Consider the following 54652-nt stretch of genomic DNA (forward strand, 5'->3'; position numbering starts at 1 on the left):
ACGTATACGCAAATAGTTGATCTGAACTTTAATTGTATTTTTTAAAAAAATGTAAACTTGATTGGAAATACAAAAGTAGAATTTTTGACAATAATTTACTTAGGTAAATATAGTACGCTTTTTATAAAAATGTATGTTTAATATTTGCATATGTATGTGTATCTAAAATTGTTAGCAACAAAATCAATGTTTTTATATGGAACATTTTATATTGCTTTTAAAACTCATATTTTTGCTGATGTGAAGTTATTTCCCATAATTTTGAAAAAAATATATTTTATGGTTCACTAAAGCCGAAAACTGAAAGCATTTTTCGGCTTAATTTGGTCAGCCACATCAGTCATATAGGATCAATTCAACTCAAGTTCTCATACATGTGCACTCATTCGGCACTTACAAACTCATCAGTATCACAGACATTTGCTCTCAGGCATTTCAGCACTTAGCCAAATCCCAGCTTAGATTTATATGTATGCATATGCATTTCATTGGCCACAAAGAAGTTAACCATGTGGAGACGACTCCCAAGCTAGTGTCTTCCTTTCTCTCTACCCTTGCCACTTGGCATTGCATTTGAAAACTTTTTGGGTTATATTGTAAAAACATAAAAGGCAATAAACTTTTGCAAAACGTTTGTCAAAACTATTTTTTGTAAGTATCCAAACCATTGAGGAATTTATAAGGGATGTGTATTCTGCAATAATAATAGTGACCGTATTTCAGCGTAGGTACACATACCTATATACGTATATCTTTTCTTGGAAAATTCAATTACTTGCCAGCAGGCATTTTCCAAGTCAAAAGGGTGGAAATTCGTGAATTGTGTATCGATTTGTATTATTCAAATATATTTGAAGCTAATTAAAAGTTGATAATTTTAATAATAAAAATATATTTGACTAATCAAAAACGATTATGTCCCAAAAGCCGGCAGTCAATATCTGCAGCGGTATGTTTTTTTATTTTGTATAAAATTCATTGAACAGTTACAGTTATTTACTCCTAATCCCCCTGGGCATAATAATAGCAAAAGTATTGCTACAAATAAATAAACCGCAAATCAGTTAAAAGTTGAGAATATAATTTTATATTGCAGTCATCGTGCAGTGCTTTGTTTTATGGCAAGTTTTATAGTTTGTTGCGCAGCAGGCTGAGTTGTCATAGATTATGCATGCGATTGTGGGTGGCTATCATGGGTCGCACTGGGTCAATGAGAGTATTGCAGACAGGAGTGACGCCAAAAGTTTTCGATAGCCGAAACTTAAGTGCCGGCAACTGGCAACGAGTTGGCAGCCCCGCTATCTACCTAACCTCACTCTTTCTCTCTTCCTTTTGTTTGACTTTTGTGCGCCTGCAAGCCAAAAACTTTTGGACCGCCCATAAATTTACTGCAGCTTCTATTTCTTTCAAGCTCTGAATGCTTTGTTTGCTTTTTTGCTTTTTATTATATATTTATTTTATTATACCCGTGACTTAAAAAATAAGTAAAAGGGTGTATTGTGTTCGTTGGAATGTAAGTAACATGAGAAGGAGACATCTCCGACCCCATAAAGTACGAGTATATATATTCTTGATCAGCATCAACAGTCGAATCGATATAGCCATGTCCGTCTGTCCGTCTGTCTGTCTGTCTGTCTGTATGAACAAGAGGATCTCAGAGACTATAAAATGTGGAGCAACCATGTATTATCTATTATTCCACTTAACCTGATTGGCATCGGACTATTAGAACGGCGGTTCAATCTTTTCAAAGTAATACAAGTAATTTCATTAAATTTCCTTTATATATATTAAAATAAGTAACGGGTATTCTATGGTCGGGATCTCGAGCCTTTCCGACTAGTTTTTATTTTCTTTTCTTTCTTCAATGCTACTTTATGATAATTATTTGGGCTAAATGTGTTGCTGGGACTTGAATTTAATTAGTGCTAACGCCTTAAAATATGCTATCAAACTGCCGCATGGCGCGTGACTCGATTTTTAATTAGAAATTTTGAACGCCAAGTTTGCCGCACAACTCGCATCGCAATTCGCAACTGCATTGTGCTTGTTCAACTTTATTGTCGTTTGTTCCATTTTTTTCCTGGCCTGGTGCAGTTATTCTTGCCCTGTTAGCTACGGCCTGTCTTGGGTTTTGACTGCCGTTGACGGTTGCTGCCAATCTTTGCCACATGCCTTTTCATTTTACAGTTCTTTCTCTATGCCATATACTGCTATTTTGCGTTTGTTGCATTCAGGCCAATCAATTAAGAGCTGTTTTTCCGCACAAGCTTTTTTTTTTTTGCTGCACACTTTGTAAGTGAAACGTTGCACACTTTGCGGCAGTCAACAAAGACGTGACTTTAAGTCGCAACTTGTTTGCTTTTTTTTTCTTTTTGTAAGTTTTTCCGACTTGATGCAAAGCATTGTTGGCCTTGTTGTGCGAAATGGTTATTGAAAGCTGTTGCTCTTAATGTTATACCAACTGGTGTACAAACGGTTATACAAACGGTTATACCAACTGTTATATTGACATTGACACACATGAAGTGCTTTAACACTTTTATATTATTTGTTTTACTACCGGCTATCATCTTAATAACTGGTAACGGTTATGCTCATCTGTCTCACACATTCTTATATTAGGGAATACTAGCTTTGATCATTTATTCTAACATGTGCACCAAATATTACAAAGTCGGTTAAACCAACTGTTATATATCTTTTAATATATATTAATTAATTATTATTACTGTTTCTGCTCCTATAAAATACTTAACATATATTTTATAAACTGTTATACAAATTTGTACTATTAACGGGTATGCTTATCACAAATCACATAAATTCTACAAAGGCTTAAGTAACCAACATTTAATTATTATTAATTTTTATTACGGCATACTTCTCAGATGCAAGCCTTAACTTGTTGCAAAAGTCAGCATTTTCAAAAGAAAATGCGAAAGCATAAGGCGCTCATAACAACTGGTACCTTCACTGCGAAAAGTTTTAGAATATGTTCTTGTCCGGATTCCATGGCCTTGAATGTGGCTGTGAATTATCTAGAAGGGCGCAATTGTTTGCCAAATAGTTTTGTTAGTTTGTTGTCCCAAGTTGGCAAGCAAATGCCACAAAGCATTCATCATAACAAGCTGCTACTGTGGCATAATGTCTCTATGGAAGTGTCGCTTAGGAATCTCAAGATTCAGTCTTGAAGCTCAAGCTCAAGCTCAAGCACTCAGTGTAATTGAGCGGCACTTGGAAAATATGCGCCTCATTAGCTGCCAGCCCAAAGGTGTTGGGTCCCCAATGAGTTCGACAACAGTCAGAAAGACAACTCATATGAGTGGTTTAAGCATACACACGAGCGCACATACAAACACAACAAACACAACATACACTACATACACAACAAACACACACCCAGGAGCTAAGTAAACTTAACGCTTCACTGATTTTCCTTGGCCTCAAACAAAATTTGGCACGCGCTGTAAGATGGCAAAGGGAACTCGAGAATTCGGAAAGTCGCAGTTGTGGTAGAAGGGAAATAAAAATGATTTCCAGCAACATGTTTCGTTCGGCTTCTACTCTTGCGGCATGCTTAGATATCCATCTACTGTTTATATGAGTCTACGTGCCTCACTCTTTTGCCTGATTGTCGGTGTGTTTGTGTTTTGGACTTTTGCCTTGGCTCAAGTTTCGTTACGTGCTTTGCTTAATTTTGCTCTCCACACGCCGCCAACTGGCATCCACAACTCATTGCGTTCCGATTACACTGCGTATACATAATACGAGTATACCAAAAGTTTTACTGCTGCACCTCAAGTTTGGTGTGTGTTTCCTGATCTATTCTATTCTCCTTTGCCCGGTCTATCATGCTGTTAAGTAGCTGCAACAAGTTGTGAGTCAAGGAAACACATACACTTACATTGAGTTGGTTGGTTACTCATACGTAACGTTAGACAGCTTCATAATTTTCGTATATTTTTTCCTACTGTTCAAATGGCGTTTGAATGACTTTTCCTGCCGCACAGGAAATTCGTGTCTGCCGCAATGTTGCATTGTATGCATTTTTCATTTATCATCGATAGCCAGAACTTCAAAGCGCATTTCTAAGTGTGCGTGTTTCTGTGTTTTGGTTTGTTTTTGTGTGAATTGGCATTAGTCAAAAAAATTGTGAATCAATTGTGTGTGGAATTTGTGCAACAACTCGTTCAATTGTTTCTTTCGCTGTATCGCGTCTGGTTTGCAATTTTTTTTTTTCGAATTTTTCGTACGAAATGCGTTTGAGACTTTCATGCAATTCTTTGCCAGGTAACCTAGAATTCTGTCAGTTCTGTCAGGAATTGAATATTCATTGAATTTTCCGTACTTGCTTTAATGTTTTGTATGTGTATTTCAGCATTCACTTTCACTCTGAGTTTTGGTTTTACTTTCTGCTTTTTCATTGAAATGAAATGAAATTTGTGACAGTTTTACTAATGTGCATTTAATTATATATTTGTATATTTTATTTTTTACTCAAAATGCCGTCGTCGCTATTGTTTTTTTTCTTCTAAATATACTATGCATCTGTTCATTCATTCCCTCACACTTTATCTCTTCGTTAGTCGCCTGCCAGCTTCAATTTGGCTAACTCACCCGACTGAGTCTCTAGCGCATAAAACGCGCATTAGCAAACTATTAGTCAAATCCCGAAGGTGCCATTTACCATGTCCAGCGCTGTCGTTCTCTTCCTCTCTTTCTCTTTTCCTCATTTTTTATCTGTCTTATTCCTGCAGCGTCTGCCATTCGCAATGTAATTTGTGACGCCTAATAAAATGCCAAAATACTCTGTTAAAATAAATAAATAAAAAAAAATGTGCATAAATTATAAAGCAAGAGCAACAGCGGCAGCAAACCAGTCGCAGTCGCCTTGCAAAAGTGTGAAAAATTACGTATACGCCCCGGCGACGCAGTGAATTATACGAAAAAACAGTGGAGACAGCCACAGAAACCAAAGAGACCACAGACCACCAGCGAAAACAACGACGAACAACGAACGGCATAATCTTAAATTTTATGCCACAACTTTGCCATGAAACAAAACGACTGTCGGCGAATAATTTCATTTACTCTTAATTTTCACTTATAAACTTTTAGGCGCAATTTCTTAATCTTCTTCTTGTCTTCTTGTTCTAGCATTTAAAAAGAGCTACAAGTATGTGTATTCAGGATTTAGTTTTTTTTTTTCAACATATGGACAGCTTCAGTCTTTAATTTGAAGAGAGTTTTAGAATTTTATTTTAATATAACTTCATTGATTGCGGTAGGAATTAGTTACTCGTGTAACCATATTAAATTAATTCAATTATCTGCCTATTAACCTTAGAATTCATATTTTTACCATTGTGAATTAAATTCGCATCATCTCAATTTCATTGTTATACTCAAAATGCACAGGAAAGTTTGGTCCGTTATCTTTTATATTGCGTGATTTCTTGTTTCCCCTTTTTAACAAGAAATTCTACTTATGTATATCATTAATTAGTGCGCAAATTTTGAAATTAAATCGTACTCAATCTAATATTTGCATTGTGATCGGATAATAAACAGAAATCAAAGCTTATTTTATATATTTAGTACAAAGTATCTTATAGTCGAACATTCTTTTGTATACCACTCTTGTTTAAATTGCACTCATTGTGCTATGATATTCAGTAACTTTTGTTTTTATTGTGTTTTGTTCAGTTTTATGCAATACTCTCTTTCGCTATGTTTGTATGGCTATTTTGTTTGTTTATTTTGTCATAAAAACCATTTTTTTTTCGATTGTTGCGCGATGATTGAAATTAAGCGTATTTGAAGAGTCGTTTTACAAATTTGCCATAGTTCAAGTGGCTGCCGTTGTTTTGTTTTGTTTTTAACGACTGCCAACTAAAGCGACAAGCTTGAAGTGTTTTTAAATGATTCTGTATACAAATCTACTTAATAATGTCCTGGATTTGAATTAATTACAAACAATTTTGCGAGCTCCGCAGCGGCGGCAATAAATATGAGGAAATTCTCATAATTATTATGAGTGCGCCCAAAAGTAGGCAACATTTGTTTTCATTATGCCTTATGCTCTGCTATATAATTTTTCCACTTTGTTCTGGATTTCAATTTGCCCATAACCGCATTAACAAAATCTCTAGAATATAGTATATAAAAATGTAGAGTGTAATTTGTATTTCATATTTGCAACTGCAATTCTTATAATAAAGTACCATTGTTCATATTTCGAAACAGTAATTAAAGACTATTTATTAATGAACTCGTTATCTCTTAAATATACAAATTTAAAGTTGAGGAAAACAGTTAAATTTTTTGTGATGGAAATTTTGTGTATTAGAGGAATATTCAATGCCTGGCACAAGTGAACTGAAAATGTCAATAAGCCTAATCAGAGTGACAGCAATGCCAGCTACAAATTGCAAACTCATGCTTGGCAAAATTAAATGCCAATTAACAATGGCTAACACAGACATGCCGATAAAAGCAGTATCCCAAATATACGATTCTACGAGTGCGAATCCATTGCAGTTTATTGAGCCTGGAAAATGTTAACGACCAATTCTAAGGGTTCATTCGCGTAAAAGTGGCTAAGTTCATTAATGGACGATATTGCAAGCGGGATATGCCTGATATAATGCCCCGGCATGCATTACGATTACCATTGAAAATGAGTATTATGCAGACGACAGAGAAAAAGCTTGACTAAAACCTGTGGTCATGGAGTTGCAATTACCCCGGCATTGCTATCCAACTGAGGCGTGATGAGCAACCCAATCTACAGCTCTTATTTCCTAATTCCAAATTTCCATTCAGACCCTGGAGGCAATGGCATGCTCGTACATAATGCCACTATCCGGAACCTGTTTTGCATGGCTATATCTAACTGGAAAGTACGGAAAATGCAGCTCATAAATTGACAAAGGCCAGCAACACTGTGCTGAATAGTTTTCAACTAACTTAAGCTCAAAGCTGAAGATATTATAACTAGAATACGAACTAGCATGTTGGCTGGAAGGAACTAGAAGTTGCAAAGATGCCAAATGCTAAACTGTCTGAATACGCTGAATAATAATGAGAGAAAACTCTTAAACTTTTAAGTGTTATATATATATATATAAATATATAAAATTTTTGCTGATTTTTTTAAAATGAAGTTTAATAATATTAAAGTGAGAGAAAGTTTTTAAAGATATTTAACACTTGAAATAGTTGAAAATTAAATTTATAATATATATATACCTCAATTAAATACATTTCTTTATCAGTCTCCCCCACCTTCGCGAATGGCAGTATTAAAAATAGTGATATATATTTATAAAAATCTCAACAGTTTATTACTCATAAAACTTTGATATTGTGTTTGAAAATTTCACATAGATGGCTTAGATATTAAACTGAAACTCTTCAATTACCTATATGTCATAAAAGGTGGCCCGTATGCTCGTAATTCAATACCAATACACCTGCTGTTGACCAAAATCACTGAGGTAATCGTCGCATTGGACAACCGCCGAATATGTGTATGTATATACTCGCCTATAAACACAATGACCAGCAGCACCATGAGGTTTGAAATGCAATCTAAAGCAGAGCCCAAACTTAAAAACTTTTGACCCGTTGCCCAACCACAAAGTGTATGATGCAGTGCGAGGCGTTTGTGTAAATTGCAGTATTCGATGGCCAATACGGCACGGCCAACAAAACTGCCAAAGAACAAAACCAACGGGTTGGAAAAGTGTGTCTGACACACACACACACACTCGCACACACAGAGACCCACTCGCACACACATATGCGCACTGGCCATTTTGGCCTAGAAAAATCGAATACAATATAAAATGCCAAAAATGTGAAAGAGCACGTAAAACGTTGCATGAAACCTGGAAATATTTGTTATACCCTGTAGACATAAAAAGGAAGCAAGGAGTATATTTGCAGTACAAAGTAAATGAACTATTTCTCCGATTTATTGTTTATGTATTTTGTTTTTCATTATTAAACTCAACAAAGTTTATAGTCATTTTTTTCATTATTAATATTAATTAATTATTACGTTTGTTGATTCTGTAATTTTTTTTTAATAAACTTAAACAATGAATAAAAAATTACTACAAATATTTACTCGTCTTTGTTGTCTTAAAAGTGTCCAATAAAACTGTACAATTTTAATAATGGATAAAAAATATTTAAAAATAAGGCAAGAAGCTTTAAAAAAATTAGAGCATAATTAATACTGTTTGCTTAAGAAGAATGTATTAAATAAAGTGTTTTAAGTATGAAATGAGTTTTTTATAGGGTATTTTTAGTAGAGGTGCGACTGTTAGCTGGTGCCAAAGGAACTAATGCTGCAAGAATAGAACAATTCGTAACAATGTGGCGCCTGGCATGACCTCGCTGATCCCGATCCTTTGACTGAGAACATAAGCGTTGCGGTATTCCAGTTTCCTATTCCCAGTTCGCTGTTCGATGTTCCCTATTCCCGTTTCGTGAACGATTAGTTAAGCTGCGAAAAATAATGACAGCTGACAAGGCTTACTGGGCAACGGATTCCCATGCAGCCATTGTCAGTGCACAGACAGGAAAAAAGGTGCTTCAATGCTGGCACAGAGAGCGAGGACTGCTAAAGCACACGGGATTAATTGAGTGATGAGTCGAAGCCGTCGACTTGGTTAATGGATACTGGCAGGTACCTCATAACACTTCAGCCTGAGCATCGTACGTTTCATGTCCTTTAATGGCCACAAGGCACAGGCTTAACTTGGCAAACCGAACATCGAATGTTTATTCAACTTTTGGAATTGCTTTTTGTCTATTGTTCAACATTGAATGCACTTGAAGATATTTTCATTTGTCAGTTAACAGTAAAGTCAATGTGATTGCTGTTCTTTTGATACGAGAATTGTTATTGTGCTTTAAAGCAATTTTTTTCATAGCAATTGCATTTGAATCGCATAACAGTCATCAATGTAATGTGCAATCGTAACATAGCAAGCAGCTTAAATTGAATGTCATCAAACGTGTTACCAAATAGAACAATAAAAAGATTTTTGCACGACTAAAATTTATTATATCGATCAATAAAATGAAAAATAATGTAAAAAAATGTCAAATTTTGTTAAAGCTTCCATACTATTTTGGTGGAATCATCATTAACATTTTGATTCCGTTTCACATCAGCTGCACGCATTCGTACTGGAATTTTGGGATCACGCAGTGATTTGATTGTAGGCTCCGGTTCAGGTTCCTCCTCGTTAATAAGCGCATCCTTATTGCGCTGCAGGAGTTGCGAAATTATGGAACTGTTGCTGGATAGCAATCTGATTGATAGCTTCTCATCGGTGTACACAATTTCATACTTGAGCAGCATCTCGAATTGCTTCATAAGTTGCAACTCTTTCGTGGTTATGCAGGTGCTTCCGAGGAGCTTCAACGTCTCGGCATCAAAGCAGTGCAATCTTTGTTGAAAGTATGGTTTCTGACTGGGTGCCACAAGTAGTATCAGCTTGTTAAGCTCTCGCTTTCCACTTATCTCTTGCAGCAATGGTTCAAGCAGCTTAATCGCCCTATCTGACTCAACGGGTTTTCCATAGCGCGGTAAAATATGTCGTTTTAAAATACCCTCCTCTAAATCGTAGGTGCTGACCCAGCGACCCTTGGCAATGATATGATTGTTGTTGGCCAATAGAGATTCTGTGCGTCGCACATTCTTGTTGGAGCCCATATTATATTTACCAATCATATTTATTTAAGCTTATTTAAATTAAGAAACTAAAAAACAAAGAATTTAAAATGACTGAGAATTTACAAATGAGTCTGATAAATTTTTGTTATTTAATAACTTAAATGTATTCAATACTTGACTAAAATATTTCGAAATTTATTTCTGAGCTTCTTTGTTTTTTTTTTTGTTTTGCTAATGGTGCTAAGGGTGTTTAATTTCCAGCCACATGATAGCCTTTTACGGTTAAAATTAATTGCTTGCATATTAATTAATTAATGCGGTTAGTTGATTGAACTTAATCATGACAATGTCAAAATTTAGTTTAATATTGTATTCGATAATTTACTTTGAAATGTCAGTTCAGTTCAGGCCAAGTATCTGCAACTGATTGTTAATCGTAATAGCTGCACAAAGACACATATTATTATCATTAATAAATGATATCACTTTGACTAAAACGAGCTGTCAATCTGTAAGTAAATATGTGTGAATACATACCTTAAGGCATCTCATTTTGGCCTAGACTCCATTATATGTTGACCCGTGTTTCATCTGGAAACTGGTTCAGGAAAGGAACTGCAAAGTGCTTCCTTGAGCTTGAAGCTTGTTGTGATGTCTGAGAGTACAAAAGAGCAGGTAAATGCCGCTTGACTTGTACGAAATTTTATTTTGAACAGATGGCAATTTTTCTCGCGGGTCGGTTTTTCTTTGCTTTGAATAAGTGCGCTTTTATAGAAATGGCTGGCGACTGCAATTGGCTTATAAAAATGCTTAAGGCTTGCTGCTGGCCTGGCCAGCTGCCAGTTAGTTGCGTTGAATGCCACGTAGAGCGAGAATTCCGTTGGCTGTCATGAAGTCGCACCAGGCCAAGATGCGGTGTCAGACGTATTTGACCTTTGCCAAAAAAAAAAAATTAAAACTGCTGCCTGACTGGCTACGTGCCGAGAACCTGTCGCCGCAGGAGAGTGTCCTTTATCGCATGTCCACGCCACGCTTGACAAACGAGTCGACGATGAGCATTACACCAAAAAGCAAAAGAATCACAACAAAAAAAGGAAAAAACTAAGTAAACTCATTTTTATTTTTAGTCGCTTTCAATTGTTACTGAACAAGTGTTTTTCTATTACTTCCCACATTTGCTACGCCTTAGTCATGGCACAATCTATTACCAGATAGTCCTCAAACTGATTCGTTGGCTATTAAAAGCGACAAGCAATTGACCAAACAACTGCATTTCTTAACAGTCTGTTGCCATGAATCGTTCGGCAGCGAATTTTCTGGAGTATGTTGAAAATCTCATTGCCTTGGAACGTACTGCAAGTGGACAACTCCCAAGGGGATCGTGTGGTATTAGTGCCATACGCACCTGGTTATTCGATATCAGCGGATTGAATCACTGTGGCAACTCATCGAAACATTTATGCCAATCAGATGACCAATGTGACAAGGGTCTAAATTTTAGTTGGAGATATATGCTGCTAAAATTAGTCAAGCATTTGCGGGGGCTCTTCCAAAAATTGAAAAACAAATGGAAGCGAAAGTAAATATACTTTAACTTTTAAAATATAGTTGGATAATATGCAACTATTTCTTTTAGATTTTTAATTTAACAGTTTGGAATAACAAAAGTGAAAGATGTATATATAAATATTTTATATTTTCTTCATTAATATTATGAATGCATTAATATTTAATTCAAGAATTTCTTTTACTGTTATTAAATATTTTTTTGAATAACTTAACTTAGAGTTGTAAACATACATTTTAATTTTTTAATAATTGTTAATAGTGCATTAATACTTGATTGTAACATTTTTAATTTTGTTATTTCATTTTATTGGACTTTATATTTCTGATAATAATATCAATATGCTTACAAACTACTTAGTTAATTAAAATGATTTCATTTCGTTGATTACATTTTTTGGGTTCATTAATTTATATTACCTTCTGCTAAATAAATAATCCAAAGAATTCCTACAGGCTACAGATGGCTTTTAAGCCAATACTCTCTCTTTAAAATTTCTAGTACTTTTGACCATATGCCAAGCACTTAAACTGATCATAAATGTATACTTAATGAATTCCCTTTCATTGAGCATATTTAAACGCAAATGAAACGCATTGGAGCATTTCAAGTAAACATTTGGATAATGTATCGATGGCAATTTTCATAAATTGCCGGCTTTGCCAATTAAATAAATGAAAATAATTTGCGCTGAGTCAGGGCAAAAATGGAACTCGAACAACTCAATTTTCAGGCATTTCGTTGCCTAATGAAAATATATTACGCTAGAGAGTGAGATGAGTGAAAGGGACAGAGATAGATACAGAGAGTAAGAGAAGAATGAAAGCAAACGAAAAGCGAAAACCGAAACAAGTTATAACTTCATTAAGTGCACTGAACCGACAAGCTATGCGATATATCTGACAAGTCGAGTACTTAAAATGAGAAATATCTTTAAAAACGGATGGGGGCAAGAAGTTCTGTTAGATATTTTACGCAACATAATCAATAAAAACGCTAAACACAAACATAAATAAAAGGGATATACGAATGCGGCACGAATTTATTAGCCATCAGTAAACCGAAACGGAAGAAAATAAATATATATCTAAAGACAGATATATAAAAAGTAGAATGTATGTATGTAAGTATGCATGTGAATGCCACGTCAATGGCAGAAAAATGATAAAAATAAATAAAAGTCTGTTAAGTTCGTTGAAGCGTGGGACGCGTAAACAGTTCAAGGACTCGACTGGCCGCATGATTTATTTACTTTGCACTGTCTTTCTATCCTGATGACCTGCCTGGCATATATGAGTGTATGTATGGGTGTGTGTGTGTGTGTGTGTATTTGTTGGTGTATAGTGGTTCAATTGACGCTTAAGTGAGGCCACATTTTGAGACGTTTTATTGGCTACGTGCAACTGCGCAAACAAATTTACATGACACTGAACTGTGCTGTGCTCACTTACCTGACTTTGGGATCCCATTTCAAAGAGCAATTGGTACAGCATTATTGAAAGATTGATGAAAGTCCGGGTTGCTATGGTGGCTTTGGTGCACCACTGACTTACCGTCTATCGAGCGCGAGAAGAGGCTGCAAGATAAATGACTTGAGTTTCCTTTTCTGGGTCTTGGCTAAAAGTTATTGCGGTCTGTGAAGCGCTTATAATGAATAATGAAAGATTTGCTGCCTTTTCTCGGTCGGCTTTATTGTCCAGCGCTTAGACCAAACAATAAAATGCCTGACCATTGACTAAATTTGTTTGAGGACTGGACAGTCGAGCTCTCCTTAATCTCCTCACTGCTCTCTCCACTCTGAAATCGAAACGAATATTTTGTGAGAAAACCGTTGAACAGTATTCACACTTTGATTTCGTGGTTGATGGTGATTCAGTTTATACATGTAAGATAGTTGGCTATGTATTAATGGCCTTTATAACGCTTCCTGCTTGTCCCACATATATCTTGTGTCTGGCCTTAGGCATTGGCCCCACATCAACTGTGTGGTGTGCTTTTGTGTGTGTCTGGGTTTCTATGACCAATTTGACTGTCAGCAAGTTCTTTTGATGCCAAATATTGGCTGAAAATGTTGCCTTTTCTATGAATCTGGGTGTGCGTGTGTGTGTGTGTATACCCTGAGGCTCTTTTGATTGAATGCCGCATCATAATTGTAGCTTTTTCTTCATTTCATGCTGGTATCTCTTTGATATGTTTCCTGGTTTTGGTTGCAGAACCCGGTGTTTGTGTCTATGCCTTGACAAATTTCTTGCATTGATTGCTGCTCGGGGTTAAATTGTTTGGGGCTTCATAACTTTGGGTGGGATTTGAATAAGAGTAAACTTGCCCCATGAATTGGGTTTGTGTTCAATGTATAAAGTCTACAAATTTTAAGTTTTAAATTTCATATTCTTCAATATATTTAAAAAATTAACATTAAAATGTTTTTTGTTAAAAATCGTATTCCAATTTTTTTTTTAATGATTAAATAGTTTTTCAAAAAAATACAAGTACACGATGAATTGTAGGTATAGATACATTAAAAAAGAGAAATTATTTAACGATTCGTTGCAAATTATTCAGCATATGTAAAGCTGTATATATTTTATTAATGAAAGTAGCTAAGTTCAGAACTAATATTCATATTAATGAGCATTTAATACTATACCGATAGCGGGAACAATTTTTTTCTAGTAAACTGACCGTTGCTTTATATATAGACACAAGTTACAGTGATTTTTTAGTCAACTGACAGTTGCTGTCACTTTTCTTTAGTCTAGCTCTTTCAACGAGAATCTTGTTTGTTGTATGAGTCTGTGTGTTGGCTTACTGACAATTAGATACTTACAATTTGCTGAAATTAAAACATTGTCACATGGGCAGACGTTGGGTCAAAGACTTGGGGGTGGAAAGAGGAAAAACTATTTACATGACGGTACGGACAATTTGTGGCTGACAGCAGTAACAAGCGACAGGAGGTCGAGTTCATGGGAGTTCCACTTTGACATGTGGAATTTGTTTGAAAATTTCATTGCTTTTCAAGACCGAAGAGCTGAGAAACTGTGTGACCAGGCTGCCCGGCAGGTGTCCAATGCTGCAGACTCCCCTGGAGGTGTCCGTGTTGGGAAATTCTTTTTTCTTTTTCTTGTTTTTTTGTTTTTCTGGTGCTTTGGGGTTTTGGCATTTTTAATTAAACGCACGACGAAAAGGCTGTTTGTGTCCCTTATTTTCGTGTTTAATAAATTAAGCTATTTTATTTAATTTTCTTTTTGGACTGGTTTTTGTTGCCTTTGTTGCTTTTGTTGGTATTTTGACTGTCGCCAGGAATTTGGCCCTGTCATGTATTATTGTTACCTGGCATTGTAGAATAAAACCTGTGGCTCATTAAGGCGACTACGTGAGCATTTAGCAGACGTTGGGGATATAATAGGGGTAGGGACAGGGACAGGGCAGTGACAGACTGATGGTAGATGTCGAAGACCATTAGATGGGGGCACGTGTTGCTTTTGTGGCATTGTTTACGTTCTCAGCAGCGCGGTTTTTGGTTTCTGCAAGTTTAACGTAGTCTCCATGAATTTCTTTTATTTTCCTTTTTATGGCATCCAGGCTTTTGTGATTTTTGAGAGCTGCTTAATGGCTGTCTTATTGTTGCTGTAGTTGTTGCCTGTTTTGTGACTGGCACTCTTGTACTTTTGTATTATTGTTATGTCTGTGTGAACAGTAAAGTTTTTATATAATTTGTCGGTACTGTTGATATTCTTGTTGTACCTTTTTTGTTGTTATTTCAAATATTGTAATTGTATTTATTTTCATTCGATGCTGCTTCTGCTTCAAGGCCAATTTTTTAATTAAAATTTTCGTTATACTTATTTATGTTATGCCATGAAATGAATTGTGTCAAGCCATGTTTACAAAGCATAATTACATATACAGTAGAATGTGATTGCTGTTGACATAGCATCAACATCAGAAATTAATGAAGAAGAAGGAGTAGAAGCAGGAATTTGAAGAAGAAACCAACCCCACAAAGTGCACCGAGTGTAAATCTACATATTTATGAGTGTTGAAATTATGACTACATGTCCGCACATGTCGTCCAATGCTACTTCCGTTTCCGTTTTCCTACCGACATGAGAAAACTTTTAGCATTTCTTTTATTTCTCTTTTGGTGCGTCTTTCTGGGCTGCTTTGTGCACGCTCCTCAATGAAATTATTTTAAATAATAGCAATTTCTTTTTTTCTCTTCTCTATTTTATTTTGGTTCTGCCCTCAACCCTTGTCGTACTTTTACAACTACAGCCACTGATCAAAATGTTAGTTTAAATCAGTTTTCTTTAAAAAAAAAAAGAAAAAAACTTGTTAAAATTTAAAGGTTTGAGCTTAATTGATATAAATTTTAAATTTTGGAAATTAGATCAGGGATTTCAGTATATTTATCTATTTCAATATTTTTCCAAGTTTTCTACATTTTGTACACAAGCTCAGAGTACATAGTAGTTGTTTAAATTAATTTACTTACCTTTGTAATTGTTCCCATTTGAATTTTTTTATTGGAAAAGATTTTAAAGCGTTTTAAAAGCAACTCATTTTATGTAAGCTATAATTATTTTAGTTAAAATAGAAGCAAATTTGCAACTTATGACTATTTTGCATATACTCGTATTATGCTTTACCCTCAAGTATTTGCAAACTGAACTTTGTTCATCAGCTTACTTTAGCAAGAAGTTTATACCTTAGTCAACTATTTTAAGAATCGCTTTGTTCCATACAAAGTTTGTATACCAATCATTTTTGCTGGGTGTGGCAGAGTTTCTAGGGCACAACTACAATAAATGAAATGCCAGTGCTTAGCATTGTTGTTCCTATAAGTATGTATTTGTATTAGCCGTAAGGGTTACATGAACTTTGCTTTATGAAACCAACAACAACTACAAAAAAAAAAAAAAAATAAAAGAGAAGAGCAAAGAATTTACAGTTGACATTTTTAAACAGGCTTAGCGACAACACACATGCAATGCTTTCCTTGTGTGTGTGTGTGTGTGCTGTTTGTAATTGTTGCTTTTGTTTTTATTGTCGTTGTTGTTGGCAGCCACTACAATTATGATTATACACACAAGCACATAGATTCTGATGGCGTGCTGAAATGGAGCCCATTCTGAAAGGGTATCCACAACCATAATAAGCATCATGGCCCACTGTGACTGTGACTGTGACTCTAACAGTGAGTGCAAGAAATACACGCGCACATGCCATGGCTGGGTAATTGTGGCAACGCCTTTTTGTCGCACTGTTGTGACATTTCAAACGCAAAAGCCAAAGCTGAAATGAAAACCATTTACCCTTTGGCCTTCTCCTTCTCCTCCTCTTCCCCTTTCTCTTACCCTTCCCCTCCCCAGTGGTCTGTCTATGGCAGTTGTTATAGTTTTTTTCCCTCCTTTTTTGCTCAGTTACTTATATTTAGCTAGCGGCTGCTTTGTTGCCTCAATGAATTTTCTGGACCTGGTTCGCTTTTACTGCTCACTTTTAGTCACCTTTAGTCACTTTTCATTTGCGTTTTATTAACGCAATTATATAACGAAATTTCAGCCGTAATTTGCACGTTAATTGTCAGCGCGTGCTTTAAACGCATTTGTTGTGCATTTTTAAGTAATAAAATAATTAAATTATTATTTATTGCTAACCAACATGCAGTCCACAATGTTGTCGCTGTATCCAATTTAACGATGATTTGTTGGACAAAGCCATGCAGACATATGTTGAACTATGACCTTTCGTCAACAAACATAAATTCACACCAACTGCGCTGTCCACGTTTTTTATTTCTCCCATTCGCTTTCAACGCACGTCTGAACAAATTGAAATATATACAAGTATAGATACAAGTATATAGATATCAACATAAGAAAAAAAGACATGCACATGCACTTTGAGTAATGTGTGAAACTGTGCACCAAAACCATGAATATATAATATTGCAAATCTATATATTGCTTTTGCTTTTTGCTTAGTTTACCCACAGAGTGTATCCAAAATGAGCAGGGCAAAGTTATAATTTTCTATTTTATGCTAGGATAACTGAGTATCTATTCAGGACTCGCATCCCACAGAGCTCACATTCCTCTTAAAACTGAACTGTCTTCGTTTTTGTGGTTTGAACTGTTTTATGGCATTGTCAGTTTATCAATTGTAGAGTCGTAGTTATCTAAAGATAGCTCCGCGCTTGAGTTATTGGTGCATAGTTTTTGAGATTGTCAGTTGGGACTCGCATGTGGGCAATATTTTTGTGCAAAAGCATTTGAAAATATTTCACCCAATAGAATATATTAAATTATTATTTTACTGCGTGACTAAAACAGCAATGAGCTTTTTTTATGGATAGTTTGCGAAAAGCAATATTATTTCTTTACCCAATGCCACTTAGATTTAAAGTAAGCTTTAAATTGCCCGCTGCAGGACTTGAGAAAACTTGCAAATTAATAATAATTCAAAGCGATTCCATGTGCTGGACTTGTGTTTTGTGAAATCATAATAAAAATTCTTATGAAATTCTTTAAATAACTATGTACATATTTTCTTTTTCCGTCTAAAAATTATCTGTAAAAAAAAAATAAATAACTGAAGAATATTGCAGATATATTTTATTTAGTTTCAATTTGTATACTTCACTAATTCATCTTGAACCCATTAAATTAGTGCTAACATCACATGTAATGCCTCATTATTTACAACACTGCTTTAAATACAGTCACAAATTTATTGCTTACAGGGTATTCAAATAAGAAGGAGATTTACTATTGAGAGCAAAATGAGTCTGGTTATAAGTTTAATATAATGAAAATAGTTTAAAAGTGCTTTTAAAGTTGATTAATTTCATTATATTGTTAGGCGAATATTTGGCAATATTTCGAAGCCAAATACAAAATTGTTGTGCTATTCACTAGGCTTATCCATTTAAGTTACTTGCCTAATGACCTCTAACATTTTGAGCAGCGCTTTAAACGTCGCGTATACGCCACGTTTGTTAATAAATTACCTAAATTATAGTCACAAGCACAAAGGGACCCTTGAATTGCGTAACGAACGCCAAATAACGAAGGAGCCGAAAAACAAAAATTTAAAGAAGAGGTCCAAGAAAACAAAAACTGAACTGGCAACAGCTGAGGCGTCGAACGAGAGTGGCGCCTCCGAGTGGCAGGCAGCGGCTGCCGACGAAGGCATCTTAATAAATTTTGGTTCGCAACACTTTGGCGTTATTAATACTTCAGTGAATGGGTCGACACAGCACGCACCTAAAAACCGCCAGCCGGGAAACAACGGCACATTGGGTACCGTAGACGATGCTTAATTACACGCTCTACCCGACGCCAGGGGGCGTGCATGTGTGCGTGATAGAAGGCGGAGAAGCTTGCGGGAAAATCCACAGGAACGTCGACTAGCCGCATTTTCGGCGCAAATTAATTAAGCAAACGTTTCAAAGATATTTCTGACTTGACATGTCAAGTTCTTGGTTTAAAGCGACTTTTGCAATGTTCAGCTATTAAATTCGATTACGCAATTCATTAGAATAGTGATGGAAAGTAGAGAAGTGGAAGGTAACGGTATGTGGGTGAAACATGTCAACATGTTAGGTAACTATGCTTAATTAAACAAATTCCTCAAGTCGGTCGGTTCATTTTGAATGCGCTGTTCTGTGCGGCATTCTAACCAACCCCTCGGCCAATTTTCCAAAACATTCTTGGATCGAAAAAGGTGTACACTTTTTGCCTAATGATGTCTATGCTCAAGTCGTGCATAATATGCCACCAAAATCCAAATTTTCATGGACACGCAACTCTATTGCGGCATGTCGGCAATGAAGATGCCCCAACGTATACGTGTATTGTCATTGCCTGTCAAGGCAATAATCCAACCAATTCCAGACATGTTAAGTCATTTTGTGGGCTTGTCACTGTTAGATTGGTTAGCAAATTATACGACATTCGCATTCAAATGCTCTGTTCGGGTTGAGTTATTTGTGGCATTAGTTTAAATGAATATCCCGACAAGGTACCAATACAAAGTCGTCGAATCCCAGTTAAGTGCTTAGCCAAGTGTAACACATATTTAAATGCTAAACATTAATTGCCAACTGTCTAAGATTTGAAAGTACAGCACTTTATTTAAAGTTTAAGTAAAACAAGTAAAACAGCTATTTATTGAATTAATTTATGATAAGATAATAAATAACTATTTTAAATATATATATATATATATATATAAATATATAGGTATTGTTTTGTTGAATATTAAGTACTATTTAATAAATAGTCAGTTCAAGTCAGAACTTCACAAAATTATTGTTATTATTATTTTATATAATTTTACACTTTTATATTTTTAATTTGTACTATAAATATCGATAAAAGATTTTAAAATAATTTTTAACTTGTGAAGTTCCGTAGCTCTCTAGTTAAAGTCTGAGTTCTGTAACATAATTGGAGCTTTAATTGGAATTTCCATACTCCATACTCCATTAAATTTTTTATTTGCATGATTGGTTTAAAAATTCCAGCCATGACTCTGAAACTGCTTTAGGTAGCATGTAACGTTTTTATAGTAATAAATAAGGTATAAATATAAATAATAGGTTTTGAAAAATAACATCCAAAATAAGAGTTAAAATTAACTTTCATAATCAACAAATAATTACTTTATTAAAAATTTTATTTTGAAAATTATAATCATTCAAACTGTTTTATAAACTGCGATGCTATTCATATTCTTGAGGATTCTCTTGCAAGTCGAGTTCGTTTGGAATGCCTCGAAATTCGCAGAAAATCTTATAGATTAGCTGCTCTTTCTTCTCATAGTAGTCATCGTCATTGCGATTTAATGCATCCACCTCAGCTTTATAGAGCAACAACTGCTGACGCATTCGTACCATATCCTCATTACAACTAAAACTATCCTCGGGATGTGGTTCCAAAGTCATTAGCGACAACATAAACGACAAATACAACTGAAAATACCAGAGCTATCATTCAGTTTTGCAGCATGGCCAGATTTTTGATAACTTTCGTCGTCATTACAAGTACTCACCTCCTTGTCCAGCGGCAATTCATGCGTCAATATGTTCTCATCGTGGGCGCTCTCCACCGCATATTTGATATCCATTTCTACTTAATATTCAAATACTGGGCACTGCGAGTTACTCAATAGTCTAATATATATGACTGACTATTCGCGACTGTTTCTGCTTGCCACAGGCTCTTTATATTATATTGCTCCATTTATGTTTAGATTATGCGAATGAGTGTCGATATTCGTGAATGTGTGTGTGGGTGTTTGTGCACTTACGAGTATATAGAGTCTTTAGCTGAATTTTGTTTATTTTCATTTCCATTCGTTGATTTCGATACGCATTTACATTTGCGCTTGACTTTCTAGTATTCAAAGACTTTTATAAACATTGCAATAAATGAGTACTAGAAACTAGTTAACAACCATATTTTCAACTTTATTAATATTGTGTAAAAACAACTAAAGTTAGGTAATAAAGTTGAAAGACTGTCTTTTGTTATGTATATATTTAAAAAAAACTAAATGAAGTCAATTGTATAACATTATTGAGTGCTCAAAATAAATACATTATTTTATCACATTTTGATTCAATTTATATTAATCACAGGGACTGTAATCTTTATAAGTTTTATTAATTTTTTGATAATAAAATTTTATTTTATTTTTTTTTTTGCTAATAACATCTTAGTTTTACAATTAAAAAGCTAATTAAAGTTTAAAAAGTAGTGATGGTTTGACTACAAAATTCTATTACAGGAAACCAATTTTCAGGACTTTAACTTACGTTTTTTGATTTTGGTATATTACTTTATTGTTCAATTTATGTAAATCAAGTCAAAACCAATCTCATATTTTGTTAAATAAATTTACGTTTTAGCTATAAGTCCATATAAGAAAATACAGTACTTTTATCGAAGTCACTTGACGTATGGATACTATGTATTAGTTTGGAAATCTAATCTGAATAAATTTAAGTTTAATTTTTTTTTAACATTTTATTCTACTTCTATTTTGATGTATACTATAAGTATTGTGCTAGTCTCGATGATATACACTGAAAAAAAAGACCAAGTTCTAAAATCAAGAACATTCATCTTAAATATTTTGTTCTTAAAATAAGATTATTTTAAGACCAAATTACTAAAACTAAGATTATTAATCTAAAAAATCTTATAATCTTAATATAAGAATAAAAATCTTAAATTGTTAGGAAAGTATAAATAGGTACTATTTCGTATCAAACAAATGATGGCACCGTGGCTCTTGTTAGAGAGGCCGCTTCAGTTGTGAAGCAGTAGGCGGCGGCTCGAATCCCCTCGTAACAAATTAAAATAACATTTATAAAATTACTAAAACAGAATAAAATATAAATAAATCCAAATTTAAAAAAAAAAAAATATAAATATAAAAATAATTTTCATTTATTTTATTTTTGATTTTAATTTTAAGAACATTTATTCTTAAAATAAGAACTTGGTCTTATTTAAAATGTTCTTAAAATCAAGATGTGTTCTCTTAATTCAAGAATTTGATGTTCTCGACGCATTTTTTAGACCAAAAATCTTAGTTCTGAGACCAAAATCTTGATTTTAGAACATTTTTTTTATCAGTGTATCGATGAAAATTTAAAAGATTATTTATAATTCAAGATGTATCTGACGCGCATTTTCATCAATTGATTATACCCATTGTTTGTCCACTTTATCGGTGCAGGGTAAAACCACAAATGAAAAACGTAAAAAAAAATCCAATTTTTGGTATTGAGATCAGATTGTATGACGAGAATGAACAGAGAACAAAATACAAAACAGGGTATAAAAGGCAAGTTGGAGCACTAAAAAAGTAAATAAAATTGACACCCGCACAAAAGGGAGAAATATAAACCAAAATAGTGTAAACAAACAACAAGCGACGCTTAGACGAATAAACAATGCATGAGGATGAGGTGACCGCAGACAGGGCAAAGCAAATTCATAATGCTGAGATGCAGAGAGAAAGAAAGGGTAGGCAAGTCGGAGCGAGATAGAAATAGAGAATAGAATACTATGTGGTGCGATGCAGTAAACTAAAGTGGAACTGGTAGCTGGAAGGCTAAAAATTCTCGTTTTCGCATCATTTTTTTTTTTTTTTTATGATTTTACATTTGGTTTATATGTATTTTTATGGAGATTATGCAGAGAATGGCAGCAATATGCGCTAAGTGTATGTAAAAGCGGGAAAGTCCAAGGCAAGCAAGAGCAGATAGACTGAGAGTGTATGCGTATGTGTGTGTGTGTGTTTTTGTGTCTTTGCAACTTGCACGTGCAGCACAGGTTGCAGATAGAGGTGGCTTCAAATATGCAGTGCAATAAAATTTAAGTGCCGGATATTGAAAAGCTCGTGCTGATTTCCCAGGTTAATGTTTGTAAATAATACAAGAAATTCAAGAATACATAAAATATTTAGATAAAGAAATATGTTTGGTAAAATTTATTTAAATGGTTTTTAATATGCCTTGCTTTAAGTTCTCTAAAAGTGTTATAAGGAGCATTTAATTAGAGATGGGCTGGATTTAAGTATGAAAGATGAAGGATACAGATGTCGGAGGGTCACAATATATTTAAATTTAAATTGTTCTTTTTTTTTTTAAATCATTGATTGATTTATAAAGCCTTGTAGCTGATTTCTACTTTACTCGCTTTTATAATTATCTCTCAGCTATTCATGAAATATTTGTTTATCAACTCAAGTAAAATTATACTTTAACGCAACTTGTACCAAGAATCATACATCAAATCGCTAAGTGATGTCGCCATAAAGCTGCGGTTGCAAATAAATTTAATTAAGCAATCAATGTCTTAATTAAAACAGCAAGTGCTCTTTCTGTCTCTGTCTCTCTCTCTTTCTGTCAAAGTCGTATCAGATGCCAGAGCATGAGTAATGAAATTTGGTGTTGTCATGTAAATAGGCAGATGCCCGCGAGACTCTCGGGTAATATAGACCTATACACACATACAAATATATATATATATAAACACTCACACTATGCCATGTGTGTGAAAGTATTTACAGTCAAGGATGATAAGGCACAGACAACGTTGTCGTAGACGTCTTCGTCGCATATCGAAAATGAAGGAAATGAAATAAATCAAGACTCATTAAACCGCAGAAGGAGGAGAGAAAAACCACAACACGGCAGCTGCCACGGCAATCAGGCTGTCTGTGTCTCTGGCTGTGTGTGTGTGTTTGTGTAACAGCTGTGTGTGAGTGCGTTTAGGTTATGTCAGTGCGCGCCAAAGTAAAGTTGACAGTTGTTGTCAACTTAATCATCGTCAACACAAACACACACATACAACCAGACACTTAAACATGCTTAGATTACTTATGCATTGAGAAATACTTATCTACGCATAGCGTCAACTTGAACTTAATTTCTTACGATAACGATAACTCGACATATTGCCAGCTCATTATGCGACTACGTTTGTCTCTTCTCTCTCTCTCTCTCTCTCTCTCTCCCTCTCTTACACCCTGTCAACGCATGTGCACAGTCTATATAGTATCTATATATCTATTATGACAACGCTATTTTGGTCGCAATTTCCTTCTGTTCGTCGTCTTTTGTCATTGCTGCTGCTTAATAATAGCAAATTACACAAGTAATTAGTCACGCATTTAATTATTATTTATGGGTTTCTGTTTGTATGTGTACGTGTGTGAGTCTATAAGTTTTTCCATTGTACTTAGTATGTGGCAGCCATTTTCCCACTTGTAATTATCCACTTGACTGCGTGTTCTCAGCATTGATAAAATATGCATGTGACAATGGTTAAATGATAATCTGTTTTGGCTTAAAAAAATACAACTTGAAACTTTGTGAGGGCAATGTTTTCGCTTCTAATTCAGTTATTTTTGAATATATTTCGCAGATTCAGAATCTGAGATTAAAGAGTTATTCAATACTTTAAGAAACTTTTAGTTACTTAGTTAGACAAAAAAGATGCTAATTGAATAAGAACGCGTTGAAGTGAAAATTATTGCTAACTTAAAAATAAATTTGTTATTGGACTAGCTTAAAAATGGCTTAAATATGCATAGTAAGTCACAGATTTTGAATAGAATTCATGTCATGTTCGAAACGACCAACCAATTAAATATATGTGCCTATAATTCCAGACAAATTGATGTATGAAAGCGAGTGCGCAGCTGTTGCCAATTAGGTTGAAGTTCGCTTTGGGTGCTGACCAAGATTCAGACTCACGTAGTTTCACAGAAACTTTCATCGATTATAAACTTTTGCATCCAAAGTATTATCAGCTCTTTGTAATAATATTCTTTGTGTTGTTGGTGTTGCTTGTGTTGGACAGAAAACTTGCGGCGACAGCTGCGTCAAGTTTTCAAAAACATATTAGATTTTTTGTTTGCTGCATAATAATTGGGGATAAGGAGTGGGGAAATTGAAATGCCAATTCGCATGTGGCGAAACCAAATCCTTAGATTGGGTCGAAAAAAAATAAAATAAAACCAATTCGAAGCGAAGCGAACAACGATTGACGATTGCCATTGGCAGGCATCAAAATACTAAGCAGAAGGTCGAGAGACTCTGGCAGTTGCCAGTTGATTGCCTTGCAATGATTTCTTGTAAGCTGTTTATTGGGGCGTGATATAATTAGCATAACCAAAGAGAATCTGCTGCCGAAAAACAAAGTGAAAGTAAAGATTAAGGCGAAGACGTAATTGAAGTGAAGAGGAGCTAAGATAAAACGCAATTTGCTTAATGCTAAAACTTTTAATCACTCATACGCTCCGTGACACCCGCAATGAACAAAAACTCTGTGAGTTGGCAGCTAAAACTCACTCGTTGACTAAGTTAAATATATAGTAAACAAAGTGACTTGTGAAATAAAAAAAGTGTAAATATGACCAGAAAAAAGAAGATAAACAAATTCAACAGCACTAATACGCGCTCAGACTCTGCTTGAAATGCGCACTCAAATATGTATGTATATATGCGCATCTGATTAAACATGAGTGTGTGTTGATGGGTGTGTGAGTGTGTTTGAATATGTATGTGTGTGTGTGATGGTTGGCAATCCCCCAAAGCGCAACTTCTTTCCTGCTACTACGGACAGAAAGTTCTGCTTCCCCTTAATCTTAAGTTTAATTTTTGCTTTGACTTTTGCAGCATACACTCATATAAAGCTACCAACACACACATACTGGCACACACACATAAAAATTCCACTTTTAATGCATATTTTCTTAATATTCGTTTATATCCTCTGCTTAACATATTAACAAAAGGGTGTATACGCTTTATGCTTTCGTGAAAGTCAAAATGAGACTGGGCTTTTCTTAATGATGTTCTGTTTATAATAAACTACATTTGCTTTAGATAATGTAAGAAAACAATTTCCAAATTTGTCAATTTACAAATTGGTTTTATATTTGTAATTGAATAATTATGAATTTATAATTAGACAAATAAAACATAAATGAATGAAATACGTATGTATGTAGATTGACGTATACGTAATTTAATGCGAAGAAATTGCATTAATATAGGTATATCTTAAATATGTTATAAACACTTAATCCGTTAAATGGTATTTATCTGTCGAATACGCTTTGTCAACTTATGTTTCCTGTTGGTTGGCAGTGTTTTACAGTTGGCCAAATACGACGACTACAATGTAAGCTTTGGCGCGTTAAAGTGCGACAGTGTGTGCAGCCGTCGACCTATTTGCCTTAGCATACACACTAACACACACACACACAAACCCACATTTACACAGAAGTACACTCACGCCCCTGGATGTTAACTCCCATTGTTTACTGGGTTTTAGCTGGTTTTGGTTTGGTATTGCTTGGTTGTCGCTTGCTTTCGTTGGTCTGGTTGGTTTGCTTGGCTGACTGCCTCTCATAACACATTAGTGAAAGTGAAAGCCTCCATAATGACTGCTCCCAGTTGATTTTAATTTGCTGTGCGTGTCTGTGTCACACTGTGCGCTCTTATGGCCATAAATATATATTAGTTGGCCCAGTCAGCGAGAGCGACAACAGCCAACACCAAGAGCAAAGGCCACAGCATCGAGATGCAGATGAAGATGACGATGGAAGTTGATATTAGACGCAAGATAATGTCGACGATGAGCCCGCATTGCTTATTTTCTCATATGTGCTTATAAAGATTGTTAAATATTTCAGCACTGCTTTGCCAGATACTTATTTAGCTTCGCGGAAATTATATGAAAGAATTTTTGGAACAAGAAACTGGAGCAAATCGATTGTCGCATTAGGCCGAAAGAGTCTGACAAATTTTGAGGCCATTAAACGTACACAAGATTGCCTCAAAATATGAGCATGTTGAACAAGGCACGACACAATTTTTCTCTAAAAATATGTAGAAACCAAGTGACAATTTTTAAAGAACATAATTTATTTGCTTTGCAATATTCGATTTGCCATTCAAGTGAATTTTTGGCTTAGTTTCGTCGATACCCAATATGTTTTTCAATGATCCAATAACAATTTACGATTACCAAAGCTGCCAATATTATCGCCATTAACTATCATAATATAAACTTGAAATGCATCATTATTCGAATTTTCTTCTTTCAATTTTTAAATTATTGAAATTTAAATTAAAGAAATATTTAATTTAAATTTGGTAAATGCTATCTTGGCGATGATTTATCAACTATCATAGTATAAAAATAAATTGTATCATAAATGGAATTTTCATCTTTCAATTCTTAAATTATTGCAATTTAAATTACAGAAATATTTACTTTAAATTTACCAGCAATCACATTTCACAGCAGATGTCAGTTATCAAGTTGTGGCACATCATCTGTATCGATAGCATACCCAATAGATTTGTAGACCATGGTAGATTAATTAAAATCTTATCGACTATTTTATTGAAGCGTAATAACAGTTTTTCAAGCATAGTCAAGATAAGAAAAAGTTTCAATTTAATTTCATTAGCAATGCATGACAGATATTTTTGGTTGCTTGGGTTGTGACTCGAGGGCTTCCCAAAATAAAATTAGATATAATCTGGGTACATTACAAGGAAACGAAAGGCAGCAGGCAACTTTAGACCCCCATTGAGAAACCATTGAACCAAGCCAAGGATTGCAACTAAATCTAGCTGAGCTGGTTGGCTCAGACTTTGGACACATTTGAATTTCATTTGAAAGCTTACACATGGATGCATAAATATTTACGACTATTAGTCGATAGAACTTGAAAGTTTTTCGATTTACTCTCAAACGCATTTGCATATCGATGGCAAGGCACACAAACACTTAAACAAAAAAAAAAAAAGGAAACAAAAAAATAATACAATTAAAATAAACTTTACAAAACGTTTGCACTTTTTATGCATGCTTTCAGAAATTGTTTTAAATATTTTATGCTAAATCGATGTAAAAACATTTTGCTGCACGAATTGAGTCAACAAAATGTAAATTAATTCGAGACTCTGCCGCCCACTTGAGGTTGAGTTGGGCCCACAAAAGCTGCCAAACTGGCTTGTAAATCAAGAGCTACACAACAACAACAACAAAGTACTAATACCAGCAACAACAAGGGAAACTGTTCGCCCTTTGCACGTATCCCATCATTATACGAATTTCTCTCAGACCCTTCCACTGACTGACTGTCTGTCTGTCGTTAGGCCATGTATCTGAGTGTGTTGCTCTTATTTATTTATTATTTATGTAGCTCAACTAAACGTTTTGCCACAAAAATTATAGTATAATATGTCAAAAAGCAGAAAAGGCCTTTGCTTTAAATAATAACAATATCACTTTTGGCACCACGAAATCTGTATACCCTTGTAAGGTAATAACAATTTATCAATTTTAATCTACTTATGAGGAAATGATAGCGATGTTAAGCATGATGGGATTTTAGCTAAACTTTTGAACATAAGAGATATATTTATATTAAGCTGTTTGAGCATATGCAATTACTGTTACTCTTTATAGTAAAGGATGCTCTAAAAACTACAATTTGTTAATTAATACTTTCAGCTCAGCTAAACAATTATCTTTGTATATTCGCCATTTTTTAATTTATGCGTATACTTAATGTTTTTTGAATTTACAATCTTAAGAACAGATTTTTTTAAAGCTGTTGTTGGCAGTGTAATAACCAATTTTTAATGTTCTATTGTATTGATTGATAAATTGGGACCTCTAAATGCATATTTTTTCTTTAGTTCTTGCACAATCACTATAAATTTTCTCTTCTTGCAAGTCGCAGGACCAAGTTATAATGCTCAAGTGTATTGATATTACGTATACGTAACGCGCATGGACATAGCAAGCACTCCTAAGCCGCAGCCGAAACTCTATAAATTCTAAAGCCGCTATTAGCTGGGACTTAGTAGCTATAGCGAGCCTCATAAATTCAGCGCTCAGCGTCAGCCAACAACAAAGTAGATATTTTTTTCTTCCCTCATCCGCTGTTATGAATTTAAATGTGATGAACGAGCGACGGTTTGTACGAGTCACAGACACTGTGTCCAGTTATGTTTTTGGGCTGGCAAATTGCTATGCAATACACGAGACTCTTCACCTTAAATCATTTGCCGCATCATTTAAAGCGTGAGCGAGTGAACGTTTGGCATTTGGAATGCTGAAGAGCACAGAACAAAGTTGTTGCCTCAGCAACTTTGAGGCACGCATACTCTTTTCCTTTGTGCTCGTATTGGAAAAGTTGTGCAGCCCGAAGCGAGTAGTTTTCAATACGAGTTATGAAACCACTTAGCTGGAAGCTAAGAAATAGACACGGAGGTACAGGCAGATACTGACTTGGTAAAAGTTCATTGTGAGTGAGACTGAAGCTGAGAAAAAAAGTTAAAAGAAAATATCATAAAGGAACAAGTTATGCAAAAGACGGAAACTGGCTTTTAAATCATCGTCTGTCAGTGGCACAAGACGCACAATTGCTTATACGCACACACACACACACACACACCTGGACAGCTACAAAATTAAATAAATTAGAAAGAAATATTTACCCATGTGTATATATATAGATTGTATATTGACTTTGGCGCACAATAATGGCTGGCAATTTGTAGAGCCTACTTTATATATATATTTGTTTATTTTTTTTTTGCAGACAATGAAATATACTTTCGCAAACACATGCCCCAAATTGCTGCACGTGTGTGCATGTCCCTATAAGTGTGTGTGTATGTGTGTGTGTGTTGTCCTAAGCACCATCATCAGTTACAAGTGTGAACAATAAATTGTCATCAGCTTTACGCCATAGACTTTGCTTTTGCCTCTTCAATTTATGGCGGATTTTCAATTTGTATGCCCCGCGGCCAATTCACACACTCCGACTTGAGACCTTGGAGACTTCAAAATCACGTTGGCATCACTATTGTGGCAGCTTCAGCTTCTTTTCATGCCGCAGCAACTTGGCAACGCACATAAGTACGTTATATCAAAACGCGGATGTGGCGAGAAAAAAACATCATGTGAAGTTTTCTTTTCGTTTTCACTTCTGCTGCTCTTGTTGTTATTGTTGTTGTTTGCCTTGTCACTGACATTTATTGCGCACATTCGCTTCCATTGATTTTTTATGCGTTTTTGAAGTAGTTCAGTTGGCGACGCTCATAAGTAGGCAACATTTTTTTTATCAGTTTTTCTTCGGTGTTTTTCGAATTTTGTCAGTTTTTTTTATGTGTGTGTTTGTATGACACATATTTCGAATTAATGTTGTTGCTGCTGTGAAGTATATTTTAATATGGTATACGCTCTGCTAGAAACTTAATAAAGTTTTTTCTTGTTTTATTTCCTTCATCCCTGCTCGCCAAAATGCTGTTGTTGTTTGTCAACGCAAAACTTTCCACATTATTGACAGGCAATGGCATATGAGATTTATGGAAACAGTTTGAATTTTATACGGCTTTTGAATGTTTTTCCAAATTGCGTTTTTACTATTATAAGTTGGACAAACATCAATAAGAGAGAGAAATAAATTTGAGAAATATTAAGTCCTTAGGTATTTTTTTTAATATTTGCCAATAATAATCTTGAAATCAATACCTAAAATGAACACACACATTATTCGTTAAAATTTAAATTTCATGTTTTGAATATTCAAAGTAATTGGAAATATAGTACATATATTTCAACGCCTTTCAACTTTGCCATAACATAGTTAAATGGATCACAAGTGATGTCAGAACATTTACATGAAATGCAATTTTACAGCGTTTAAAATATTAGAGTAGCTGTTGGATTTGAAACTGACTCTTGGGGCATGCAGCAAGTCAATGAACGCTGTAGATGCCATTAATCTTCGTGTTGCTCGTACATCGGACACTAAGCTGCAGTCAGAGAGAGCTGCTTTTTCTGCTGTCATGTAGCGACACTTGCAAACAGCCTTAGGGGCCGTGTTACAGTATGACTTGAGAGCGTGTTGCCAAAGTAGAGCTCCAGTTTTCCACAGTCTGCTACATGGAGTTACTGAGTATACGAAATATTCGAAATATTGTGCGCCTATCTTAGACATCTTTACATAGTCTATTTGTCCATATTTTTAATGCCTTTGGCTATTTGCTTGACCAGCGCATTTTCTATACGCCCAGTATCTAAAACTGTTTGCTATTTTGTATGATGAACCCACCCAATCCAGACTGACACTTAAACAAATATACATACCCATGCTACAAGTGAGCAAAAAAGACGTACAGAGCATAAGGCCTTGAAGGCCTAAGGGGCCAGAGTTCCGTTTCCAAGTGGTCTAAGACAGTCAAGGAATATACACAACAAGCCACAGACGCCTTTTGATATGCAAAATAAAATTGTGCACAACGATTTTAATAAATATTCCCCACACACCAGCAAAGTGACGATGCGAGGACACGACTACGACAACGACATCGACATTTGGACTGAGGGTGAGCAGATTATTGAATTTTTCAGAAGCCTTTTTCTGTTTTCGAACTCAGACACAAGTCTTGTTTTTGTTGTTATTCTCTTGTTGTGACTTTAATGCTTTAAGCCAAATGCTTTTAAAGTGATTAAGTTTTTCGGTAAGGCAAAAACGCTTAAAAAGGTTGTATATGTGCATGTTGATTACTGTACTAGTTGCTAGGGCATATAAATGTATTTGTGTGCGTCCTAACGTGAAATGCTATTGAAATCTTATAAATATTTTCACATACTGCGGAAATAATAAATAATCTGTGAAAATTTGTGGGCTTTTATAGAGAAATTTCTTTTTGTGTAGATTTTGTCTTAGGCATTTGGCATTCGTTTTAAAAAACTGAAATATTTTCGGGTTCAATCGCTTTTTATCTTAAGCCCCATGCTAACTTTATTTATTATTTATTTATTACTTAAAAAGAAAAGGAGTCTATGAATGTAGTTGAAAGATAATTATGCGTAACAAGCGAATCAAAAATTCTTTCTAATTTTTTCCCATAATATTTGCATTATTTCTCTTTTTAGACCCCGTACTTAAAAAAAGTACAGGGGTCTATTGGGTTTGTTTTAACGAATATGTGCGTAACAGGCAGAAGGAGGCGTGGCAGACCTTATTAGGTATATATATTCATGATCAGCATCAACAGTCGAGTCGATATAGCAATGTCCGTCTGTCTGTCCGTCTGTATGAGCGCCTAAATCTCAGAGACTATAAGAGATTGAGACACCAAACTTGGTATGTAGGTTCCTCCATATTGCAAGCAGATCAAGTTTGTTTCAAAATTCGGCCACGCCCCCTTTATCGCCCACAAATCGAAAACAAAAATTTCATATTCAAATTATAAGAACAATTTAAAAGCTAGTGACACCAACTTTGGATAGATTTCTCTATCTTGCAGGCAGGTCAAGTTTGTTTTTTTTTTTTAATCGGACCACTATATCATATAGCGCCCATAGGAACAATCGGTCGAAAATCAAGTTTTAGTATGAAAAACCTTTTATGTTTTATGAGATATCGTAACCAAACTGATACAATAAGCAAATGACTTGGTTTTATATATTCTGTTCAAAGTTGGCTGAAATCGGACCACTGTATCATATAGCTGTCATAGGACCGATCGGGTAAAAATTAAGTCTTAGTATAAAAAACTTTTTTGTTTTATAAGATATCGTAACCAAACTGATATACATAAAACTTAGATTTATATATCCTGTTTAAAGTTGGTTTAAATCAGAGCACTATATCATATAGCTGTCATAGGACCGATCGGGTGAAAATTAAGTCTTAGTATGAAAAACTTTTTTGTTTTATGAGATATCGTAACCAAACTGATAGAATATTAATAAAACTTGGTTTTATATATCCTGTCTAAAGTTGGTTCAAATCGGACCACTATATCATATAGCTGTCATAGGACCGATCGGGCGAATATTAAGTCTTAGTATGAAAAACTTTTATGTTTTATGAGACATTGTAACCAATATGATAGAATATGCATTTAAGTTAACTAAATATTTTTTAATTTTTTTCATTATTAGTTTTTGCCATAGTAAGTACGGAATCTCCGACAGTCGAGTATGCTCGACTGTAGCACCGGCCGACTAGTTATTATTATTTTTCTTTTTAGCAAAATATTTTTTAAGTTTCACGTTTGCAGCTAGTTTAAATTTGCTCTTGTATGTCTAACTGCGAATTAAACATGTCATTTTATAAATTCTATATCGGCTACTTGTATTAAGTCGCAAAGCCAGCATTATTTTTCTCACATTACATCGACAACAAATCAAAAGTAAATCCGAAAAGCAGCTTAATATTCACACATAACCGGCTTATTATAAGCGCTAAGCCACAAAGTAGGCAATGGAATTTATTTTTGACAGACAATCAAATAATTTAATGCTAGGGTCAATTAACGGCTTATTGAAAAGGTGCTTAAGTAATCACTTTGTAGCACTTGAAATCACTTAGAACTTTATTTGCTTTTCATGTGCATTTGATGAACCCTTGGTTTTTTTTTTTGACTGCACTGCAGTTAAAGTTAAGATAAATAAATTGCCAGCGGACCGCAGCCACATGAGAAAAATATGCAACGGGGCAGAAACTTTATAGGCTCATCAGCCACTAAATAAAAGAACGAAAAAAATACAGAACAAATAACAAAAACACTTGGATATAAAATGTGAAGAGGCAAAAAGGCAACCATCAACCGCAGGAAACGGGCAGCTAACCAACCAACTAACCAATCAGCTAACCAAGCCAACCAGTCATTAAGCTCTGCCCTTCAATCCTGCAAGCTCCGACCTCCACTTTGCCACGTTATGAAGAGCGAAAAAAGTCGATCGTTAAATCAAAAAGGCGCATTCGAGTGCCTGCAACATCATTAGTTGCAGTTCATACACACTCAAGCGCAAGTTATGGTGTAGATAGACCCTTACCCCCTTTGCCATCCTCACACACCTCTTCCACACCTCTCATCGCGCATAGGGAAACCCTCCTCTTATCTTCTCTCTCCCTTTGTCTGCTCTCACGCGCAAATTTTTTGTGTGAGGTGTCCAAATTAAATTTGCATCAGTTGCTCGACGAGCATCTAAATGATGCCAAAAATATGAGTGTGCGCGAGTGTGTCTTTGTGTGTGTGTACGCATGTGTGTGTGTGTGTCTGTTGCATGAAGCCAAACAACAACAAGTGCACTACTCGCTTTGGCGCGTTTGCATTTTGTATTTTTTTTGTTCGTGTTTAGTTCACTTTTTATACCCTGGGTCCGAATATTTATAATGTGGGTATGTTAGACTTAGACCTCAACCGGAACCGGAACCATAAACTGGAAGCAAAATAAATTATTTTTCAAGAATCGAAAATCGATGCGTTTGTTTTCTGTATGTAAGTTATTAAAAAATTTCTTTAAAAATAAATTAAGGGTTATCGCGATAAAATACATACCTGAACCGAAAGGACAAAACCGAATTAGAAACTTTTAACAAAATATTTCATTCGGGAACTTTGTCTACCTTTGATTTCAGTTCGATTTCCGAGGCAGGCTTAAAGTTTGTTGGGAGCCTAGCTCTTAAGATAAATAATTACATCAATCAAATCGTTTTTTTATATTAAAATAAAAAATCATACTTAAATCATAATAATAATTATTATAATTATTTTTTTTATATTTTTTAAATTATTGTACATAAGTTTCTAATAATATAATAATTAAGACTAGAGAACTAGCTAATTTTACAATTAAATAATATAATTTGCTTGAAAATCAGGGAAAAATATGGATAGTTATTAATAAAATAAAATGTATTAAATTGAACCAAAACCTGCTGTTTGTGTGTTGTTTAAGCCTCGAGCAGAAGTATCTCTAAGACTTTAAGGATTTGTAGTCACAAGTAAATAAAACGCAAAAACGATTTCAAGGTAACCGGCTGCAAACACTTCCTAAGTCAAGTGCCTTCTAAAGGGTATGCGTCACGTTGAGCAGTTGCATCTATGCAGTTACATTTTAAGCGCGTCGCACGATTTTACCAGCGCATGTGAATGTCTACCTCAGTCTTTTCACCGTTTCCTGTATGTGTGGGCACTTAAATAATTTAGATTTTTGTGTCTAACATGCACAAGTGCCACAACGGCCTAAAAGATTCAAGTGCAACTGCAGCAGCAGCAGCAACAGAAACAGCAGCTGCCAAAGTGAGTGACCCAGTTAGATAGCTGAGGTGAGAGGGAAGAGCATGATAGAGAAAGAGGGAAACACAGAGAAATAAAAAGAAAGAGAGAGCGAGAGGAGCAACTGTGGAAACGAGCTAAATTGAGACGCAGCCACGTGCTCTGAGTTGTAAGTGTCGTCAACCTGTGACTCTGTCTAAACTGCCACAGTAACTGCCACATGGCTGACATTATGCGCTCATTAAAATGTCAAATAAATGCAAATGCAAAAATATGCATTTTACTTTAGAATGCAAAAGGCAAAAAAAAGAATAGCGAAAGAAGCTGACAAGTGTTGCACTTAAAAATGGATAATGCATGACGATTTTTAAACCAAAGGGAAGTTCCTGGCTTGTATGATAAGTGTTCAAGTAATATATTCATATGCAGCAAGTGCAGCAAGTGTGAACTTTGAACTTTGCTAAACGGTCAATGAGAGTTAAAGCTTATGGGCTAAAAAATACCATTAAAAAACGATACTCTAACACATACTTGTTCATACAAATTAATGTTACTATTTATTATATTTATTTTATTATACTTATTAGAATGCAAAATTTTCTAATATGAAGTTTTAATAATGAAAAAATTTGTAAAACCAGAATAAAATATACATATTTTTTTTTTAGTGAAAAGAGGTTTTTATTATTTCTAAACCATGGTATAAAAGTTAATTAAAAAGTTATTGTCTATTTCTATTTATTATAATAGCATTAAATACTCATTATGTTTTCAATTAATAAAGCAAAATAATACAAAATATATAATGTCACATTAATATGATGGCTCTTATTTAAGATGATTAAAAAGATTTATTAATGCTTTTCAAAGTTTAAAGAACACTCAAATCGAATCTAAGAGTTATAATTTTTATTTTTATAGTCACATTGTAAACAATGCAATCTTTGAAAATTGTGCAACTGCTTTTAATGATTTTCCCGCCCATTTCTAGTACACAACTCTCATTAACTGTAATTTCTGTGCGGTGCTGCCAAAATTTTTACAACTTTGGTCAAAAGGCGTGACTGTAAGGCCAACAATAACAACAAAAAGTGCGCGCTTGGCGTGGTTTATGTGCACTTCCGGTCACAGTGGCCATTAAAGTGCTCATTTATTTTAATTAAAAACAATTTCCGTCGTTTAGATGAAGTGAGTGGTGTTGGGGGGTGAGAGAGAGAGAGAGAGAGGAAATCATTCAATTGCTGGGCCATATGCTTTGATAATTATTATAACGAGCATTTTCCGCACGTCTTTTTTAATTGAATGTTCCGTTGCATTCTATTGGCCTTTTGTCGAAAAGCCTTCATTCTCACTATGGCATATTTGAGATAGTAAGAGCATGTGAAATTCTCATACTCGAACAGCTATTTGACTTATCGCACATATTGTGAAAAGGCTCTTTTACTCGTGTTTCTTAGGCATTGAGTGGCATTTAATTAATTTTCAGTCAATACTGAAATGAGTGGGGGGAGAGGAGAGGAGTGGAGAGCAGTTCTTTCACCCTTTGTTTCGAGATTGAGCCTTCCTATTGAGTATTTTCTCGTTAGCTCTAAGTGGATTTTATGTCCAACCTTGTACTCAATGCCTTGGTTTAAGCTGTAAATGAAGTTCTGGATTTTGCTATCAATACTTGGACAGAGGCGAATGTTTTCAATGCAATCAACAATAGCCGCATTTGCTTATTGAATTCTCAATTTGCAATTTTCAATTCTTGGTTCTTAACTCTAAATCTTTTGCTTTGCAGCTGCCAGCATAAAAGACAACGACTTGTTGCCCTCTATTGCGGCAATGGATGATGTGTATATCGCCTCACTGGTTCATGACCACAACTATAACAGCAACAACAACAATCACAACAACTACAACCGCAACGGCAATGTCAACCACCAACGTTTGCAACACAACAATGTGGCACAGTTTGAAAACGCTTTGGATGATCTGGATGAGCAAATGGATGAGACAACTTATCCGCCGCCAGTATTTGACTTTGGCATGCCCAGGAATATAACAGCACGGACTGGACACACGGCAGCCATCAATTGTCGAGTTGAGAATTTGCGCGATAAATCGGTGAGCCAAGTGGACGCTTATCTGAAAATGTTTTCCTTTACATTTCGTACATTTTTTGTTTTCGCTTTTATGCATTTTTAACTATCGCCTAGGCAAATATTGACCATGCCTCGGACTAGTCAAGCTGAAAATCAAGTTACGGCCAAAGTCGACAAGTTTTTCGTTTTCGTTTTCTTTTTCTTTTTTTTCTTTTTACTTTTCTGTTTCTTTTGTCAGTTTGTTCAGCTACTCGTATCGTTTTCCGGTTCCGCTTTCTTTGTCCTTGCCATCATCTCTCATCACAGCTTTTGGTCATTTTCTTGGTTGAATGACAGAGTTTCAGCGATGTTGTCCTTATCCTACCCATCCTGTTTACTGCTCCTTTGTCAGTCCAGTGGCATTCGCCACCCGGCAAAATTCAGTTTATGGCTTTGCATTGTGTTTCATCTTTTTTCCCCCTAAGTTCATTTTTAATTTTGTAATTTTTTCTGCCTTTCTTTCTTTCCTTTATTTAGTATCTATTGATTGGTCCGCTGTATCATCAACTTTAAACTTTGTTTTTCTGCTTTTTTCGTACATTCTGTGGGTGGTCTGGAAGGTCGATTGTAACTCAACTTGGTCTTTAATTGCTGTAAAATGTGGGAACAGTTTTAAACAGTTAAATACATTCTTGAAACATTTGCTGCTTCACTTTATCAAGCTTAAAATGTATAAGCCCTTGTTATATATTAACGGGTATCACAAAATCTGGAGGACCTTAATCAAAGCCCATTCTATTTATAAAATTTCGGTTCGGATAATATTATTATATTTTCTACATGCCAATAGTATTTTCTTTTTCTTCTCATAATTTGGAAATGTAAATATCCTAATTCAAATGTTTACAAAAGGGTTAAAAATGGTACAACCCTATTAAATTTTATTTTAAAAGCCATCATTGATTATATATTAGACACAATTGCATAACATTTTATATGTTTTTTTTTATAAAGAACTCTAATGCTAATTAGTAGTGATGTAAAAGTTAATTGAAAAACTAGTTTTTCGCAGATGCGATTTTCATGCTAAATCGACAACTCAACTCAAATTAAATTCTGCATCAAAATTAGAAAGCTCACCACTTTTCTACCATTGTCCATTTATTGTCATTTGACACTTGACACCTTGACACTTTTTATAAAAAACCTTCAATATCTTGGAAAACAATAATCTAAATAATTTTTCTAATTACATTAAATAATTGCCAAGGTCAGTTAGGGAAAAGTTGTCAGCTTAATGGGAGTGGATTACTATCATCTGTTTAAGTTGAACGCCAAAGTTGTTTAATGTACAGTATTGTTCGCATTTTAGTCGCTTTACATACCTTTACCTTTTTTCGGTGCGACTTCTTTAGCCTTGATGGAAATCCACTTAGACGAAACTGTGCCGAAGATCTCTCAGAGTCCAGCAGCTCACCGTGTTCATCAGCAAGCTCGTCATCATCCATTCCCTCACTGAGTCTGATTTAGTAGCACCTTTTTTTCGGCGTCTCTTCATTTTTTTGAGGGGCAAGTACCTTTTCCTTTTGCCACTTTGACACTTTTAGTTTTGGCTTCAGTTTTTTTTGTTTTATATTTCTTTTATTTTTGCCTTTTTTTTTTTTTTTTTTTTGGTTGTTCGTTCGTCTCTTTTGGAGCAACGAAAAGTTTTGCTTGCCTGCGGCAGTCTCGCAGATTACTTTCTGGCTGAGGCTTTGGCAACTTTAAGCCGCTGACATTTTGGGCACGCATTTCGTCCTGGTTTTCCAGCAGGTTTTCCTGTGTGTGTGTGTCTAGCAAATCGCTTTGTCTGTCGTCGCCGTCGTCGATGCCACTGTTGCTTTACCGCTGCTATTGCTTGCACAGACAGCGGGAGTATTTGCAAAAGTTGTTTTAGTTAGTTTTCCATTCTTTATTTGTTTTTTTTTTGCGCTTCTTTCGAGCGCTTACTTCATTTTGCCGTTTGGTTTATTAAATTTTCTACCTTTATTTTAGCTTGGTCCTTTTCGTTTGGGCCAAAGCAATTTTTAAAATTGACTTAAGCGCTCGTCGTCCTTTTGTTTCGCTCAGTCACTAAATCTAAACGTATTTGTTTGTGTGTCTGTGTTTTTGTCTATTTGCAGGTATCTTGGATAAGGAAACGCGATTTGCACATTTTGACTGCAGGCATTTTGACCTACACATCTGATGAGCGCTTCAAGGTGCGTATACGTAATTTGCTTATACTCTCTCTCTCTCCCTCTTTGTCGGTGTGTGCTTGCTTAACGGCATCCACCTCTGTTGCTTGTGTATTCGCCTGGCTTATTAAATGGCTAAAGGCCATGATGGCCATTTATAAGCCAAGTCGGCTTAATTGCTTATGCAATTCGACGCTTCTGTACTTGCCAAACTTGTATGCATTGATTAAATTTTGCCCAAGGACAACTATGCCCAGCTGTCCCAGATAACTGTCTTAGATAACTGACTTGTCCGCAACGATTTATCTATGTATGCAATTATCCTCTTGCAGGTCGTACGCACCGCCGACTCCAAGGATTGGACGTTGCATGTGAAATATGCCCAGCCACGTGACAGCGGCATCTACGAGTGCCAAGTGAATACGGAGCCAAAAATTTCAATGGCATTCCGCTTGAATGTCATAGGTGAGTAAAGCAACGAACCATTTCAGTTTTCCACTTCCATTTTCTGTGAAACACTCGCTCAATTCTTACGCATTGTCAGCGAGTTGTCGTATGCATGACTTGCAACTTGTGATTGGCAACCTGCAACTTGCGACTTGCAACTTGCTATACCGGTCGCACCCCCAAGGGCAGAGTCTTTTAAATTGAACACAAAGTTAAGCCGAATAGTCGAACAAGCTAACAAATAGTTTAAATTTACATACATGTCATATTGCCATAGTTGCTATGTGCAAATATGTATAATACAAGGCAAAATATATGAATATATTTGCAGTTAATCAATAAATTGTTTAGAAAAGAAAATTCACAATTTTGTTAATAGCCCAATGGAGCTTTTAAAATCTTTTTTCAACTTGTTGTTCTGAGAACTAAATCAACTATTTACAATAATATAAGAAACAAAAAAAATATATAAAACCAAGGTTTTTTTTTCATTGTTGAATATATAAATTATACGTTGGTATTATGCATTTAATGCATTTTGAATAACGATGAGGAGAATATGTTTAAATAGATATGGTATATAGTACACATGTAATAATAATTTTTTTTTATTACTTGCGATTTATACTTTAAATTTTAAAGCATTGAAAGAAATTTGTTCTCAACAGTTGATTTTATTTTAAACTTTCTTATAAAACTGTTAATAATATTAATATAATTATAATAATTAAGAAATCATTTCATTATGTCGTTTATTATTCCAATTGTAAGATTCTTGGACTTATTGAATACCTGTGAAGCTCTATATCACAACAATAAGAGTAAATCCTGTAGGCGGTTACACTGGCAATGTTAATGTAATGGGTATACATATATATATATACACCTTGGATACTGGATGTGGATTTGTAGATATACATAGATACACAACATATATGTACATAGAGAGAGAGAGAAAGAGAAGCATTAGCTTTTGTGGTACGAAAACTTTGCTGTCTATTTTTCTACACGTTTTGCATGCTAACGCAATTTGCATTTAAATTCAATACTAAATTCATATGCTGGCTGTAATACACACCAGCCAATGAGGGCGTGGCCCCGAGGGCGTTATGCCGTCTGCGTGTGGATGACTATTTGAGTATATGTATATGTATGTACGTTTGAGTGTGTGTGTGTGTGTGTGTGTGTGTGTGTGTGTGTGTATGTGTATTTGTGTAGGATGTATGTATGTACGTGTAGCATCCTTTGAGGTGTTTTTTGCACGTTTACGCCACGATCTCATTTCATTGTTTTGGCATTTTACAAGTTTTCTACAATGGATTTCCGTTGCAGGCAATATTATTTTTACGTCTCAGCTTCAAGTTATTTTGCCCCCTGTGTATTCTGACTCTTTTGGTGTCTGAGTGTGGAGGTATGTGTGTATTTGTGTTTGTTATAAATTGTTACAGAAAAGCATGCACGTTCATGTTTCATTCATGTACGTAAAATTGATTTGAAACTTTTTTGGCCCAAGTCTGTAAGCCAATGTTTGTCATCATGTGCTATAGTCAAAGTTTGCTGTTATTTATTTATTTATTTTTTTTGCTCTCTTTGCTGTTGCTCTTGTTGGTGAGAAAGTTAATTGAAATTATTGAATAGTTTACCATCAAATTTCTGAGCTTGAATTCTCGAATCTCAGTTGCACGTTTCAAGTTGTTTGGCTGTGATTGGTTTAGTTTGCTTTTGATTCACTTTGATTCGATTCAATTCGATCCGTTTTGAGGCTATTATGTATTCCCTAATGTGCATTCAATCGTTTACTTGACCACTTTTAACCCACTTGAGGACCATTCATGTGATTCAATAATGTACGTAAAAATGTTCAGATCTTGAGTTGTTGTGTGAAAATTGTGAAATTTGGCGCACATGTTTTAATATGCTACATTTAACTTAAGGAGAAGGAGAAGAAGGAGGAGGAGAAGGAGAGTTTGTAGCACCTAGGGAATTTTCAAACACAAATTGGCAGCCAAATGCAACCTAGGTTTATTTATAACAAACTCAAGCAAAACTCATCAACAGCTATAAAGTCAAATCAACGCTGCAACATCTTGTTGCCCCATTGCGCCGTTGCTTCCGTTGCAAGGTACTCGCACTCGCAGTTGCAAACTACACCGAACGCACCCTGAAACTATATGAAATAATCTATCCTTCATCCTCCATTCCTGCCTCACTTACCCACGCATTCCAACTTGAATTGGGTCTTGGCTTGGCGACGGAAAGTCTCGGCAATGCCAAGAAAAAATTTATGCTAATGATTTGAAAAAAATTGTTCAACGCAGATTTGCGTTTGGCTTCTGCAGTTGGCAGCGTGATAAAATATTCTGTCACCGGTTTTACGCGCTCAAATACGAAGAGGAAGCACTTCCTTAAAAACGAAGCGGATTCCTTAACCCTGAGTGCAAACAAATGATTTCTTTTTTTGGATTTAAGCTGAGTATGCAAAACATTGCCTTTTTTAGCATTATATAATGGCATAAATTCTATTATGAATCATACAAAAGAGTGACCAGATATCTGAAATTAGTAATATTCCTTTTGAGATGAAATGGTCTCATTGCATTTTTAAAGTGGTGCTCTTGATATTGACAAGAGTTGAATTGAATTGTTACTTAAAGTCAATAACATCTTCATACTATCTTCTGACCTGGCAAAGAGCAACTGTAATAAATTAAACTGTTCCTTTCGCTTACTTCCAACTCTTCACTTTTGCTCTCTTTCATCATAATGCCGCCGAATTGTGTTACTTACACAAACACACTTTTATTCTTTATTTTCCCCTTTTTTTTTATCTGTGCTGTGCATTTTCTGTAAATCTAAAATCTGGCTCATAAACAGAACCCCTCGAAGTAGTCTACATTCAGGTGGCCATTACGTGAAGAGTCAATTTCAGAAAATTGTCCTTGTCTGGTCTGTGGTCTTTGTGTTATCAAATGCCGGCCATAACAGGCACATAATAATAATAAAAAAAGACAGGCACAGTACAATATAGTCGAGAGTGCTCGACTTGCGTTTATTTGGTAGTTAGTTAAAATATTCAGTTAAATGTACAGTAGAAAAAATAAAATAAATTCGTATACATTTTATAAAATATTTTTTAAATAACAAATTATAATATAATTCTTTAAATTTGAAATTGAGCGACGCTATTCATTAATTTTATCAAAATATAGGGTATGTAAAAATCAAAAGAATAAGAAAAAATGTAAAGGAAACTAAATGAAATGACAAAACTACCACATAAAAATTTGTAACCACAAAGCCCAACATTTTTGTTTTGGGATTTGATTAGGTGGGTTATATTGTGTGTTGGCCATTTCACTGTTGGCGTATCATTAACCCATTGTTTGTAGGGAGTGGCATGGCAAATGAAGCCGTTGCCTGGCACAATTCTTGTTGCTGTCGCGCATTTTACACACATTTTAAGTGTTGTTAGCCCGTTGTTATTGTGACTGGCACATATATAGAACGAAGAAGAGGTGTTGGTAGAGGGAGTGGGGTTGGGTAGAGGATATGTGTGAGTGGAAATCATGAACGGAACCATTATGTCCACAGAGTTGTGTTGATGGCTCTTGCTTGTATGCGTGGCTTTCTAATATTGGCCATGATTTTGGGGGCGAGATAAATTGTTGTTGTTGTTGTTGTTATTTTAGGTTGCCAGTTCCCTGTTTGCCAGTTACCAGTTACCAGCTGCCAGCTGCCGCAGACAGAGACAAATGCGTGGCATAGTCGTATAACCACAGTCCGGTCGACTCACTTATAGGCACTGAAAATTGGTTTAATTTTTTTTCGTGCGTCCACCAACATTTTGGCTAACAGCAGCCAGTCAACAAAGTCAAATGTTGACGTTGTTAATGATGTGCCCAGGGGTCGAGGGGGAGACTGTTTGGCAGACAGAAAAGCCGATTTTACTGCGCTGTCAACACAAACAACTTGCCAACCGATGATGCTGAGCTAGTCGACCCTATATCGGTTCAGTTAGTAAAGTTGGCTTAGTCAGCGCTCAGGACACCATCAGCATACTTATTTAACATGTAAACTATCGTAATAGTTTTAATTTAATTTTTGTAAATTCACACAACGCGTATCATTTAATTCTTATCTTAATTAATTTTATTAAAATTCTCATTGCGTAAATTGTAATTACTGAATTGTTTTTGAAAATATTCTATTTAAAAATACTCGAATCCTTAAAGTGTTAATTTAAGGTGCCTGAAAGTATGCTACAAAAATTTTCTAAGCATTGCAACTCAATCTGGGCTTAATGCCACACCGCAGTCTGTCTGTCAGCCACTCAAAATCCGCTTCATTTAAGAGCCATTTGAGCAGTGTGTATTGTGTCACGTAGCTGGCAGTCGTTAGATCTGTGAAACCTGCACATTATCAGGTGAAAAGCACTGCTGGGTACGTCTATTGAGTGCTGTCAGGGTGGTATGCAGTGGCATCTTTGATTCATCGAATGTAATTGTGAATCGTCTCTTCAATTTACGCCATGCCAATGAAATGTGCTTGAGGCTTAACCACATGCTTAGCAACCGTAAAGAATTGGATCGGATTCGATTGGGCGGGGTTGGAGCTAGGGATCGTAGGTTCCATTACTCGATTAACGTGTGGAGCAGCAAGAAATGCCATTAATCAATTTTTCGCACGTTCCATTGGCCATTGCAGTGACGCCGCCAGATGCCAAAGCGATTATAGCCGGTCCATCGGATTTGTACGTCAAACAGGGCAGCGTCATAACACTCACATGCCATGTGAAACAGCCGGCAAATGCTGCCCAGGATATTGGACCCATTTACTGGTATCGCGGCCCCTACATCTTAACCCCTTTTGTGGCCCATCCGAATGATGCAGCCATTGATTTGCAACGCATTTCCATGGAATCAACCCTGGCCGAGAAGTTGCAAAGCAGGTAAGCACAAATTGTATTGAGTAAGGAATGTGATTTCATCATAATCGTGCAGAATCCAATACAAGTAGAAGCAAAGCATTCCCACGCTGAATAGCACCTGTCACAAGTGTGTGTGTGTGTAACGAAGGTGTCTGCGTTTTGAAGTGGTTGTTGGTTTCCACCTCAATAGTCAATCGCTCCGGTATTTTGAGCTTTGATCAATGAAACCGAAGTCATGTGGCAACTGATTGGCCCATTGAATGTGGCAACTGCCCTCCCATTTTACAATTGCATTAAGCTTTTGCTTTAATGTTGCAGATTACGGATTGCTAATGCACAGCTCTTGGACACGGGCAACTATACGTGCATGCCAACAACTGCAGAAGCGGCCAGCGTTGTGGTCAATGTCATTAATGGTAAGTGGATTGCCCGTCAGCAACAGCTTCATCTTTTTCAACATGTTTCTCCTTCTCCTTGTGCTTCTTCGCTGCCTGTGCTGCCCGTGTGATGACTCGCCATATCATCCGTATAATCTATAGACGAGAGTCCGGCGGCCATGCAGAAGAGCGGCGGCAATGGCAGTTGCCTGAGGAGCAGACTTAACTTTAGCCTTGTCCTTGCATTGGCTGCCAGCGCTGTGGTGCGATGGATGCGTTGGCTTTTAGGTCCTGCCAACTTATCCTTAGTGCATATCAATTGTGATGTCAGGCAATCAATAAGCGGCTCACTTGGACGGCAACAGCAGCAGCTGCAACAACAACAGCAACAGCAACAGCAACGACAGCCAATGACGTCATGATAATTAAATGAAACAAACATTTCTTGTACATAATTATATTGATAGATAACGTTAATTTTATCTGTAAAATGCCGTTGCAAAAAAGGTGTCACAGTTTATGGAATACAATAAACAATGACATTTAGTGTTAATTTATGCATAGCGTAAAGTACATAAAATTATGTAACAATAACTATGGAAAATATAATATTAAACAAACATTACGATAGGCTGAATGGATACAAAATATAAAAAAAACGAATACATACAAAATCGCTGCTACTAAAAATAAATTATAAATAAGAATAATTCATGTAATTGCAATGTGTAAAGTTACTGATTCGCACTAATCGATGTACTAATTAAGTTTAACACTTTCCCTTTGCACCACGCCTCAAAAACAAATAACATCACAATGGAAAACTCAAACTAAACTAAATAAGAAATATTCGGTTAGTCAAATATAAAATATCCTTGCAGAGAGCTATGAATGATCTGATTATAGTAAATGTTTATTAAATAAAAATAGTTTTATTGTTCTGACGCAATGGAAATACCTTTCTGCAAGGATATTGTGAATAGACATAATGATAATAAAGAAATAAATTATATTGTCAAATTTTGCTGCAATTTGTACTTTACAAATGCAACTGTAAATATATTTAATTTTATTTAAAATATTTTTGTTTCCTCAATTAACTAATTGAATTTTTAATTTGCAACAGATAACAAAAAAACATAAGCATTAAGAGTTAAAACAATTTAAATAAATAAAAATGAACTCTCGTAAATGTCAGCAACACTATCAATAAATCGCAAACTAAATACTTGTAATATAAACTTAAGTAAATATGAAAAACAAATAAAACTGCACACGTAAATGAAAACGTCATAGATTGTCTAATTTTTATTTTGAACTTCAGGTTTAAATAAAACCCGGAATGGAAAACTGACTCATGTAATTTACACATAGCATGTAACAAGTTCTCCATGTAAACGTGAGACACAATTAAAACTCATTTGATTAAAGAACATTTTAAATAAATAGTTTGTTTTCAATTTAAAACTTTCACACTATTTCACAGCTACGAGTATGTTAATTGCCTTTGGCGTTATAAAATATTCTCAAAAATTGTTTGCGCGTTGTTTTAATTAAATTTTACTGTTCGTGTCCATTTATTAATGCATGTGTTGTTATTTGTAATTATTGCGGCCTTACGCAATGACAAAACAGGATAAGGATTAACGGGTATTGTGCTCGTTTTTGTTTCTGCATTAAATCAATAAATTGTTAATATAGTCCAAGCCTAATTTCATTTCATTTCACTTGCCGGCAATCATGGAAATTAAAGCTACCTACTCAAAGTAAACGAAATCGTTTCAATTTAAGCGCTTCAGTTAAGCCCAACGACTGGTCATTAATTCGCACTTGCACAGCACACAGCACACAGCGCGTATGCGCAATATGTCTGTGAGTATGTGTGCGCTTGGTGGTGTTTGGCCCTCAGGGCCAAGGCGCAAAGTTCTCGCTCGGACGAGCCCTGGACTCACAGCTGTGGTCAACCAATACGGACTGTTGATGGCCAGCGTCAGTCCACTCTCCGCTCGTTCATCCCATCATCGCCATGACAGTCGACACGTCGAGGTTGTGGGCAGTAAAGCGCGACGCTTTCTAATTTTGGGCTTGTGGCGCGTATGAGTGATGTGTGTATTTGGTGAATGCGTATAGATGTGCGTCTGTTTGTGTGGGTGCGATGGTGTATGTACTATTGTTTGTATGCGGTCGCATAATTACTCGCAGTTGAGTTGTTTAAATGAAATCATAAATTATATGCACACGCTTCAGTGTATCACTTAATTGTGGGCAAATATTTTACACGCAAGAAATTTAACAGACAGATAAATGTTTCCATTTACAGAAAGTTCCATTTTTTTTCTCGCATATTTGTTGATTTATTTAGTTGCCAAATGCCTTTAGCTATGACATTAAAAATTAGAATTCAATTAGACAAAGAATGGATTAAACTGATAAGTTATTAATGAGCCTCAAATTTTGAGAATTTAAAATTTGTTTGAGACCATGCCAAAATTATTAAAGACGAAAACACAAGCCTTGCGCTTAGAACGTCTAATTAAATTATTTATACTGCCATTAATACAATTATAGTTTCAGCACTAAACAGCTATTTACTTATAGTGGTTAATGCCATATAAATTATTTAAATAATACATACACAAATGCATTATCAACATAATATTATATTCAAATAAGAACAGCTCATTTTTTGAAATAATCAAATTGTTTTAAGACTTAATTGTACTTAATTAAGCATATTAAACTTTGCTAAATTATATTATCTCAAGACTTAATTAAATGAAAAACAATTTAGCAAAAATTTGAAAGATCTAATAAATTGCCTTTTTGCTGCTTTCTAAAAGTTTGCATTATTGCTGCAACTGACAACGCCGAAAGGTATTTAAGGCTACTAGACTTGAAAGCTTTTATTATGCTCGAAATTGCAAATAAACTATTCAAAAAATTCCAAAATGACAACCAAATAAAGTTGACAGTTAATTAGACCATCGTCGCTGCCGTTGTTGTTGTCGTTGCCGTTGCCAGTGTGACCATTATTGCATGACACGAGGGGTCGCAATTAAAATTGGAAAATAGTTTCGTGAGAGAAGTTTTCAAATTTTTGGAGCGCATGCAAAACGTTTCAATTTTTACTTAATTTTATATGCACCTGTCGGCTGTTGTCTGTTGTTGTTGTTGTCTCTTTTGCAGTGGTTGTCACATTTTGTAAACTGTCGAGCCAGCTCGCCAGATAAATTGACCCATTAACAGTGCAAGGTAAAAGTTGTCCGTTGTGTGGTTTATTTCCATTTGCCAACGCAAAATGGCTGCCGTTCTTGTCATCGTTGTCTGCCATCATTGTTGTTGTTATGATTCCTTTTGTTGTTGTTTGTTTATGCCGTCAACTTGACGCAACCATTGAAAAATCTCCGCGGGCCAGCAGCAGAGACTGAAAAATGCAACTGAAGTCGTGGCCACGTCACCTGGCTGAAACTTTGAGATGCCATCATCAACGTTGACCCAGAGCAAGCCAAACAGTTGTGCAATTTAAAAGTCAACCACGGGACGATCGTGGGCGTGATGGTGTTCTTTTATATGCGGGCGTAAGTACCCGAAGTTTAATTGTTATACCCTACATCGAAGTACCTCAAATGGCATAACTCAGGGCATGTTAATTGGCAGTAAAATATACTAGTTCGGTTGAGAAACAAAATAATTTTATTTTAATTTGATTTTAAAACAGTGAAAAATTAATATTTAAATCACTATCTTTTGTTATATTATTTAAAAAGTCAGAGCTATAAAATCAAGCATAATACGAAAATATAGAAAAAATTGTTGTAAGTAAATTTGCGCTAGAGGTCGAACTAGAAATTTGGGTTGAGGGATTCTAGAAACTGGTCCAGCCTTGGTAAGGGCTCCAATCGTAGTCGCATTAACTTATATTTAATCATTTTAAATAACCGATTAGTCATTTAAATTTTTTACGGGATATCTGCAAGCTCAACAGCTGTTAAATGTTCTTTGCTTCTCATTTCATTTTGCAAACTAAAATTCGTATTGTAATTTGGCCACACAAAACAAAATGCAATGCAAGGGGCAGCTCATAAAAAAGTTTTATCGTTTTAAAGTTGTGCGCAATTTTGTGCAAAAGTTAATTAAATGCCGCAAGCGGGCCGCAAGTGGGCGTGGCAAGTTGTGGTCGAGTCACTTTTATAAATAAATCTTCAAATAATCGCTGCTGTTTTTGGCTCCTTGTAGTTGTTGTTGTTGTTCATGTTGTTCATCTTTTTCTTTGGCACTCAACGAAGCGTGTTCTTAATCAGAGTCCATTGTTGTAATTGTTGTTGTTGCATGCGTGCAAATGGCCTCAGATAGAAATCACGTATTGTTAAGCTTTTCGGATTAAGTAAACAAACTGTGTGCGTGTGCGAGTCCGTGTATGTGTGTGCGTACGAGAGTGTGTGTGTGACTGTGAGAGCATGCGATAATGCCATAACGAGGCATTTAGCCAAAAAGTATGCCATGCAAATTTGCATATCATGCGGCATTTATAATTAAACTTATTAATATGATAGGCCACTCATTACCGTTGCAAATTTGTTGGACCCACAGAGCATATGTGAAGTTGACCTCATCAAGCTTCAACCACTTGACACTCTAATATCCTAAAATACACACACACACACGCATTCGCACACTGTGAGTAGATACATAGTCGTAATTTAGTAAAACCACAATATGGCTAAAAGAGAGAAATGAAAATGTTGCTGCCCCAAAAAGTTTTTAGACGCTGTGCAACGAGCCGGGAAATGCAGAGCCTTTGTGCCATTTAATCTAATCTGCGTCAAATGAAATAAATTAATCCCCGACCCGGTGTCAGCCATAATATACAATGAACAATCTACAGTTGTTATTGTTGCTCTTTTTTCGGCCTCCTTTTAGCTCCTTAGCTGCTTTTGTTGTTTGGGGCTGTTTAACTTTTACCACTAATTAAGTGCTTACACGAAGATTTCCGCATAAATGGCCAAACGAAACGAACGTTGAACAAATGCTCATCTCAACAACATTTAACTAATATTGAACAAGAGCAACAGAGAGCGAGAGAGAGCGAGAGAGGAAGTTGTATATCCTGCCAGAGCATTGAAAAAAGTGTTGGCGCTTAATTATAAATTTACACGTTTCAACAGAAAAGAGCAAGTTAGCTAAAAAGGATGGACACGTCAGCAATATACACACACAAGCACACACATAACCACACACCAGACACACTTAACCATACACATGTCCTTAAGCTTAAATACCTCGTAACTAAAAACATGAATAGAGTTTTATAGGCTTGGTTTGCGTCAAGGTTGAAAGCCACTAAAATTTTCGAAATGGTTTGGTTCAGTGGCTCGGGTGTATAGATTAGGTTTATGCACCCACTGAACTTAAGGTTCTGCTTTGTACCCTTTCAAAATATAATACAAATATATGTTTTAATAAATATATTCAAGATTTGGTTCAGTTAGCCCAATAACCCGAACCGAACCGGTTCTGCAATGTACAGTTAATAACCTGGTTGGCGTAGAATTATTTAAATGATAGCGAAATGTTGATTACCTTATAAGGCATATACAGTGTACCATATATTGTATCGATTTTTATAACATATTTTATTATATAAATTCTCTCATTATATAAATTAATAATATGCATCAATAAGAAGTGCGAGCTCAGATGTAGATACAGATACATTCTTAGCTCGAAGGACCTGTGGAGAATAAAGTTAAACAGACTCTGTGCTAAATGCTGGGTATCCTTTCAGTCGTGCAGTTAACAGTCTTTGCTTTACATACACATTTTTTGCTCATTTTTGGGACTATTCTTGCAGTATCCGTGGCCAGACCGTTTGAGGTGCCTTTACCATTACTGGACCCGGGCACGTTTGATGTATCTTGTTTGTTTGCCTGCTTGGCTAGCATGCATAAATAAAGCTATGGGTCTATTTGCATGCTGGTGGAGGGCATGGCGATTTCTGTTCAACAGCCCCTTGTATACACGTTGGCAAATAAATTTGTTAAAGCCCAAATGAAATATGTTTAACATATGCAAAACGCAAAAACCGAACAATGAGGCGGGGCAATTTGTAGGCATTTAAAATTCACTTAAATAAAACATTTGACATGTGTGCACCATAATCATTTACTATAAATAAGTTTTCTCCCTGGTCAGCAACAATTGAGTGGGGATTTGGGGAATAGGGGATGAAGGTCGAACATATTTGCGAAAACAGCCGGAACAGCTCATTAAATGTGTGGGCATTTAAATTAAAACTTAAACAAGCAAGCGTAATGTACACTGTTTGATTTATTTGCGTTAATCAAATGATGACCCGTGAATCAAAGCAAATACCAAACACAAATAATATACACAATTCGAGTGAGAATTTAAATATTCAAAAGAAATATTTCATTTAAAATAAATGCCAATCTGCAAAATATTTACCCACAATTACGTTTGAAAAAGGGAGCCCGCTGTGTTCGTATACATTTAATTAATAAGTGGATATTATTATTGAGATATAGATAATATTATATAATTGTATTTAATGGTATAAAGGTAACGTTTTAATGAAAGAATAGGAATATTAAAGAATATGATATCTAATCAAACCGAATCATTATCACAAAATTGAAGGACAATTTTTGAAGATAAACTGCTGATATTTCATTCATTCGAACCCATTTGGTTTTACAGCTGTAGACTTCTTAATTTTTTAAAAATCATATTTCAGATAAAATATTTACTTACAATTTAAATTGGGGGTGATTTTGATAAAAAAAGACTGCTGAATAAGACGTAAACAGCTTTAAAGATTATACCTAATACTTAGCAAAAAGAACAACTACAAAAGATAAGTTTTGATATTCATCCTTCACTTTTCTATCTAGCTTCAATGCACCTAATTACACTCGCAGTTGGAGAAGTAGAAGTTTTGCATAATGTGCAGAGTCGCCGCCAGAGGGCGGCAGCTGGAATATTAATACCACCATCGTTACAAAAGTCATTAAATTTGCATTGCAGAAGCTTTACGCGTAATTATTTTCAACCATAACGCTACTTGGAACATTATCTCACCCCCAAAAATCGCATTGGCAATAAAACAATGCCCTCAAATTGACATGCAACTTCCGTGTCATTGACGGAGCTTTAGCCAATTATCCTTATAAAATATGCACGCGACTGAGGCTCATTATAAAATCAGCAAGTAATGCGAAAATTTGTGAAAATTCAATTACATGTCCGTTGTTTTGTATTTGTCAATTGGATTTTCTGCTTTTTTACATGTTTGGTTGGCAACAATAACAATTATTTGTTTTGTTTATTAACCGCTTATTTCATAATATTATTTTATATGATTGACAACAAGTTTAAAGAATCTGTGAATCATTTTTAGCGAATTAATGGCATAAATTTATCGTGCCTATTTATATGGGCTGCTGAAGGAGTTAGAATGTGGAGAGAGATAGAAATTGGATGAGAGTGAGAGATAAACCAGAGTCAGGCTTTAATGTGACTGATGCGGTCGCTGGAATCGCTTTGTCAGCTCGTCAGTCATTGTTGCATTCGCTGCCAGTCAGTTTGTCACTCGGCTCTGTCGCATTGAAAAGTGAAAAATCATCGGTGCAACATCAGTGGCACAGTGGCACTAGCAAAATGTGACAAGTAAAGAGATTCGCATGATAAATGACGCATAAACCGACATAAAGCTGGCAACAAAAGCGAACCGAAGAAACAAATATACAAAGATGAAAGATCAAGACCAAGACCAGCACAACGACAACGACATCGACAATAATGATGATGATGATAATAATGACGATGACGGTGATGATGATAATGATGATGATGATGATGATGATGATGGTGATGATGGTGATGATGATGATGATGCACGTTGATGCGAATGAAGATTTATGAGCAACCAAAAGGCATTCGACAAGCCTTTGTATGTGTATGTTTTATATATGTGTGTTCTTTTAGATAGTTTGCTACTCATTAGAAGTCACTTCATTTAGCCGCCAGGCAGGCAGCATGAGTTGCCAACGTAATTGCTATAGTTAGTTGAATGCAACTCTTCAGTTTCAACTTGCAAATGGCATTACTCATACGCCACGTTGCGCTAAAAACTTTGCCAGCAAAATGCAAGCAAAGAAAATGAATAAAACAAAGCAGAACTAAAATTAAAAATAGCAACAACAACAACAACAAGAGCAATAATACAATGTGAAATTCACCTTTTGTGCTATTTCATTGCTTGAATTGTATAAATTACAAATGTATTTTCTTGAGCTTTAAAGTGCAAACATTTTTGTCTTTTGTATGAAATAAAATGCAAAATCATTTAAATCCTGAATAGCACAAATGGACATCATAACAAAATGGTAAAAAAGGTTCAAAATATATAATTGAATTTTTCTGTTGAGGCCTCTTTTAATTCCTGTGAAGAGATCACAAACCACACCATCTGCTGGCCAGGTGACAGGTGGCTGGGTGCTGAAGGGTAGAGATGAAAGGTGGAATTTTCCTTTGTCGTTGCTTTAATGGAGTTGTTGAAATGAAATGAGCGGCATTTAGCAGCCATAACGAGCTGAAACTGTAGCTGCACATGGCTGGGCTCATTATCATTTAGTCTGGCATTGTTGTAATGTCATTAGGACACATCTTTGTACAGGTTACTGAAGGGCAACCGAACTCATTGAGGCCCACGTTTAATGGCCCGTCTATATATGCTCAGCAGCTAATTAATAAAAACGCTAAGAAACTGCCGAAAATCAAATGAGTTGAGGCTAATGCTCAACATTATCAGCCAACGACGAAATCCAATAAAAAGTGAAGCTTGCTTTCCCCAACTTGATACCGTACAATGCTCAAAATTACTTCATTATAGAGCTTAACAAGTTTTTAAATTTGCTTAAATACTTAAAAGCGCTTTGCTATGGTAGTCGGGCTTTCAGCTTTCAAGGCTAGAGAAGCATTCACCTTCTCTTCCACCACAATCCAACATCAGCTACAGCAGTTGAAATGGAATTAAAAAAGAAAAAAGGAAAAAAAAAAATGTCATAACCATTTCTGGTGAACTCGGATGAGTTGGTCGAGATGAAGCACTGGCCTGTAATGCCCAGTGCAGAGCATGCTTTTGAAAAAGTTACCTTAATCCTTAATTTAATCCGAAATGAATTTCATGCTGAGATTTGACTGCGAACAGCAGCTGAGGACAACCAACTGACAGGCCAACGGTGGCAATTTTTAACTGAATTAACATTTGGGGATTTTGTATTTATGCGTCGAACACCAAGCACATAATGGAATTGTGCTGTAAGTGGACATGCCAAAAGGTGTGAGAAAACAGTGTATGAAGACACAAATAATTAAGATAAATGGCTTCTGTATTAATCTACAGTTTCATTAGACACTTTTCTGCTAGTGTCATTATGTCTTAGTATATTCCGATATTAAAAAAAATTGAAACGAAAAAACACGCAATAAAATTGTCAGCTGCATTTCATGCGAATTTCCTGCAATTTATAATGTCACATATTCCGAAGCACACAAAAAATCACATTTTTCTGACTAACCGATCAAAAAATTCATGGATAAGTCGAAAGGTTACGTTCACAACGTTATTAAATAATATAGCGTTTCGATATACGCTCGATTGGATGCATCGGCAATGATTCGAGCTCAAATTCAAGG

General features: G+C 35.4%; 2 protein-coding genes and 1 long non-coding RNA gene across 4 annotated transcripts; 2 read left to right on the plus strand and 1 right to left on the minus strand.

Moving 5' to 3' along the window:
* The first annotated feature begins 10875 nt into the window (after positions 1 to 10875).
* On the plus strand, positions 10876 to 11430 carry LOC117781598. The gene is made up of 2 exons (XR_004617183.1): positions 10876 to 11276; positions 11334 to 11430. It is a non-coding gene; the product is annotated as an uncharacterized LOC117781598 (long non-coding RNA).
* An 8474-nt stretch (positions 11431 to 19904) lies between these two features.
* On the minus strand, positions 19905 to 20439 carry LOC117781494. Of its 2 annotated transcripts, none has more exons than XM_034618265.1 (2): positions 20322 to 20439; positions 19905 to 20241 (listed from the first exon to the last, which is right to left on the minus strand). In XM_034618265.1, the coding sequence occupies exons 1-2, from the start codon at positions 20394 to 20396 to the stop codon at positions 19993 to 19995; spliced, it is 324 nt and encodes a 107-aa protein (XP_034474156.1). In that variant the 5' UTR covers positions 20397 to 20439; the 3' UTR covers positions 19905 to 19992. The 2 variants fall into 2 exon arrangements, with proteins under 2 accessions (XP_034474156.1, XP_034474155.1); XM_034618264.1 differs by having other exon boundaries at positions 19905 to 20256.
* A 16414-nt stretch (positions 20440 to 36853) lies between these two features.
* LOC117781402 (zwei Ig domain protein zig-8) lies at positions 36854 to 45425 on the plus strand. The gene is made up of 6 exons (XM_034618155.1): positions 36854 to 37011; positions 39131 to 39208; positions 39517 to 39649; positions 44336 to 44579; positions 44877 to 44974; positions 45098 to 45425. Exons 1-6 carry the CDS (start codon positions 36892 to 36894, stop codon positions 45355 to 45357), a joined length of 933 nt encoding a protein of 310 aa, XP_034474046.1. The 5' UTR covers positions 36854 to 36891; the 3' UTR covers positions 45358 to 45425.
* Positions 45426 to 54652: the final 9227 nt, after the last annotated feature.

The sequence above is a fragment of the Drosophila innubila genome, assembly GCF_004354385.1.
Source record: "Drosophila innubila isolate TH190305 chromosome 2L unlocalized genomic scaffold, UK_Dinn_1.0 4_B_2L, whole genome shotgun sequence".
Lineage (NCBI taxonomy): Eukaryota > Metazoa > Arthropoda > Insecta > Diptera > Drosophilidae > Drosophila > Drosophila innubila.

Excerpts from the sequence above, each read along its gene's own strand:
- LOC117781402 (XM_034618155.1), top strand. The coding sequence starts at position 36,892 with ATGGATGAGACAACTTATCCGCCGCCAGTATTTGACTTTGGCATGCCC. Across the intron at positions 37,012-39,130 it reads AGAATTTGCGCGATAAATCG|GTATCTTGGATAAGGAAACG; the intron begins GTGAGCCAAGTG and ends GTCTATTTGCAG. Across the intron at positions 44,975-45,097 it reads TGTGGTCAATGTCATTAATG|ACGAGAGTCCGGCGGCCATG; the intron begins GTAAGTGGATTG and ends TATAATCTATAG.
- LOC117781494 (XM_034618264.1), bottom strand. The coding sequence starts at position 20,396 with ATGGATATCAAATATGCGGTGGAGAGCGCCCACGATGAGAACATATTG. Across the intron at positions 20,257-20,321 it reads AATTGCCGCTGGACAAGGAG|CTCTGGTATTTTCAGTTGTA; the intron begins GTGAGTACTTGT and ends ACTGAATGATAG.